At 26.7% G+C, this 61,000-nt stretch overlaps 4 protein-coding genes across 6 annotated transcripts; 3 read left to right on the plus strand and 1 right to left on the minus strand.

The window, feature by feature from the left end:
- The first annotated feature begins 13,295 nt into the window (after positions 1-13,295).
- LOC112685795 (stromal interaction molecule homolog) lies at positions 13,296-39,040 on the plus strand. 3 transcript variants are annotated; one of them, XM_025557794.1, is made up of 13 exons: positions 13,296-13,692; positions 14,981-15,126; positions 23,231-23,350; positions 23,444-23,556; positions 31,517-31,632; positions 31,812-31,981; positions 32,060-32,224; positions 32,292-32,459; positions 32,999-33,099; positions 33,163-33,260; positions 33,394-33,459; positions 35,204-35,460; positions 38,353-39,040. In XM_025557794.1, the coding sequence occupies exons 1-13, from the start codon at positions 13,557-13,559 to the stop codon at positions 38,614-38,616; spliced, it is 1,920 nt and encodes a 639-aa protein (XP_025413579.1). In that variant the 5' UTR covers positions 13,296-13,556; the 3' UTR covers positions 38,617-39,040. The 3 variants fall into 3 exon arrangements, with proteins under 3 accessions (XP_025413579.1, XP_025413580.1, XP_025413578.1); XM_025557795.1 differs by lacking the exon at positions 38,353-39,040 and adding an exon at positions 34,606-34,618 and having other exon boundaries at positions 13,298-13,692; positions 33,163-33,326; positions 35,204-35,319; XM_025557793.1 differs by having other exon boundaries at positions 13,557-13,692; positions 33,163-33,326.
- Positions 39,041-41,065: 2,025 nt separating this feature from the next.
- Positions 41,066-47,275, plus strand: LOC112685803 (nucleosome assembly protein 1-like 1). Its single transcript, XM_025557810.1, has 9 exons — positions 41,066-41,229; positions 42,108-42,222; positions 44,772-44,915; positions 45,000-45,130; positions 45,196-45,355; positions 45,419-45,556; positions 45,617-45,764; positions 46,762-46,881; positions 46,947-47,275. Exons 2-9 carry the CDS (start codon positions 42,109-42,111, stop codon positions 47,123-47,125), a joined length of 1,134 nt encoding a protein of 377 aa, XP_025413595.1. The 5' UTR covers positions 41,066-41,229; position 42,108; the 3' UTR covers positions 47,126-47,275.
- Positions 47,276-49,107: 1,832 nt separating this feature from the next.
- LOC112685804 lies at positions 49,108-50,148 on the plus strand. The gene is made up of 2 exons (XM_025557811.1): positions 49,108-49,423; positions 49,984-50,148. Exons 1-2 carry the CDS (start codon positions 49,280-49,282, stop codon positions 50,146-50,148), a joined length of 309 nt encoding a protein of 102 aa, XP_025413596.1. The 5' UTR covers positions 49,108-49,279.
- Positions 50,149-55,784: 5,636 nt separating this feature from the next.
- LOC112685805 lies at positions 55,785-59,950 on the minus strand. Its single transcript, XM_025557812.1, has 2 exons — positions 58,969-59,950; positions 55,785-56,920 (listed from the first exon to the last, which is right to left on the minus strand). The coding sequence occupies exons 1-2, from the start codon at positions 59,948-59,950 to the stop codon at positions 55,995-55,997; spliced, it is 1,908 nt and encodes a 635-aa protein (XP_025413597.1). The 3' UTR covers positions 55,785-55,994.
- Between the last annotated feature and the right edge of the window lie 1,050 nt (positions 59,951-61,000).

Consider the following 61,000-nt stretch of genomic DNA (forward strand, 5'->3'; position numbering starts at 1 on the left):
CCCGTTTGAAAAAGGTATATGATTAGGTATAGCCAAATTGGTTCCCGTTTAATTACGCACATTTTCCTTCTTAATTTTATAGGCTTAGGACTGTCAACTTAAAAGTAGGTTTGATTAATAATGTGCGTTAATGTGTGTTAAAAAAAATGATAAAATATATACAATTTTAAATCGTTGATTTGGAAGTCAACTAGTCATCACTTAGGTATACGAAATACAAATAATAAAATATAATAAATACAATTTAAAACCACCGATTTTCAAATTTAAAGCTAACTTTCTTTAAATATTCAATTCTCGTAATTTTCTCATTAATGTAATCTGCCATACATTTTTCCAAGTATTCGTTATTTCTTTCCTATTTGCTTGTAATTTGCTAGTCTCTAGTAATCTATAGTCTTCTATATTTCTATACTCTAACTTATAGATATAATAATTGTGACTATTATTATGTCATAAATATAATTTTTAAAATTTTGTTTTTTGCTCTTTATGCACTGGCCCGCTAGATTTTAATTTTTAATATTGTAAATAAATTATTTTAAAAATTAAAATTGTCCTTATTTTACCTGTACACAAACGGGAACCAATTCAGCTATACCTAATAAAATGCCTTTTTTTAACGGGAACCAATTCGGCTATACCTAATAAAATACCTTTTTCAAACGGGAACCAATTCGGTTACTCCCAGGTATATATCGTTAAGTGTAAGCAGCCGGTATTTATAAATATTTACAGGCCGAAATAACGGTGATCCACCGGTATACCAAAAATACTGCCAATTCTAATCGAGAGTATAGTAATATAGTAGCTGATAAGAATGTATTACCTATCTACTCGTATAATTAGTTTTAGGCAAAACAAGTCGAAAGTAGTTGACGAAGAAGACGAAAGGTAGAATGGAAAATCTGGATAAGATTATTGAGATCAGTCGACAGAAGGTTTGACGTACACAAGAAAATGCAGTAACTTTTATCAACATTCAATGCAAATGTACCAATTCGTTAAGCTGTAGAAAAAGGTGTATTATTATATTTTACTAACGTGTGTACGTAGGTACCAAAGCTAACTCACAATGACTAGTCAAAATTATAATTATACAAACACTAAAGGGAATAATAATTAAATTCCCATATATGCTGTACAAAATCAGTAAATACTGATACAAATGAGTTTAATGTAATCTGTGATACTTGTTATTCTATATTCATTCAAGGGCATATATTAACGTTTTGGACTCTATAATCCTAGAGTCCATTGGCTATGATAATACATATGTGGTGGCTAAACGTCTAAACTAGGTACTTTACATGTTTATAATAATACCTACATAATATATATAAATATATATATATACTATATATCAGTGGCGTAGATGCAATCTGGGGGGGGGGTGTTTAAGAATAAGTTTTTAAGTGTTCTTAGTATATCTTAAAACGAGGTCATATGTAAAAATATTACATTTAAAATGGTATTATTATTATGTCCCGTATTAATGAAAATTATTTTGTTATTACATTTTTATTATATACCTAATCATAATAAAATCAAAATATTTTACTGTAATATATAACTATTAATAAATAATAAACAAATATCATTAAAAAAAAAAATCTGGGGGGTGGTAGAAACCCCTTACACACTCCCCGTAACTACGCCACTGCTATATATTATATAGTAAAATATATTTTCTCTCTAGTTATAAATCCTATTATTTATAAATCAAATTATAATCGCACACAATATACTATGTACTATATATTTGTTTAAATTAATAAATCTTTTGGTTTCACAAAAAAATCAAAGAATATTCTAAAATTTAAATATATAGGTACCAATCAACTATAAAGTAAAACGTGAATCTGTTAATTTGAGTTTATCAACAAATTTTAAATTATATTTAAAAAAGTAGGACATTGTTTCAGGTATCTTTGGTATTTGGAATTCAGAACTAGACATTTCAAACTAAAACTAATTCATTATTTTATAATCTAACTTTTAGAAATTTTTCATTTAAGTATAAAAAATCAAATTTTGGTTTTAATTACTGGGATGATGTTGTCTTTTGATGCAATATTTAACTTCTAATGAATAAATATAGACTTATTTTAAATGATCAACAGTTGAAATAGGTTTGATCAAGATTCATATTATTTGAAAAAAAAAATATATATATAATTTACAATTTAAAAAACTTAAGTGCTTATAATTTTATAATTTTACTATTTGTTGATACATTTTATCAACGCTTGACGTATAATTACTGAAACTGTCAATAAAAATAAATAATTTGTTATAAATAATTATTAGTTTAATAAATTATAATATAAAACTGTAAAATACAAATTATTAGTTGTAATATGATACAAGAAGAGCAAACAATACTCTTAATTACTTATACTTATTGAGTACAGTCATGTAGAGGGAATAATAATGGTCTTAATATCTTAATTATGGCTATGAGTCTTAGACAATTAAATTTAAATTTCTGGACAGAAGAAAGAATTATTAAAGCTATGTATTTATAAACATGTTTGTGTTATACTCTATATGTATAGAGATAGACCAAGAAGTGACACAAGTTTGTATTAAAATTGTATGTTTATGGCCAAGAAACATTTTTATTTGTTGAAAATTATGCGTTTAGCCAAGTTTTACAAAAATTAGTTTAAATTTAATTTTATAATTTTGTACTTAGTTAAGCTTAAAACATATGCTAAAAATACTTCAAATATTTTTAAAAAAAAATTGACTGTTAGCTTTAAATGTTGACATCTTATGCCTAAGTATTGTATACTTGTCATCCATTCCATTTCCTTTGCGTGAATAATATGAGTAGGTTAATATATACTTCCAGAATTTACGTAGATAAAATCCATAAATTGGTATAACGATTATAGTAATATTCTTATTAGATTCAGAGCTAAGTTATTTATGTATTTATTTTAGCTCTCTTACCAGGGTGGTTTTTATTTGGGCGAATGAATTTGGGATTCATATCGTTTGGGTGAATAATATTCAAATATATTCACTGAATATATATATTTCATCAGGGGGAAATTAATGCAGCTTCCTAATATGCCTCGTACTTCATTTGGGCGAGCTTTTATAAATCTAATTATGAAATTGCTATGAACAATGTTTTTCCTTCCCATTTTTAGAGACTTAAGACTCTCAGTTAACTATATGTGTATTGTTTAACTATCATTCACTATCTGTATTTATAAATTGTTTTTGAGCACTTTAAACACGGACGAGTAAAAAATGAAACAACCCTATTTGCATTTCGTGTCCAGTCATATACATCATAGTCCATAACTTATCAGTCGAATCGATATAATATGTAACTTAAGTAAATATTATTAAAGATGTTGAATAAGTATATTCAGAGGCGTATTCAAGATTTTGGCGGTCTAGATAGAAGATGCTCTTTTAAAACAAACAGATTTTTTGGAAATTATTATTAGTTTCAATAAACTTTATCTTGAAGCTACTAATATTAGTAAAAAAATCCATATAACAACACCTATCAAAAATCAAACAAGAACAATAGAATAAAAATAATCACAGACTAAATTAAGGCAGTTAATTTGTACAGAAGAAAATGCTTTAGAAAAACAGAAATTTATTTCAAAATCTGATTTAAAGCTCAATTTATTTTTACCAACATTAGATTACATAATTAATGAACTTCACAAAAGATTTACAAATAACAAAAAATGTACCCTCTTCGATACCTTATTTACATCCACAAAATGAAAATTTTTTAAATTATGAACAATTAAAACCTTTGGACTTTCACTACAATATAGATTTAAAAATGTCTCTGTTCGAAATTAAAATACTACCTACGACTATTAAGAAATATGAAATCCAAAATAATATAAAAATTAAAAGCTTCATGAATCTGGTTGATCTCCTTGAAAAGTATAAAATTGTATTTAATTAAATTTATAAGTTAACTATTTTATCAATCACTATTCTAGTAACCAGCGCAGCATGTGAGAGGACTTTTTCTTGTATAAGAAGATTGAAAAACTATATGAGAAATGGTATGTCAAATGACCGACTAGTCAGTTTGTCAAATAATTTTATTGAAAAAAAAATTGCCAAAAGTTTGGACCTAGATGAATTTGTTAATAAATTTTCAATAAAACATAAAATTAGAAAAATACTTTTATATTAATAATAAATTATATTTATTGTATTTAATTTAAAAATTGTGTCTATATATATTTGATATATGAAATATTTGAATTTTATTATCATTTTAATTATTAAAATATGTATTTGATTTTTATTTATGTGCTTAAACGTATTTTTTTTTTACACTTATTAGTTATTGGCAAAATGATAAAATATAGTATTATTAGGTTGTATACTTATATATTTATAGTAATGATACGCTGATAACAACCTTTTTATAATATAAAACCACCTAACATTAGCCCACCTAATAAATATTTTCTGACTACGAGCCTGTTGTATAGTAGAATAAAATATTATTTACTGTGTCAGTATTTAGTAGAAAATCTGCTGGAAACAAAATTATGTATTTACAAAATCCGAAAATGTTTTAATATTATAATATATATGTTATATATTCTTAAAAGATAACTATTTAAAATAATATTAAAAATGTATTTCTAAGCTATTTTTTTTTTTTTTTTTTTATAATCAATTTATGCCTTAAAATACAATAGAATATTTTTATTTTCTTAGAAGTGAATAGGTAAATCTTATGAGTTAATGCGTCTAATTGTTAGATGACAGGGACAGATGGAAAGATTTGTATTTGTGGCATGGCCGAAACCATTAGGCCGAAACTATAATTTTAATAAATAAATAAATAAGAATAAGCATAATATAGCTTACACTTTAGTACTTAACACTATACATAGTAGGACATAATTTACACATATACGTGTCAGTCGACAAAATTCAGTCATCTGGTTCAACAAATTTAATGTTCTAGTTAATTTTAGTAAGTTTTTCACTAGTCGATTGAAGAACATAGACTGTTATCGATTATAAATAATATTAATTTTAATAAAATTATTGTTATTATAACCTTGTCACAGTTTACATAATTTCAATTATTATTCTATGATCAAAACGATTATGAATTTAATGTAGACAAAAGTGGGTAAATAAAATAATGAAATCATTTTTCAACAAAACCTAAAAATAAATTTTAGTTAAAAAAATTAAACCACAAGTTTGTTAAATTTAATATTCATTATTACAAAAAAATCATAAAAAGATAAGATAAATATAAGATATTCTGTCTTTATCTAGATAAAATATTAAAGATAATAAGTCCCAACACTGCGTACTACAGCATGCCGAGTACCGAAACCGAACTACTAATTTTAAAAAAATTAAAATTAGCTTCTTTTATAGTTGTTAATTCATAGCACGTATGGCTCAGCAAAAATAGTTATACAAAATGTATACCAATAATAGTATAAATTAGTGGTTCCCAAATGAAATATAGTACTCTATTTTACTCAGGAAATTACTATACTCACAATATATATACTATCAGTGGCGTTATTAGGAATTTGTCTTAGGCAGGATAGACATTTTTTTACATACAAAATACTTAGATTTTCAAGTACAGGGGTGAGTGTTATCTGGGAGTACTGTTTCATCAAAAATCCTTAAACTAATATGAAGATACACAAAATGTATTAACAAATTATGCTTTAAAATTCTACACAATTAGTACCAATACTGTATAATAATAAATTCTTCAAAATGTAAATATTTAATATAGGTAATTATATTTTAATTTTAAATTAAACAATAATTATTAAAATATTAAATTAATTTTGTTTGTAATATAACATAATGTACATACATAAACACATAATCCCACAAGCCAAAAATTAATAAATAATTATACATATTATATATGCACCAGAAGAGATATATCCCCCACATCCTCCCCTTAATTACGCCCCTGTATACTATAAATATATAAACTCCTACTATACTCTTACTCTACTCGTGTAAATTTTGAATCATTCGCCCAAATTAATGACTCCATTTTATAAATATGAAAATTTGTAAATATTTTATGGGTACACCTTAAATAATTGTTATTGGACACCTTCATAAAACTTTTTCATTATCTAAACCTACCAGTGGCGTCCTCAGAAAGAAAAATGAATGGGGCAGTGACTCCCTATGGCCCTATGAAGTTTCCCTTTCTTCCTATAAAAGAGTCTATGGATGCCACTGATAGGTTAATCTAATATTAGACAAAATAATTTTCTCAATAATCTTAGTAATTAGGTATAAATATTAATTTTCTATATTATAATGATTCAATTAACCAAGAAGACGAGTCTTATATAATGAGATTTGTGTGAATAATGTGCAAAAAATAAATAGGTAGGAAATGCAAGTTGTTGAGAAATGCATGTATTAAATTATAATCATATAAAGTTTAATAAAAATGTTATTTTATTTAGGCTCGTTTGAAGATACCGCCATAAGTAAAAAACACGAAAGCCGAATCACATTTTCTGACTATATTCTAAAATATTCACATATTCTGGCATGTGTAAGATAAAGAATTGTACAAAACGTACACGAACAGTAAAAATAAATGTCGACTTTAACTGCCTTGATATGTAAATAACAGTAAACTACACGATCTAATAATATAGGAATAAATATAATTATATATTAAAAGCAAACATAGGCGTGACCAGGAATTTCGTCAAGGGGTAGCATCAAATGTATATACGCTGATTTCTAAATAATGTTTGAATTATTTAAGTTAATTAAGTTTTAAAATTATGTGATGATACAAAATTATTTTCGTTTTTTCGTTCGACGGTCTCAAAGTAATGCAGGCAGTGGCGTATATAGGGGTGGGTGCCTAGTGGGCTGCACCCCCCCCCCCCGAAATGTTTACAAAAAACTTAAAAATTATTTTAAACGTAGGTATCTTATATTTTAATTGTTCTTTATGCTTGTATAGAATTTTCGTCCAACGTCAAATCGTTTTGGAACATTTTGTAAATAAAATTTAGATAAGTACCTACTGTGTCATGTTAGTAATTCTTAGATAGCTGTGAATATTTAACTCTTTCCTTAATAGCCCCTCCCGAAAATATTTTCTATATATGCCACTAAATACTAGAAAATTCGACAATGATAATAATAGCATCTATCCAACATTTTTAATTGCATTGATTTTTTTTAAAAATCCAGTGGGTGCAATTGTACTCCTTTACACTCCTATTGTGACGCCCACGTAAGTAAGTACAGTTTACAAAATAGTCGAGATTCAAGACACATTTTTAGTTCGAAGTATCCGCATCGGCTCCGACCCGATGCCTGTAGTATAGACATATTGGCTCCCAATCAACAACATTTTCCTTTAAAAATGTTGATGGTGTTTTCAATAAAAATATAGTGTTGACTTAAAAAAAATTAAAAAACTTGTAATTTGAACTTGAAGGAAACTTTTTTTAACGTATTCCGCTAATTTTTCCTGATTTAAATTGATCAATACATTATTAATAACATTACATTCGTTTTGTTGGTTTTTAGTTTTTTTCCTTATATTCATATTGCGGAGCCTTATATATGTATCAGTCTGTATCTGTTTCAAAATTTCCATGAGATTGAAAATGTTAGGATAGCTTCATGGTTAAGATTTTGTTCCACTATCACTTTATTTAACAGTTTTATGTACACCCACGTTTCGTACACTTCCACCGCGCAATGACTTCTGCCAAATTTTTATGACTAACAACAGATAATATTTTATAATTTTGTATAACTGATAATATATGCGATTAACTAGCTATCACAATTTGTTATCGTAATGAGACGCAATACGACCACTTAACCGACGGTAATGGATAACAATCTATAACAAATACAATCGATAAAAATAAAAAAACTGGTTTACATTTGTATTTATAAGTCTTATAATTAAATACCGAATTATTATAATTAATTGTTATGTGCATGGTAAAAAATATTTACCAATAAAAATTTTACCAATTTTACCAAATTTTACCAATATATAAATAGTTATAATATATAAATGGAAAAAGAGGTAGAGGATGATCAAGAGACACAAATATAGGAAATACAAAGGAGCTATTATCCTTACCAAGTTATGAAAAGATTAGCAGGAACAAGACAAGAATAGTTGAAGTGACAAGGCGAAGCCTTAAGATAAAAAAAGAAGTTATAATAAATTGCACATAAATAAAATCTATAATGACAGAAATAACCCTTGAAAAACATATTTTCACAAAATATAAAATCATACTTAATGATTCCCTCACCGACTCACCAACAGTAATTTTTCATTAATACTTTCCGAAAATCCTTTGTCTATTTAATAGGTAATGCAACAAATTGCTTTATTTATAATGTTACATATACTTAATAATTAATGCTATTTAATTGATAGTTGTATTAATGAAGTCAGAAAATAACAATTTCTTTATATGAAATAAATATGAGTAATATTAAATCTCCTATTTTAGTCGTCTTTATTTTATAGACAACCTCTTGATACGTTAATTCGAGTATGTGTTCATTCTACAGATTTATAGTGCAAGAGATCCAGATGCTATTACGGTCAGGGCATTTTTTAGGAGACATTATATAATATAAATGACCACTAGCGTATGAAGGGGTGCTTGGCGGTTTAGACCTCCTCAAAAAATACTGGTCATAATTTATACGGATAAATTCGCGGAATTTCTGTTTACTGTTATGTAAATGTCCATTTATTAGAATTTCAAAAAAAACCTTCATCTTCTCGAGTTATAATAAAACTGTCTATTGATTTTCTTTTATTAGTTTTTAATCAATTATACATTTCATCTTCTTCTTCTTTCTCCTCAAATAAAAGACTAATTATTTTATTAGTATTCATAATAATTTCCTCCATCGCAGTTCGTAAAATTTGTAAGGTATAACAATAATTATTGAAATATAAAGTTATAAACTAAACACGTCTGTACACTACTAAATAATAGAATAAAACGCAGGGGCGGAGGCAGAAAAATATTTTTATTTTTTTTTTTTTGGGGGGGGGGGGGGTTGAAAAAATAAGAATAATTACCCTCAGGTCCATATTTAAAAATTTGGCGCCCTCGGGTATATAATTTATGCCCCTCCCCCCCCCAAAAAAAAAAAAAAATAAAAATAAATAAATAAATAATAATAATATAACACTTATTATTTCGTCCATAATCAAGATTTTTTAATATTAAAATATAACTTATGAATGAAAATCGTTTTTACTTTTTATAATTAAACAAATTATAACATAATAAAACATACTATTTTCTTTTTTTTATTGTTTTATTTATTTTTTTTTTCATTAGGTATATCATTTTTAAAATTAAGTTTGCTAAAATATTTTGCAGCTCCTGAGACTTGACACCTCTGGACATGTGTCTACCCGTGCCCCTTTAAATACGGGCCTGATTACCGTTATTTTGAAATAATTAACTATTGACTATAGATTGACTATTGTGGATAATTATCACATGACTATACAACACAAAATTTAAGGAAACCGTCAATCATAATGTACCATCGTAAACAATATTATACCGATTACGTATATTTACTTATTTTTATTTACTGATAATAACCGACTTACAAACACGCATTATTTTTATGAAGTATTGCCATCATGGAATTTCAAAAATTTTAGTTTAAGTACCAATACCTTTTAGAACGTTTGGAAAATTATAAATTATTATAAATTCACTTTTCTTAACAAAACATTTTTTTTCTAACATATTTTAATCGTATTTTGAACAATTCATTTTTTTAAGGTATATAAGGTAGGATAACTACGTTTGAAATTAATCATCCATTCATTGGGGGGGGGGGGGGGGGGGTTAGGTTAGGTTAACCTAACCCCCAAAACCTCTCCCTGCGTCCGCCACTGATTAAACGAAATATTATGTACCAGCCGCAAAGTAAAGTCACATTTAGGAAACCAGTCGGAACGCTGCGTTCAATAGTTGCGACTATTCGTTGCGTTTACTCGTATGCGTGTGCATGAAGTTGGCCCCCTAAATCAAGCCAATGACTCCAAACCTTCACAGACATTTTGCAATTAATTTGCTATAATTTGCTATGTAGTTTTCAGAATTTGCATACCCGCGGTTTTTCTAAGAAAACATTTTTGACTTGATATACTTAAATCACACCTGTGTAACTTCAACAGATGTTGGGAATTTAAAAAAAGCCTTAGTGGTTTAGTGTAATAAATTTAGAGATATAAAGAAAACGTAATATTTAAATATGAGTGTTAATATTTATAAAAATATATGTATTTTAGATTCATAGAATATTTCTCGTTGTAAGATGCTGAAAATATTTGGATGTTAAATTTAACAATAATTTATTTATTACAATAAATTTAATTTATATCTATATTCATAATATATCAGAATCAGTGCTGCAATAACCGTGTATATTGCGTGTAGCAAATATACGGGCTCATAGCTCCAGTCTATAATAGGACATAATGATAATATTTGAAAAATATGTAAAAAGCCAGAAAATAAAACCATTTTTTAATAATAATTATTCATGGAGATTAAACAATAATTGATTGATTTTGTTTTTTACACATTATCGTACATTAACGTTTCTTGCAAAATATCTGTGAAGGTTTGGAGTCGCTAGCTTGATTTAGGGGGGCCAACTTCACGCACATGTCGTATGCGGCCAGCCGTACATAGGAAAACGTACCTTTACATTATAAATTCTACTAATCATTCTATATGAATTATAGTTTATGAATTATTTATGTATATTTATATATTATTTATGAATTATTATTAGGGATGGGAATTCCAACTCATTCCGCTGAACTGAATCTTTCAACATAGTTCAGAGTAATGAGTTGAATCAAAGAGTCGACTCCCAACTCTTTGTTCGAATCAGATTACCACTACTCTAATCAACTCTTCAAGTTTCGACTCTTGACTCGACTCACAAGTTCACAGTCCATATTCATGAATAGCTTATCGTATGTGAAGCTAATTATGACTATAAGCGTACAACCAGGGGCGCAATTTCAATGAAAAAACTGGGGATGCTGAATCCCTTCTATCTTTTCATGTTCCTTAATGGTTATAAACACCCGCAAACCAAACAATTCAACTGTTACTAAAATATTTGGTAAATATATGAATATTTCTAAATTTAAATTGTTCACTTTGATTTTATATTTTTATTGTGCGTATAACGAATTACCTGTCTGTAAACACAAATGTTTTATCAAGTGATCACTTTTAGATTTTGACTGAAGCAAAGGTGGATATTATGGTTTTATAATGATGTTTGTATTTTATTTATTTAACACTTATTCAGATAGAAATACTGGTCCAAAAGTTTTTTCTAGGACATTTTTTAGATTTTAAATTGGCATGTGGTGGTACTTTATGTAGGTCATTTTTTTAAATCTTAATAGTCTTTTTAGACGTGAGGAAAAAACTGTCCTAAAATGGTAAAAATACGCTATAAATAAGACTTTCACATTTCAAATTTTAGTTATTTAGTCATAATTCCAAAAGTAATGTGGCTAGAAACTTCAAACTTTTACCCTATAGTGAAGATATTTTTTTTCGCGTTGCGAAATATTTTCATACTATATAAACATTTATATATTTATAAAAAAAACTCAAAAACTATTGTTTTTCTATACATAATGAGTAATTAGTATTTAAATGTAAATTAACATAAACATATTTGGGGGTGCTAAGCACACCCAAGTCCCCCCAAATTGCGCCTATGCGTAAAACGTTACGAATTTTTCTCAGAAAGTCAGAAATCTTATTTTAAGAAATAATGGAAATATTAATAACCAAATCCGAGGGGAACTATTGTTTAGGTTGGTGTAATTTTCCGTTTGGATTCGCAAACCATTATCAAGGGAGTTGAGAGTTTAACTGAGTCAGTGAGTCACTGAGTCGCCAACTCTTGTAACACTGATTCAACTCATCCAGTTCATTTTTAAGAGTCGACTCACTGAGTCTACTAGCTCATGAACTACACATCTCTAGTTATTATTACTATTTTTTTTAATATATTATTAAAATGTACTGATTTTATTGTCATATTACACTCAATACTCAATGAATATTTTATAAGCTACAAGACAACACGAGAGAGCACAATACTGGTTTTGAAAAATAATAATAATAATAAAATAATATCTAAAATTTAAATGTATTGTAAATAATACAATTACTTAGACTTAAAAGTTAAAATGTAGAATAGGTAATACGAAAACTTAAAATACAATAGTAATTAATAATTATGGTTGATTTAATTTGTAGGTAGATACAATGTACACGATAAAAAGTATTGAGTTCGAGTACGAGTTCGACTTAAAATCATAATAGGTTCGGTTCGGTTCGATTCAGTTCGAGTTCGAAAAAATAATTTAAATTTCGGTTCAAGTTCGGTTCGATTTAAAAAATCAGGGTTCGACCCATCACTAATATTTAGTAATTAACAATTACATTAAAAATGATTTAATCAGTAAAAAGTTACACTTAGTTATTGTTCTCGTTAGATCGGTTTCCTTATTTTATTGGTACCTATCACATTGACAATTTAACAATATAATATACTTAGCGATTGGGAATAGAGCCTAATGGTTATCGTATTTTGTTGTAATTTTAATATACCATTACAAAATAAAAATATTTATTGTTTTTTCTACTAAAATTATACTTATGAGTTACGCTTGTATGATCGATTTGTCAGTAATATAAGATCACGTTATATTATCTTCATATTTTATGTTATAGAAAATATAATGTAAAGGTAAAATACCACTCGCCATTCAGCAATTATTAGTGTCCAAACCATATAGTAATTACTCTATGATCCTAACTATGATCGTAAAATCTATCACGGGTTCGTTCCTCTATGGATTATGTTCTATAAATTTGAAGTAGTGAAGTATGAGTACAATATGTTAAATTAATAACTATTATTGCTTATGAATTATGATCATATACATTTGTAGCACATGCGGAACTCCTTGTCCCTTCAGTCGAGGAACTGTTTCTACTGGTATCAGCTGTAAATCTACACAATTGGAATGGTGGCAAGGACGACCGGAATCCTACTACCAAATTCAACTACAACTACCTATACAATATGAATAATGTTATCAGTGTGACTGAGACCAATGTCCATTCTGCTTTCATATTTAATATTTTTATCTATTGTGAATTTTGGGATTAAAAATTATTTTCCGCTGTTCTTTACACGAATTGCTTTTACCTCTTATATATATTTTTTTCTTAGTGTTTAACACCGTTTAAGTAATATTTATTTTTACGTAGTTTTACTTTAATGATAATCGTAGTTACTTCTTTTTTCGAAGTATCTTGTAAATTAAGTTAAAAAAAATCTACTCTTACGTGATGTAAACTTCACGGTAGCTGAATAAAATTTATATTAAATATTGTGTAATTCAGTTCTGAACGATTTTTATTAAAAATATATATTTATCTTTTCCGTTTCCAATCATGTGCTCAAGATCATTGTTAGTATTATTATTGAGTAGTGTACTTTTAATGTTGGTGCTTCCTACATTCTGTGATGTACTTAGTGAATCAAGTTTTAGCTCAGCCAAAGTCCGTGTAACGGAACCAACAGATTCTGGTTAGTAATAACAATGTATTTTTGTATGCTTTTTTAAGCACTTTTAAGCTTGGTATGTTTCAAGTCTATTATTGTATGAAAATATTAATTTATTTTTCTGATAATTATGTGCAATTATTATCCTTATTTTATCTAATGTAAAATTTAAAATATCTTTAGGTATTGGTCAAAAACTACTCCCTACATTTTATATTTTTACCTGTTATGTACTTGTCAAAGTTTTAAATTACTATATTATTTAATAAAATTCAACTTATATTATTTTCCTTTAATGAAATTTTTGTCTATAGGCATTTTATTTTGATTTAAATTATAGTAAATCATTATAAATGTGTATACTTGCATTTATTATAGTATGATGAATTTGTTTTTACTAAAATATGATTATTAATGAAATAACTACTTTTTGTAATATTATTGAATTCAATAACTATTTTTTATTATTTAATAGCACGTTATAAATTTATAAGATGTTCTTTGGTATGAAATACACAAAATAATTAATTTGTGGTATTGGTATTGAAAAATTGAAATACATTTCTAATTATCTAACATTTAATGCAATACTAACTTAAATTTAAATGATTTGAAAAATATTGAAGTATAAGTTGACTTTAAAATGAATTTTAAATAAAATGTTCCTAGAGTAGACCTAACAAATTTGAGTAAAAATTCAGAATTTTGAAACAAGATTGTTAGCCTTACTATTAAAATAAATTGTTTTAAATATTAAATATGACTTGCCTATTTATTATTTAAAAGTATTGTAGATTTTATTAACCCATTAAAAATAATTAAAATAAATAATTAAGTACAGCTGTGTTTGATTTATACAATGTTATTTTTTAGAAAATGTCCTTGTGCCTTGTTATAATGTTTAGGAATTTTACATCTATTCATTATACGATTTTTACAATAGGTATTTATTTTTATTACATTTTAATTTCAATGTCACAATAATTTTTATTTTTAACAATTATTTAAATATTTATTAATTTTAAATTTCTGATAAAATCATGTAAATTGTACAAGCCTCTTTTTGTTATTTTTATTTATCACAGAAAAATTATTTAAGATAATACTAAATTTTGATTATTTGAAGATATAATAAAATCCATGGGAATTTTTTTAAAGCACAGTTTTTATAATATTTTAATAAAAATTAACAATTTTTTAAATAAAGTATAAAAATATTTTGATTTTTAAAATTTTTGCAAATTTAATGGTGTAGATCAATACTTTAAATAATTAAGTTTATTTGATAAATAATTTGATATTTCATTTTTAGTTGGTGTAAATGATTCTTGCAATGATGATATTGCATGTTTAACAATGGCTACTCAAGACAGGGTAGGTTTGGAAGCAATACGGTCATTACATCGACAACTTGATGATGATGCTGATGGTGCTATTGATCTTTCAGAATCTGATGATGTAAGTATATACGATATAAAAATAATATTTTAAATCATTATATTATTAAAAAAATTATTTATTAAACATAAAAAGTACATTTCTATTGGTTAGTTTTATTTTAAACCTTGTAAATGTTAGATATACAATTTAACTAATTCAATAGATTTAAACTTATTTTTTGAAATTTTTACCTTATCTATTGCATAAAATTGAGGTGATGATTAATCATTATTTACTGTGAAATTGAAGAAAATGGGCAAATAGCCAGATAGGTGCGATGAATGTCATACTTAGTAGTGAGTTTACTGTGATAATTGGTTGTGTGTTAACTACTAATGATTTTGTTGATATTCAAACATATTTATATTATATTTCTGACTCGGAACTAAACATGAATTTGTTTAAAATTATTTAGTTCTTAAATTGTAAACTTAAATATTATTTCTTAAGATTACTGAATTATTATTATTATAATATTTATATATATATCCATTAATGTTGGCTAATGTTAATATTCAAAATATAAAAATATCAATAGAACAAAAAAATCAAGTTGAGTAAGATACAATTACTTATTATAGATTATTTTTAATGTATAAACTTATCACCTAACGAAGAGATTTTTTGCCATCTTGCAATTAATTATTTATATTTTAATAAAATAAACTATTTTCTCGTTTTTCAGAGAACAATTTTTAAGATAAACGATAAAATTCTCTTTTTGTTTTCATTTTAAGTAAATAAAAAAAAATTTAACATAATATTGCACTCACGAATATCACATGGGAAAACAGACTAATTACAGATCGGCATCATTTATTGTACTTGTATAGTACATATAAAGTTATAATAAATTATTTTCCAATTAAGATATCATACTCACCTAAAATACTAGATTAATGGTAGACCTAGGGTAATACTTGGGGATGCTAAGCACCGCCAAACTGATTTTAGCATCCTTTCAGTTAATTTCTTCGGAAATAGATATGAATTAATTAATTAATATAAATAATGAAAAATAATAAAAATAATAAAAATGATTAATTAATAAATATATTTTCTAAAAAAAAAAAAAAATAGAAAAATCAGTTTGTAAAATAAATGCATTATGAACATAACTAAGAAAATGGTAAAAAACAAAAAATTATAGCATAATTTGTCTTTTAAGAAAGTATTGTTGAATATTTATTTATTTTGGTAAGAGGATTTGAGCACCCCCTAGTTTTTTTATCTGGATCTACCACTGTATTAGACCTATTTATTTTTCATTTTATCGTTAGGATAAATTATAAGAAAATTTATTATTGTGATACTAAAGTATACAGAATGATAATAACAAATCTTAATTTAATTTTTTAACATTACCCATCTAAAGTTAATATTTCATATTTAAACACAAAAAATTACACATTATCCAATAGGTATGGATAATGCCGACATTAGCAGACTAGCTGACTAAAGTCAACTTCAGTCAAATATTAACATTACTCATAAAATATATATATATATGTATATCATATAAGACATTTTAAAATCCCTCTAATTCATAATAAACAATCAATGCATAAGTAAACCAAAATCAAGTTATTTATAGTTAATGAGTAGTACCTAGTCATTATTTAATATAGAATACAGTATATATCTCAATTTATAAGTATATAAGATATCTACAGGATTATATTAATATATATGTGAATCCTGGAGTCTAAAGAACCACTATAAATTTATTTTTATTTTAGAACAATAATGTTACCATTTAAATAATAACAAATACCATGAAAATTATACAGGCTGCGGTTTCCATACTTATGGGATTATGCATGCCCAAAACAAAAAAAATATAATCATGTTTCCCATGAATAAATAAAACAACATCTTTTATTATTTAAATTCAAGCAAATGATTGTTGATTTAAAAATAAATTAAATGTAGTATACAATATAAATATTTGCCTTGTGTCACCTCCAATAAGTGCTTGTACTTCCCAATGGAGGTATGCCTTAGAGTTTGGGAAACGTTGGTTAGGTAATACGACACTTTATAAGTAATATTTTCTTCATCTTACGCTCAGTAGCTACTTTCAGAAATTTAAGAAATATTATTATTTTAAATAATAAAATAAAATATAAAATTGGAGATTAATTTTTCAATATTTTTAATTCAACTCCTGATATTATATACCAGTAAAATTAAATAAGCTGACTTGACCGTTGAAGGAAATATTATGCAATTATAACAATCATAATATAGAATATTTCCAGTGTAATAAAATTTAATACACTAATTATAAAAAAAATGTAAATATATAAAATATATATATATATATATATATATAAATTGCCAATATTAAAAGAAAAAAATATGGCTCTTTATTTCTGTTTGTACTAATGTTCCATAAAATTAATAGTTAAAAATTTTAACATTTTAAATGTTCTCATTAAATTTATAGTTTGCTTTTTAAAAATGTTTGAAGAAAACTAATGGTTAATTTTGGTACCAAATTTACAATATCAAATTATTTTTTTCAAATATTGGGAATGTCTTTTTTTAACATTTATACTAATATAAAAATCAAGGGCAATAATAATTTATAAGGATGACATATAGGTTAGACCCTATTGCCTTTTTTTTAGTATGCTTTTATGATTTACTATTTAAAAACAATAATATTCATACAAAATATAGAGATTAATACTTATTTGTGGAATTTTCATTAGACTAAGTGACACCTTTCTAAAATGTATATTACAGTCGAACTTGCTTTACTCGAACTTCTTTAACTCTAAATCGTCGATATCTTGAACTTTTTCCCCGGTCCCTAAAATTTTCTATTCAAGCAATGCGAAAAAATCTTGTTTAACTCGAATATTTTCTTGAATAACTCGAAGTTTCGAAATTTATTAACTTGTACAATGTACATTGTACATATGTATTATATAATTGTGATATATCCCTCATGTATCTTGGTATATTTACTATCGAAAATAAGGTTATTACTAATAATTACTTATTAGTGTTATCGTTACCGATAAGTGGTTTATGTAACTGATTTACTACACAACAACGATTCATTATCCATATTTAGACATTTTATCATCTGTAAGATATACTCAAGGCCGTTATATGGGGGGTTCAGGGTGTCTGGACCCCCCCACGAAATTTCTTCAACATTTTACGAATGTTTAAAATACTTATTTATTTTTAATACCAACATAAATATTTTCAGTCAAAAATGACTTAAGCTCCTATTAATCATTGACTGCTTTTAATTTTATATCATAATATCATATGAAAATATGATATTAATTTTAATAAAAGAAGATTAAATCTTTCTGTCTTATTTTTAATCAAATATCAAACGTTTAAATCTAAATTCAATAAAATTATATAATATTATAAATTATCGGAACTTTTTTCCGGTCCCTTCGACTTCGAGTTAAACAAATTCGACTGGATATTGAAAAAATACAATATTTTTACGAACCTAAATAGACAACTTGACACTTTACTTAAGTATTAATCAATCAATAAACCAATAACTAAATGTTTAAAATAAGATCTCCCAGTCCTAGTTATTTTTATAAGATGTATTTGACAAAATAAATATAGGTATGATCGATATTCATAGAAATCTATTCATACTTTTATAATTTTCCCAGATTATTAATAAAAATTTTACATTTTTAGTATGAATTTATACGTGAAAAATCAAAATATTACTTAATTTATATATTAATTAAACACAAAAGTCACAAAAAAACTGAAATATTTCGGTTTAGTTAGGATTAATAATTATAAATTTTGATTAGTGTTCTCTTTGAATCTTTAAATTAAAGACTCGTCTTATATTGACTATATTACCATTTTAACATTATATATTTTATTTTTGGAATAAATATTCTAGAATAAATTAACATTCTTATGTATATAAAACTTAAATAGAAATTACAATGACCTTCACTTTCATGGACAAAATACAATTATGATAAACTGTTGACTCATTTCACTTAAAAGATTTTTAACAATCATTTTAAGTATTAACTGTTAGTTTTTTTTTCATAATTTACATTTTATATATTATAAACTCAATAAATTTAATATTTTTCTTAAAATGTAATGACATTAATGATAAAAAAAAAAAAGTTGTTTGTTATTTTAATTAGTTTGATTTTAGTGTTATTTATCAGATTATATCTTTAGTGAATTTGGTACATGATGTATGTGTTAAAATTTAAGTTTATAAGCGCTAATTTCTGTTTTAAGTCCAATGTATTTAAAATAAGTAATTTAAGTTATTTTTAGCTAGGTAATTTCGTTTTATTTCAAATTTTTTTAGCTATCTGTTAAATTGTTTGATATTTCTTAAACATTATTTCTGTGAACTAAATTGGCCAGACTTATATTTTATTGCTATATTGTTAGATATGAACTTAATTGAATCACTGTATTAATACCAGGGACTGGAACCTGTAGGTTTTTTCGGTTCCGGTTCCAGTTGTTCAATTAATTTTTTAAGGGTTCCGATTTAGGTTTCGGTTTTTTAAAAGAGTAAGCTTCTAGAACCTATTAATTTCAATTAATTCTAATTATCAGAAATTTATTAAAAAATAATATGAAATTATTGATTTATTCTTGTTTACATTTTAATTGTTTCATTTCATGAAAATAGAAGGTATTATGAATAGTTAAAAAAATTATTATAAATATATTAAACATATATATATATATATATATATATATATATTATATCAGCCTTTTATATTTCTTTGAGTTAGGTTAAGTTATTTTATTTCAACTCATTGTAAGAATTTGTAAAATATCTTGTAATATTATGAAATATTATTATTTAATGAAATAAATATCTTTAATTTAAAATTTAATTTTAATTAGGGATCAAAGTTAATACTGGCTACTGTTGTAGTTACAAATTTTTTATAAACATTAATTATATTTACTTAATTGACAAGATTGATGATATACTCATTGTAAACTGTAATATATTAATAAACATACAAAAATAATAATATTACAAATTTACTTATTATATGCATTACACTATTACAGTTTACAACACAAAATAATAAAAACATAAAAAGATTTGACTTTTATTTTTCTGAACCAACAAATGGACAAACAAAATAGTCATTACCATAGTTTTACTAGTCTAAAGAACTGACCTAAATTAACCTTTTTATAATTAAGGTTACGGTTATGGTTTTTCATTTTTGGAAATAAAGGTTCTGGTTTCAGTTCCGGTTTCTAAGTTTTAAAGGTTAACCAGTTCCAGTACCAGTTTTTTTAGGTTACAGTTCTGGTCCCTGATTAATACTAAACTATTTGAAATTTTTAATGTAATCAATCATTATTTAAAAACAATTCACTTGTTATTAACTTAGCTCTTAATTTAATATTTTTTTTAAATTTATAGCTTAAAATTATTAATTAAGTCATATGTGTATGACTATGAACTGTATCATTAATACTATAAACATATTATCAAATAATAAAACTGATATTATAGTTTCTTTAAGTACTATATAAATAGGAAATAAATTACCATTATTTTCAATGTATAATTTAAAATGCAATTATTAGAGTTTAAATTAAATTATAAAAAATACAATGGTGTATGTATGGCTTATACATTTAATAAAATCTATATAATTATAATATTAATTATATTTGTATTAGTATTTTGGTTATTATATTAGTTATTATTATGGTTAAAGTTTAAAATCATAATAAATAAATGTATAGATAAAATTGATTTTTAAAAAATGGCACACAAGTTTACTGAATTTACATGAAATATAGACTTTTAAATCCTTGCGGGGTTAATAATGTTTAAAATAAGGTTATATGTATATGATTTCACACATTGATTGATATTGATAAAAAATACTGATTTATTCCTCTATGGCAAAAATAGTGTAATCAAATTTATGGATATAGATTTATATTTTTTTTAAGTTTGTGTTATTTGTTTCAACCAAATAAGATACCTAGTCAATTCTTACCAATTATTTTAATAAACTTATGGTAATTTATGTTATTGACAATTATTACAAAAACCAATAAATATTTTATGAAAAAAAAAAAATAGAAAAATTTTTATTAATACTTAAATATTAAAAATTGAAATATTTAGTTATATCACTATTACCAAATTTTCAATGGGAGTATTTTTCTAAATATGGGTTACTTTGAGGTCATCCAGTTTTTGCTTGGGTTAAAAAATTTAAATTTCGGTTCTATATGAGTTTATTCATTGAGGATTATCAATTATAACAAAAAAAAAAAAATATATATTACGAATTATATGTTATACAAACTTGAAATAAACAATTAAATCTATATTCCTGGCCTTAAATGCATTATTTTTTTAACTGTCGATAGGGTGGTTCGTGGATAAGCGAATAGATTAAATAGTACTGGCGTTATTAAATCGATGGTAAATGGACATAATTGTAAGTCTTATCTTAGATAAAAATAATTATCGATAGTCCAAATAAAAAATATTGGCTTATCCCTATTTCTTACCAATATATATCATTTTTATTATTTTCATAAACATCGGAATTTTTCTACTGGCTTAATTTTTACACTTTACATATGTGCTATATAATATTAAATTAGAACCATTAGGTAAATTACAAAGAAAAAAAGAAATTAATATAAGTATTTTAAGATTTGCCTAATCTTGAGGGATGTTTCATATGGGTTTCCATGATTAATCTAAGTTCTCTGGGTTGTTGTTCTGTCCCCTTCCATTTTATATTTATTCTTCTGACATTAATCAGTAATAAACTACTGCTCCTAATTAAGGTCTGTATGTGTTCCGTTTGATGAATATACACTATTCTTAGTCAATAAAACTATTTCTTTTTTATTCATTCCTCGTTAGTTTATTTTAATTTGTCTTTTGCCCAATTATATTTTATACTTCTCGATTTGGATAAATATTTAGTTTTATTATTAATATTATTAACTTTTTTGTCTTCATATGTATAGAACTTTTTTTCTAAGAATGATATGCTATTTACATTGCAATAATATATGCATTTAAGTTTGTATATCTATTATGTATATATTTTAATGTTTTTAATATTTATTTGTAACGCTTATATAAACTGTAGGTATCGATGAAAATTGTGATATTTTCATTACAGTATAGTTAAGTATATACTTTTAATACTTTTGATGGATTTTAGAAACTTTTCAAGATATAATTTTTTCCAATAGAATTATCACTAATAGGACCAATGAAAATAAGGCTCTATTTAATTTTTTTTCCCCCTCGCAATTGTTAGTAGTTTATTTATACATATGGTTGTGCGAAAAAATCTACTGCAATATTTCCGCTTCAAATTAAAATTATACTCCCAGGCAACCTAAATGTTGGCAGTTTGCTTTTTGGGACATTATAGGTGGAACAATTTTTTTGTTATTCTTATAAATAGTGTGTTGAATTAATTTGGCATCTTACACGTTTTGGTGAAAACATGTAAGAAAAATAATAAATACATTTTCAAATATATTGATACTTAATTTAAAATATAAAGAGAGTTTGATTGGGAATATTTAATGTGTTTAAATCTATTATTCATAGTTAATTAATTGAATTATAATTCTTTAGTAACTTTTGAATAAAGCAATTATATTCTACGTTGACCCTTACTAGTTTTGGATTTTGGTGTCTACTGCATTGCAATAAACTGAATGACACTTTGAGATGGACATCTCTGTATCTACTTGTCATGGTAGGCCAAGGTTGACATTTGAGTAATACAATAATGGTTGATCAATATATAGTTACAATACGCGGTACGTCTTACTACACTAAGTTAATCTAAGTCATGCGGCATTCGCTACTTCAACAGTCGACATGAATATAAATATTTGTATGATCCTGCATGATATAATTTATGGTATTCATAATGGTGAATGATTTATTAATTACCCATTTAAATTCTATTTTAAATTGTTTTAATTAATATATGTACATCAATTAAGTGTGAATGAAACCTTGGAACATAAATAAATGAAAAAGTCATAACAAATATTTAAAAGAAATATTGAATGTATTGAACTGTACTTAGCTTTTGTAATTTTTATTATTTAGTTTTTACGCGAAGAATTAAAATACGAAAAAGGCGCAGAAAAACGCCAAAAAGCATTTCATCAAAATGATGACATGTATATTTCTGTTAAAGACTTATGGGATGCTTGGGTGAAGTCCGAAGTAAGTAATTTAGTTTTTTGACAGTAATAAAATCAATTTTATGGAAAACTAGGTAACCAAGTGTCAACATTATTATTTAGTATTATATTTTAGGTACATAATTGGACTGTTGAGCAAACTTGTGATTGGCTTTCTACATCAGTAGAACTGCCTCAATATGTTCCTATTTTTATAAAATATAGAGTGACCGGAGCACATCTTCCTAGGTTTGTATAAAGTTTTGTAATTTTTTCTAATATCTGTTCGTTTAATAATCCAATTAATTTTACGAAAATATAATTGTCTATATTTATTCATCGGTCGAAAAAATTTATGTCATTTGAAATAGCATAAAATATTATTTGAATATCAAGTTAGTTAATAATTAATTAATAATTTAAAGTTGGTTACTGTGGTATAAAATTTTAATACATTAAGTTAGATAAAAGTATTTTTCAGTAATTGCATGTGGAATGTACTTTAAAATTTCTATAAGTTAAAAAGAAAGGATCTTATTAAACACTTACAGTGAAATTTATATTTTCACCTTTTGGTTAGTAAGAAAAAATAACTTGATGTATGAATTTCTAGGGAACTATAAAATAGATATTATTTGGTATAATTAAACAATTAGTTATGAAAATTCCAAAGTATTGTAATTGAAAATGAATTGTGTGGTTTGAGAAATATAGTAAATGTAACTTTATAGGAAAGAGTAACCATTTCTAGACCCTTAATTTTAGTTTTTTCTAGAGTAGGACAGTTGGCATGTACTTATTAAATTGCCGACTCGGCGACTACCAAAGAGCCGATTAGCATGGAACGAAGAGGACGTCAAACCAGTTAAAAAATTAATGATTTGTGCTTTATACTTAAGTACCCGTATAGTACACGTCTCATTTTTTGGGCTACAACTGCCCTAGGCGCTAGTTTTTTGGAGGCGCCAAAACTTTGTGGTCGGAAATGGCTCACTTGTGAATTATTGAACTTTTAAAATTATTTTGAAATTATTAATTTTTTTTTTGTATTTAATTTATTAATATATATTCATGTATTCATAGCAATATAGCTATCAACGATCCAGAATATTATTAATATACCTAATACCAGTTCCCAAATTTGTTGTGATAATGTCAATAAACATAAGTTATTTATAATAATACGGCGTGTATTATGTTATCACGTGTGGCGTGCGGCGACGTGCCTACTACACAAAAATAGCATTGATTTTAGAATATCTAAAAGGTTCATGGGGATCTATCGCCTATATTTTCCGTGGATAGGCCCCTTAGAGGGTCGCCAATTTTTGTTTGCGCCGAGCCGCAAAATTACTTAATACTACACTGCGTATGTAGGTATAGTGTTTATATAGCAACCACAGTGAATCTGAATTCTTGTGATCGGTGGCCGTGGAAGTCATTATTATTATTATAGTCATTATTAGGCGGCGATTATTGGTTGCGGGTTTTACTTGATAATAATATAATTTTTTTTTTTTTTTGCGGCCCATAGTATTTTTACGAAAGTGTTAATTGGTCCACCAACTACAAAAGGTTTGACCCCCCTACTCTTGCTTTACTGTGGCAAATTTATAAGTAGCCCCCCCCCAACGACGCCACTGACTGTATCCAGTAGCTATACTGACATGTGCTATTATTGTGAAGAATAACTATTCTTATGTTATTGTCGTTAATAAGGTTATTTAATTGGTGATTAATTTTTATTAATTAATAATTGGCTAATGAAGATATCAGATACGCTTATTATTTCCTGTAAACAAGCATTAGCCATTGTTTAATTCTTAATGACGATACTTCAAAAATCTGCATAGATTGTACCAACGAATGGTTATTTTTTATTTTATTTTAAAGTTAATACAATTTTAAAAGCCAAAGTCAAGGAATGAAAATAAAAATTTTTTCTTTAAGTATTTATTAGAATATTATTAAACTCTACTATAGCAAAAAAAATTGGAATTATTTATATTGAGATATCATGCTATAAGCAGTGGAGTTCCTGTAGGGTATAATCAAGGCCGTAGCAACCAGAAGTTACGTCCGGGATGAAACTTCAAAATGCACCATTAAGTATTTTAATTTATGAAAAAAACTCACAAAAAACTGAATATTTTTTATAAACGCAATATAAATAGTGATTTTTCCTTATAATTAAGCGTTAGTTAATTTTATTTAAATCAATAACTTATTCAAATATAAATATACATAATAATTATAAGTAGGATATAGGTATAACTTAATAATATTTATGTTATATAAGTAAATACATAAATACATAATATTACTTTTACTTATAAGAAATAAGTTATAAGTAACAATTAAATTGCAAATTTTTCATTTTTGCGGCCTTCTAGGAATTTCACCTGAGACATAAGCACCTCTAGCCCCTCCTCCTTGCTACCGACTTAGGTATGATTCATATACACAGGCCATATACTCTCAATTTAATTTTGAAAATACATGGGTGTACTACATTATACTCTTAAATCTCTAACACTTCACGAAGTACCTACTACAATATAATTAGCTTTAGTATTGGCTTTATTTTGTAATAAATATTCAGTGTTCCCTCAGACACTTAGTAGATGGTATCAGTTTATTGAAATAATTTTAATTTCTATTTTTTTAAAAAAATGAAAACGTATGCGTTTAAATTGTTTGTTAATATTTATAACAATATTTCCATCACTGTTTAAATCATAAAAATGTCTACTCGTATATTTAGATACTCGTCGGCAGAGGCGTATTTAGACTTACTTCTAGGGGGGGGGGGGGACTGAAATTTTTTCTTTAATTCAGGCTCAAAATTTACAAGTAAAATTTTTAGTAGTATTTAAATCAGGTGAATCCTTAATATTTGTGGTTTTTTTTTTTTCTAATGCCGGATTCACTTAGAATGGACTTTTGTATAGTTCATTTTTAACACCTATCTGTTATATTTTTAAGTATGGACCAGGGTTTAAATCAAAATAATATATATTGTTTACCGTTGTGGGACATTTAAACGTAATAACTTATAAGCAATTGATCGTTTAAAGCTATAAATAATTTAAGCGTATAAACGTTATACAAATTTAAAGTTTAAAAAATTTTCCGTTTACCGTTATTGACAATTAAAACATTATGAACAATTTAGCTTTTTGCGTTATTTAAATTAGTGTAAAATTTGAAACATTTTCAGTTGTAGTATTTATCAATCAATACTATGTAAAATAACATTACATATTTTAAATATTATATTTTATATATATATATATATATATTACCTTTAACCAGTGGTGTATTGGTAAATGTATTTGTGGGTATACCCACTAAAAAAATATGAATATTAATCCTAAAATAAATTTTTTTGATTTGCTCGACAATTATTTTCTCTCGATACGTTCATAAAAAAGGAATAAATCTTTTGTAACTACATGTTTACAACTTCTATTAAGACTATAAAATATAACACCACAAGATATACATTTGCAGCGCGTTATAAAGTGCATGATGCAGATTTAAGAACTATGGGCTGAATGTTTACACTCCATACTATTTTATTCAGTGTTATTCACTACAGTTAACAAAATACATTAAACACAGCGTACTCTGTAATCTTCAACAGATAAATTGGTATATTAATAAATTTCATAGTTCAGAATAATTTTTTCCAATGAACTATTAAATTTTTATTTTTTTTGTTTGTTTTCGAGTTCTTTCAGAAGTGTATACTTGTAAAATAATATTTGGCTGCGTACGAGTTGATTCCCGGGTACCTGTTTACCTGCACCGACACCGTTTAGTTGATTCCCGGGTCATTTGAGGGTACGTTCGAGTTGATTCCTTATTGTTGTATATCAATTATCAATAGATTTCACGGGTACCTAAAGAGTTTATGACCATAAAGAGTTCGACCGTCACACACAACTCGCTCTTATGTCCACCAAGACAATTTATTGAAATAATTTACTACTAAATGTTTTTAATAATAATTTTTTACCTAATTACTACTAAATGTATGGAACAATAATAAATATAATATAATTTAATAAATAATTAATAAATAAAAATTGAATGATTTTCAAAGTATGAAAAAACTAAAAAAAACAACATTTTTGAGAAATTTGTCAGCCAACCTCCTATTGGTGTATCTTGGGTTATGCTAATAGGCTGAATATTTTACTAAATATTGAATAAAATATATAATGACCTGGGAATCAACTCGTACGTATCTCTTAATGACCTGGATATCAACTAATACACGAGAAATGTCTCGGGAATCAACTCACCTTTTGCGTAATATTTTACATTAGGTTTTACATTTCGGGGGAAAGGTTTGAAGAAATAAGAATAATTACCATCAGTCCCGTATTTAAAAATTTGGCGCCCCTGAGCATATTATTTATGCCCCTCCTTCAAAAAAAAAAAAAATTAAATAAATAATAATAATAATAATATAACACTTATTATTTCGTCCATAATCGAGATTCTTTAATATTAAAGTATAACTTATAAATGAAAATCGTTTAATACTTTTTTTATTTAACAAATTAAACAAATTATAACATAATTACTATTTTCTTTTTTTTATTGTTTTATTTTTTTTTTTTCATTAGGTACATCATTTTTAAAATTAATTTTGCTGAAATATTTTGCCACCCCTGCGACTTGACGTTCCCGAATATGTGCCTACCCGTGCCTCTTTTAAATACGGGCCTAATTACCGATATTTTGAAATAATTGACTATTGAGTATAGATTGACTATTGTCGATCGTTATTACATTACCATACAACACACAATGTAGGGAAACCGTCAATCATAATGTACCATTATAAATAATATTATATCGATTACATATATTTACTTATTTTTATTTACTGATAATAAGCGAATTACAAACACGCATTATTTTTACGAAGTATTGCCATCATGGAATTTTAAAAATTTGAGTTTTAAGTACCAATACCTTATAGAACGTTTGGAAAATTACAAATTATTACACATTCACTATTCTTAACAAAACATTTTTTTTCTAACATATTTTAATCGTATTTTGAACAATTAATTTTTTTTAAGGTACATAATATAGAATAACTACGTTTGAAATTAATCATCCATTCATTTCGGGGGGGGTAGGGGTCGAACCCTCAAAACATTTTTATGCGTCCGCTAGTGTTGTATAACAACAATAAAATGCACATACCACGTAAATTATGTATTTATTGTCAATTTATAACTTATGTAAGGGTGTATTACTACTAATGTTTCACCGGTGTTCACCAAAATTATTTTTGATGAGGCAGGCCGCGCCGACAATATCCAACATATTTTCAGAAAGCATATTTATAAATTATAATTGTTTATAAACATTTTGGTGCCCTGGTATGGACACTAAGTATCGTTATAAAACTAGCCACATTAAAAACATTTGAAATGTTTATCTCACATATGATCGATTCCTTTAATACGGATTCATGGGGGGGGGGTGCGATCGCTCCTTCGCCTCCCCCCTAAAATACGCCCCTGCTCGTCGGCGTAGTATACTCTCAACAAAATTGATTGAAACATCACTGGGTATAAACTCAGTTCAATTCAAGTCGATTAATACATTCAGAAAAACAAAATAACCAATGTACCTAGTCCGATTCAAAGTCTTTGAAATATCCGATTTCGAGTTTTATTTTATTGCTTATAAAACATATTTGTGGCTTTCCAGTACATTGTTTTTAAACTATTAGGTTAAACTTCTGAGGTATTTTGTATTACATTTTCAAGCCTTAATTTTTTATGTGTTAAAATTGAAAATGTTATCAATATTTACCTACAAAAATCTTGCAGATTCTTTTGATTTCTGAGTTAAACTCTAATATTATTTTTTAAAAAATATGTGGTTTTCTATATTTTTACAGAAAAGTAAAATCAACTTCTCATATTTGCATATAATTTTTATGTATTAAAATTAATAGTATAATAAAGGTAATCAAACTATATATAAACAGTTTTAAAAACCGAAAAGGTTTAGTGCCTAAAAGTAACATAGATAAAGTAAGAAATTTTTGCATTACAAAATGGTAATATTGAAATTCAATGAAAAGTGTATTCGATGATATATTTTGTTACAACAAAAAAAAAATTATATTTTGACCGTTTTTTGTTGTACTTTTTCCCCAATTTTTCTTAATTATTCGGAAAACTGTTAAGAAATTCAAAAAATAACTTGTCGAAAACAACTATACATCATTATCTATCAGAGAAACATTTTAGTCGTAATCGTGTAAAAGTAGACTGACCTAAAAGTTAAAAATTGCATATGGTAAAAATTTTAAAATTATACCATATTAATGCATTACCCTTGATACAAAATTGTCGTAAAATTCGAAAAATATTTTAAGTTTAATATAAGTTTTTTTTGAATATAATTTTTTCGGTTCACAAATTATATGATAAAATATAGCTAAAAATATAATATGATACTTTTTTTTTTAATACATCTACAATTAGTAAATTGTATATAGGTATATATTTTTTATAGTAGAAAAATAGCACGAAGACCTTAAGTGAAAAACTGTTCACTAAAATAATTTTTATTTATGTTACATTAATACTTACATAATTCAAAATTAGACTTAATCTCTGGACCCATTTCGTTTTATTGTGGAGGGAAAATAAAGACACATTTTTGATGAGGGGGTTTTTATGGTTTGATATTTTAACATAAAATCTTTTATAATAAGTTTTGACTTGGTAGTTAGTTTGAAATATTTGTTTAGCGATTCATTTGTAACAAACCAAGGAGCTTCCATTAAAAGTCTGAGGTTAATGTACTGAATGATCTGAAGTGAGTGTATATTTAATGGTTTGTCATGACTTGAAATTTGAATACCTTAGAATCAGACTGTTCTAATAAAAGATGTATAAAAAATAATTTTGGATTTGAAGAGTTTTCTTAGTAGGTGAAAGTGAGTATTAGTTTGTTTTTATTTGAACTTATTGTGATAAAATCAAGTCAGACACTTGTTAAGAATGACATCTATGTACTTGATTGAGAGTAAGATTGAAATTTACTTTTCGTTAATTTGAAATTGGTAAAATTTGTTTTGACTTGAAGTAAAATTTACTTTATCTGAATTATCTTAATTTTATCATTCCATTTAACTTTAATTTTAACTTTAAAATTTTTGGTCCAATGTTCTATTTTATTTAAGCGAGGTTTACTACAATGCTAAAATTGCAGTGTCATCAGAAAATGTAATGAGTTGAAATAGGTATATCAGAAGTATGACTTTATATACAATATATACGAGTATATATATATACAAGTATACTTTATACATTATTGAAAGCATATGGATCAATTCCTTTGTGAACTCTTACAATGATCATTTTTTTATCTTAACACGAATTTCGACAAAAAATTACTGATGTATGGTTTTCCAAGTAAGACTTTAAGATTAAATAGTTAAGAGCAGGAAGAAATTGCTTAAGATTGAAAAAAAAATGTCATATCCAAATGAAATCTATAGAAATATCGAGGAAAACTCTGGGAAAGTTTTTTTTTTAAGATTTTGACCATTTTATAAGTAATGAGGTGTGAATTTGTTAGATTCTACTGTGATTAAAGTGGAAACCAAACTAAATTTTGGAAAATTGTTTTCCCTGCATTTTGGAAATTATTTTTTTGAGCAGTAAATTTAAAAAGTTAATTTTTCAAACAATTTACCATAGTAGATAATGTACATAGTTTTGTTTTGTGTGGTTTCGGTACCATAATGATTTCAGAGTGTTTCCACACTGGAGAAAATAGATAGTCTAAGTTGGGTATTAGAGATGTAAGTTATGTTGAAAATTGATTTTTTATATTGATGTTTCATTGACTTATTGGTTATTAAGTTGTGAACTTTTGTAAGCTTTTTTTAGGTTTGAGAATAAATTATATTATATTTATAGATAAACACATAAAAAATTGATAATTTTAAATTATAAAGACAAAAATAAAATTTATAACAAATCATTCAATAAAACATTTAAATTCATTTATTGTAATAAATTAATATGTGCATGTTATACATATTTAAAAAAATATTTTATTAGTTAGATATCAAAACTTAATTTTTGTCTATTATGAAATATTAACAATCCTACTAAGTTATTGAAAAACTTTTAATCATCATTAAGTATAATTTTAGGTTAGCTGTTACTAATATGCAATTTATAAATAACGTACTCGGAATTAAAGATCCAATTCATAAGCAAAAAATTGCTTTAAAAGCTATGGATGTTGTTCTATTTGGGCCTCCCAAAGGTTAGTAACTTAAACAGTATTTTATTATTTACCTAAGTTAACTGTTTTTAAATCTAGCATTAATAATTCATTTATTAATATTAAAATATTATGTATAAAATATTCTAAATATTTTAATAACTTACATTATTTTAATATTAACAAGGTTTAATAATTTATTAAAATTATTTACTTAATAGATAATGTGACACATTTGAAAGATTTAGTTTTAATAACATTATTGTTGGGAACATTGATTGGTTTTTGGTATGCTTACAACCAAAATAAAAGTTCATCACAACATTTGAAACGTATGATGAGAGATATGGAAAGTTTGCAAAAAGCTGAAACTGCTCTTGAAGATTTACAGGTATATTCATTTTCATAATATCTTTTTAATTGCTTTAAAAAAAATATTATATTAGTTGTACTAAATACATTTTTTCAGAAAGAACTTGAAAAAGCAAAACAAGAACAAGAATATGTTACTACTGAAAAAGCAAATTTAGAAAAACAATTACAAGAACAACAAATTAAAGATGAAAATTCCTTAATTCTGAAATCATCCTATTCTGATTTAGAAAAAATTTCTCAACTCAAAAATGAAGTTGAAGTATTTTAAAAATTATATGTAAATATTTAAATAGATCATTTTTCTAAATATTTATTTTGATTAATAGATGTTAAGAAATGAATTGGCTAGAGCAGAAGGTGAATTAGATGACCGTTGTTGGACACCTCCACATGGATTACAACAATGGTTGCAACTAACTCATGAAATTGAAAATAAATCTTATATTAAAAAGAAATTAAGTGCAGAGAAACAATTACAACAAGCAAGAGAAGCGGTAGGTTTATCATTTATATATAATTAAAAATATATATTGTAAACAACTAATCCAAAAATTTAAATTATTTATTTTTATCTTCTTAATTAATTTTATTTAATATCAATAATTATATTAATTCTAGTATGTCCCAATGATATTTTAATATATTTTTTAATGATATTTATAAATTAAAATTAATATTTAACAATATTTTAAAAATGACCATTAATATCCAAGCCAATATTTAAAAAAAAAAAATATCTAAACAAATAAATTCAAGTTAAATCCAAACTTTAAAAGATTAATTATAAATTGTATCATTCGTTTTTTTTAATTGTAAAATTTATATATAAAATAATATGTAAATAAAAGTCATTTAGTGTAATTTAAATTTCTAAATTTGAATGTAAAATATGTTTACAAAATAAAATTAACACAAATTAACCATATGAATGTTATAAATTTAAGAAAAAACCAAATTAAAATTTTAAATAAAGTGTTAATTTGTTAAAAAATCTGAATTTTAAATTTTTTTTTAAATAATTTTACCTTTGCAGTGTGAAAAATTACGTAAGAAAAGATCTAGTTTAGTAGGTGCATTTGTATCAACTCATGGAAAATCAATTGATGATGTCGATCGCAGTATTGTGGAAGCAAGGTAATAATCTATATCACAATTTAAATCAACATTATAAATCTCATTTATTATTTAATATTTTAGAACATCATTAAATGAAGTAACCCAAGAGCTCGCAGAAAGGGTACATCGATGGAAACAAATTGAAACTTTATGCGGATTCAACATAATAAATAATAATGGTCTGTCACATTTAGAGAACATATTATATAGAAATGTAGCAAATGGGCGAAACTTCTCATTGCGAGGTTAGCGCAATTTCAAAATATTAGTTGAAATTGGTAATATAATATCCAATTTTATTATATGTTTCAGGGCGCATGAGTAGCCAAGATGATCTTGAAGACGATTCCAGTCAGTATTCAGTTTGCGTGGGCCCAGGTAAGGGAAGGGACGATGAATCTATTGGTTGAAATTTACCTCTGCTTGTTTGTTTTATACTGTTTCTTCGAGTGTTTTCTATTGCTTGCAATAATGTTATTTCATTATTGTTCAATTAGTTTGAAATAAGAGTGTGCTTGTTATTTACTAGATATTTTACTATAATTTACTTATTTATAATGGAATTGAAACACAAATTTTAATTTAACTGGTACCACATATTGATATTTTATTTATATTGTAATTTTTTGTTTTGAATAATTTTGTAAACATAAATTATTTTAATATTAATTATTTATTATTTAAAAAAGAAAATTATTTTATTGTACATTATTAAAATTAATTATACAATATAACAAACATTATTTAAATAGGTAGTTTTCATTATTAATTTAGTTATACAATAATAATAATTAATAATTTATTATTATAACAAGGTATTTTATCATTCAGAAAAAATTTAAAATAATATACTTATTTTTACTTTTAAAATTAACCCATTGTTAGTTACGCTATGGTAAAAATTACCACTCTTTTTTTAGATCTTAAATAAAATATTTACATTTTATATTTCAATCATTGACACTCAGCATACTTTTTAAAAATGTTATTGATTGTAAATTATTGACTCATATTATATGAGTATCAATGATTGAAGAAAAAAATATAAATGTTTTAATAAAGATTTATATTTTATTCTTCATGTTTTAATAATGATGTCAAAAAAGTACGTACATTTTGACCATAGCGCAACTAATGACTTGTTAAAAAAATTGTCTGTTTCAAATTGTAAATTAATGTTTAAATAAATTTAATTGTAAATTGTAAATTAGTATTTTTCTTAACTTTTTTGATGTAATAGTTTTTAAACTCTGTAACAATTATTAGGGTATCCTAATAGTTTTAGTTTTAAAAAATGCCTGTTTTATCACTTTTTTTATTTTTAACATCACAAATCACTTTCTTGACTCATTTTATAATTTTTATTTATGTTTAGAATTTAGTTTTACTTCATATTTTTATTTGTATTAGTTATTGGATATATTGATTTATTAGATATTATCTGGCCTATACATTAATAAGTTAAGAAAATATTGGTGCATTTTATTAATTTAATTATTTTTTTATCCTAACTGCTGCATAAAGATGAGTTTTTGTGGTAAGCAAAATATAACAATATTATTATTTCAATATAAAAAAATTATATTTCAATACAAGAATATTATTGTTAAAAAATAAGTAAAATTCTAGTCAAATTTGACAGTAAAATTTATTTTTATATTTATATCAATTTTTTTTTTAACTAAGCATTTAATATTCAAAAATTGAATATGTTTATAATTATAAATTTAAAATAAACTTGATAGGAGCTTGTACTTAGTTTGATTATAAAATAATTGTATAAGTATGAAAGAGTTATAAAAATATTAACATAACAGACTAGGCTTAGTTGATTACTTATTTAAGTTATTGTGAAATTAAATTACATAGTAAATGTTATTTTTAGAATTTAATTCTAAATTATTAGTTGATATTTTCATCATTATGAATACAAACATAATTAATTTAATTTTCAATAATATTGTACTAATGCTCATAAATACATGTGATTTAACTCAAATTTACATGAGGTTTTTTTTGAGTATTTTATTTATTTGATTGTATTACATTTATATACTTCATATTGGCTTGAGTGTTATATCAAACTTTAATTAAATTCTTATTAAATATGACATATTTACAGGGACGTCGTATCAAGACCTTGGTGCTTGTGAAAATTCCAGACAATGGCGGGACAACGGCCAGGACTCGTCAGAGGGCGATCAACCAGAATGTGTGGACGACGAACAAACTCGTTTCTTAGATACAAAACCTTGTTTCATACTCGGCGAAGAAACATGTGATGTAAAACAATCTCAACAAAGTATTCAAACATCTGAAACAATGTTGAAATCACATAATCATAATCTTGACACAAATCAATCCACATCTGAACAAGTTGTAAGTGTACCATTATTTTTATAAAGTTAGAGGAATAGGTTATTCCAAACTAAAGAAAATAATAGAAAGCCAAAAAAAACTTTTAATTAATTGAATTAAACATTAAAATATTATATTATAATATAATAATATAATAATAATAATAATAATATAATATTATAAATATTATAATTAAACATATTTTTTATTTCGTGTTACAATTGCGTTTTAAAAGTTTTGAGATAACCATTTAAAATTAATAGTACTATCGGGATAGTAATGAAATTCTAGGAAGTACTTACCCTTATAATAATTTGTACTAAATTTCAAATTTATAAAAATAATTTTCGTCAGTATAATCATATTTAATTTGATGGTGTATGTTCGCTACCGTAGTTATAATTTAATTATGGAAATAATCTTGAACGAATTGCAATACAATTTTAAGTTCAGAAAAATGCTACAAAAACATTCTAAATGTCATCAAGTTCTTATGGTAGTCAATTATATTCCGTGTTACTGTATTTCGGTCATGTTTTTCTCCGTCATGAAGTAATTTGATGACAAGCAGTGAATTTAAAGACCAAGTACAATAAAAACCAGAGTCGGCGTTAGGGAGGAGTCAAAACGAGGCATTTGTCCAGGGCCTCGCGCTTAAAATTTTCATTGAAAAATATTTTTTATGGAAATCTCATAAAATAAAACGTGAAATGTGTGGATCACCTGACGATTACGATTCCTGGAGAAATCCGTTGGCTTGTAACAAAACTAATATTATATTATATTTAATATGTCATGCACGCACCAACGATATAAGTCATTACCCGATATCGCGTGCAGCTGTCACCGAGTCTGATCGCAAATCATCGCCTTTAATGGTTTTTATTTAATTATATTAATAATTTATTTAATGGTTATTGGTAAGATAAGTTTTGCCAAGGGCCTCGCAAAAGGTAGCGCCGACCCTGATGAAAACAAACGAAAACATTGCTCGCGTTACAGCTGTTTTGAATAAACATTTAAACCCTAGTTATAGATTAATATAAGACCTGATTGGCATTTGAAAAACAATTTTTCGATTTAAGGAAAAGGAAACTTTGTGTGCGTTTTTGTTACTGATGCGCTAACCACGAGATAACGACAGCGACATGTCTGTCACGCAGAAGATCTGCTTGAAATAGTCAAAAAATACCAAAATAATGGGTGTTCAGAGCTGGTGTTTGCGTATGATCCGAAAATAAAACGGCAAAGTGCCTATTAAGTCGTTAAAATTCGTTACAACCAAAAAATTAATGATTCAAAAATCACTAATATTGTTGAATTTATTTTTACTACTGTGGGATTTACACAAAGAATTTGTGCCCCCAGGAAGTAATATAAATTCCGAAATGAATAAAAACATTTTAGATCGTCTCTGTAAAAGAATTGAACGCGTTAAACCAGTTTTGTAGAAAGATTGGTCTTTTTTCTTGCTTAAAGCATAGCATTAATTGCTCCAGCATTTTAACCGAAAAAATAGCTCCAATACTTCACGATCTTCATCAAGCTTAAATCATCCAGAATATTTCTTATTTCCTAAGCTGAAGAAGGAATTCAAAAAGAATTATTTTGCCAACATTGAAACAATTCAAAAAGCTGTGACTGAGAAGCTCAAAAACATTCCTGAAACTGACTACACATGTTATAAAAAAACTGCATAATGAGTTGTATTGTTTGTAATGGTGATTATTAGAGGTCGGATTTTAATGATTTTTCATATTTTTTTCTAGTCTATGAAGTTAAATGGGAGTAAGATATCTTTACGATTCACCAAACACAAATTTCACAAAAAAAAAAATTATTTTACATAAAAAAGCATATTTTAGGGATTACGGAATATTCAATATGTTAGAGAATATTTGAGAATATTTTATAAACATTTTATTTTTGAAGGTCTTATTTTTATAAATATTTTTTTTGAAGAAAATAATTTATATTACCTATTATTTGTTTGCACATCCATGCACATATTATGTATATTACATTTGGCATTTTGATAATATTGATCAATAAATAAAATATTCACAATATGAGTTATTTTTATATCCTTTTAGAATGTTATAAAAATGAATCCCTAGATATTAAGGGTAATTCATGTACAGTTAAAATTTGCATTAAAACCATATTTTTTTTTTCAAAAATGTTATTGTAAATCAAATAAATAATGAATAAAATTAAATAAATTTAAATCAAGTAATTAAAATAATTTTTTTTTGTATAGAATATTGAAAGAATATTTGTATTTTTAAAGATATAAAGCATCATACATTTGGTATTTTTAAAAAATATTTAGAGAATATATTGCCTTTTTCACGACATAAAAAACATTATATTTTAAGCATTTTAAAAGAATATTAATCTGACCTCTAGTGATTACTTTAAATATAAAATTTGCTTAAAAAATTTTTAAACTTATTTGTAACATTTGTGGCTGTAACCTCAAAACTTATGGAATGCAGTGTGTTATTAAATTTTTTTCAAACCAAATTCCAAATAGAAATATTTTTAATAAGATGAAATAATATTTTTTAAATGTTTTAAGCCTAATACAATGTCTAGAAATCCATTGTAATTAATAAATATTATCTAATTCTTCCTCATTGCAACTTTTACCAAATTAATAATAATTTGAAAGTTCTTAGATTTTCTTTAATAATAACATTGATTATAAATATTTATAACCAATGATAGTAAGTGTTTATTCTCAATCAAAAGTTGTATAGGAAAATAATCATTTATTTTTAACTAGCAATAGTTTATATATATATATATATATATATATATATATTATAATAAATAAATAATTTATAAAATATAATAAATTATATTTTTTTTAAATTTTGTCTAATAATTTAAAAAAAATAATTGTTATAGGTCGCTCCTGATATATTCCGCCATTCATATTCAGATTCTAGTTTGGATCCTAAGCATAGAAAAATTTCAAAAGCAACTAGCCGTACTGATGCTGGCCCAGTATCTCCAACAACTAGTGATGTGTCTGTGAAACGCATAAAACGACACAAATTATTCCCAATATTTTTATCAGCTAAAAGTAAAACAGCTAAAACCTATCAAAATTCTGATTCCCCAAATTTAAGTAATGACAAGACGTTAAAATTATCAAAACAAAAATCATAATTTTACTCATTCCTTTCTATATGTTGCTTGTATATAATTATGATTGTGATAAACATGATTTGGGAATGTTGAAAAGTGATTTATTATTGGTGTGATTGTTATAAATTATAACTATTTATGTATCTAGTTTTAGACTGAATTATGCACAAGACAAGTAATTCCAGTTATTGTTTTAGATAAATTGAATGTATATAAATTAATTATTTTTAATAAATTTTAATTTATAAAGTTTATAGAAGGTGCCTTAAAAGTACTTAGAACTGTTAAACAGTACTTAATTCATGAAGACAAAAAATGAATTTCATTTTTTTATAAACCTTTTTGATGTGATTGTTAAACTCAAGAACATTATTTATAGGACTGAACAATGTGAATCACAAAATAGATCAAATTATCTATTTTGTGATGGAATTAAGCTAGACAATTAATTTCAATAATAAATGTAATAATATTAATTATTATTTCAAATATTGTTTTTATTTTTAAGTTAATATAAATATTTTAAAGACATTGTTTTTATGATTAAGTTATTAATTTTAAGTTTACATTAATTTCCAATTTTAATATTTTTAAATTTTACTTTATTTAATGTTAAACTTTAAACCAAAATACATAATTAGTCTTTTTTAAATTTATTTAAACATTTTATTTAAAGAGTTTTACAATTTTATAATCTATGTATAATTAGGGTCTGTAAAATTGATTTTAATTTCAAATGTATATTTAAATAACTCTTTGTATGGTTTTTTTTTTTAATTTTCTTTAAAGATAGTTATTTATGTATTAAACTACAAGTTAACTACTAGAATCTTACTATTTATTACAACTCAAATATTGTAACAAAACATGATTTTACTTATTTATTACTGTTTTCACGCTTATCTTCCATTAAAAAAAAAATACAAGATACGAGGATACAAGATAATATACAAAATTGAATTTTAAATTGTTTTATCACAGATTGTATAACTTGTTTTACTACTTACTACTTTCTGTGCATTATAGAGATTCATCTGTGATCAAATATTATTTCTTTTATATTAAATGCTATTTAAATATACTTTTTAGTATTTTAAGATATACAAGAAATTACTATTCAAAAAAGTTAATTTAAATAACCTTGTGCTACTTTTCGGTTGTAATGAGATTACTTCTTAATTATATCATCAATGATTATATATCATTGAGTGTTGGACAAAATCTACCTTTTCTATCTCTAGATATGCTTATTATTATATATTATTAATTGACAATAAAAAAAGAATTGAATAAATTTCTATTAGTAGCAAGCCTGTATTTAAAAATTTGGCACTCCGGGGGATATAATTTATACCCCCCCCCCCCATAAATAAATAATAATATAACACTTATTATTTCGTCCATAATCGAGATTCTTTAATATTAAAATATAACTTATAAATGAAAATCATTTAATACCTTTTTTAATTAACAAATTATAACATAATAAAACATTAAATTTCCTTTTTAATTATATTATAATAAAAATACAATTTTTTTTTCTAGTAGATACATTATTTTATAAATTAATTTTGCTATAATATTTTGCCGCCCCCGAGCATGTGCCTACCTGTGCTTTTCCCTAAATACGGGCTTATTTAGTAGTTAGACTACTAAAAATATAAATTTAATATAATACAATTATATTAAAATAAATAAAACACTAGTTAGAAAGCTTTATTATCAATTGTCCACATACGTAAAACTAGTAAATCTTCGTGGGATATGATGTATGTTCAATTATTAATTTTCATTTTATACATAAATATATTTAAATAGACTAACAATAACCAGAATTAAAGTTTCAGTTTTCAGATGATGGAATTTTACTATTTCTCCAAAGAAATCAGATATGAATGATATAGGTATAATTGTTTCTGTTGAAGGACAGGAATATAAGCAGTGCTTGTATTTAAAGTCATTAAAATATTTATAATTATGCACTTAATTTCATAATTTTACCATATTTTGCGTTTTAATATTTAAATAAAATTGAAAAATAAAAAAATTGCTATATTTTATATAAAATAATGAAAAATAAATTACATTAGCGGCGTGTGACCGACGCAATCCAGGCGGTTAAATTGTCTAATGTGTTCTTAAACGGCCAAAACCAATTGCCGCGTGAGTCAATCGTTCAATGTCTATCATCAGCCATGATAATGACAATTATTACGATTATAATTGTTACTACATGCCACAAACTTCACTGATTATCATTAATTCTATAAATATATAATGTTATTTTTAAACTGTGTACGGTTATTCCAGTTGTGATTCAGAAACCGGTCTGTTCGACAATACGGTCTAGTGGCATGGAGAATTTAAACAGCTTACAGTTACAGCGTCTTTGGCTACGGTTACAACGTCGAAAAACGATTGGTCAATACGCGTCCATTGTTATCGATGGTACGAGAGAACGGTCGTTACGGTTACGTTTGTTCACTCTCTTCCGTTCGGTAGTGCGGCTCTCATTATTGTTGTTGTACAGATTTTGTGAGTGATCAGTGTTCGGCCAGTTACCATACATTTGGCAATTAGAATCAATCCACTCTGAACGCAGGTCCTGACTATAGTTTATTGCACGGTTTTAAGGTAAGATACTGTTTTAATTCATGTTCATTCCGTCTATGGAGTATAGCTTCGGAACCGGCATTGATGTCATGTACACGCCGACCACTGACCATGTGCTTCTTAAATGCGTTCTTGCGCGGGCCGGCAATATCAAGCGCCCGATTATTCCGATGATCTTTTTTCATTATTAATCCCATTAAGTGAATCTTACTAATATATCTATTCTAAGATGCATTCTTGTTATATCAATTTGCGTCGTAGTTATTTTTCCTTGTTCACAGCCTACGCACATCAAGGTGAGAGTAGTGATAAGAGGTTAGGTAGTGTGTTTCAACCGTTTTGTACCGCGCAAAGTATGTATCTAAAACCCGGTGTTCTACGTTATTAACTGATTGATTCCTTTTTTAGTAGTTTCCCTTGTATGTGTGTTATTTTTTAATACTTAAACTGATATTTATTTTCTTATTATTCATCAAATATATTGATTATCATCGTGCAACTGAATTTGGTTTTATAACTACATTATAATATATATATATATTATCGTGTCTATTTTATTGCATTTATTTTAAATTATTTATGTTGCATCTATTGTATTAGGTACATCTTGTTTGATATTTTTGAAATTATCATTACATTTGCCTATTATTTTTTACTCTCCACTCATCATTTTGTTTATGATTATTTCTTCAAAACCATCAATAATTTTTTTATTGTTAAATCGTACTTATCTGCTTGGATATTTTTAAAATCTTGAATATACTAAGCCAATTAGCATTTGGTTATGTATGCCGTTAATTGACTCTTAATAATACTGTAAATGACCTTGTTTAAATTGACCAATAGTAGTCCTAACTTAATCAACTGATATTTTGAATGTTTTAATATTTTGTTAACAGAATGTCTACAGAAAACAAATCTGATTCTTCATCATCAGATTCTGATATGGAACAGGACTCTCAACAGCAATATAAATTCAGAGGATTTAAAGGAGAGGGAGAAGATTTATTACCAGTAAGATATTTATTATTATTCATATTTTTTAGGTATGCAGTCTAATTTATGTAATTGATTCCACTAAAGTTTATTATTTCTGTAAAAATTAAAATATTTCCTAAATCATTCTGTGTATTTATACCTGTTAATATTTTAATAAATTCTTTGTCATGTATGATAAATACATTACAATTTTACAATTATAATCTAGTTGTTTCATTAAATTAATTACCATGTTTTTTTTTTTAATTTAAACAAAATTTACTGAAAATATTTATAGTATTTTATAAAAATTTTTATTCAAACCAAACATGAAACTTTCAAAAAAAAAAAAAAAATAGATTTAATAAAATATTTATTACAAATATCTTATCCTTGGGTTTTCTTAGTCATCACTACAGTTACTGTCTTCTGGTAATAAAGTCATAATTATGGGTTCTATCATAGTGGTGTCCCTCATTATTTTTAATTTTTTTTGTCTTCCGTCTGAATTTTCTCTATATGACTGACGCATTTATTCCAATCATCTATTGTTACTACGTCTAATGCCTCATGTATTAACCATTCAATATTAACCATTTTAAACTTCTTGTTATTTTTTGCCACTTGGCCCTTAACTTGAGCCCAAATTCATTCTATAGGTATATATTTATATTGGTAGGGATGTACCTAGGGTAATTTTTTTTTTTTTACAACATTTAGTATCAATTGAAAATTTGGGTACCTACCCCGATTGTTAAATTTGTAGACGGTTCTCTTCATAATATCAGAATCAAAATCATTCAGCTTTATATAATTTTTGTGTATTTATATGCTTTATATAGTGAAATAAATGTAGGCCACCCCATAATCTGATGTTTCTGAACTAGGTAATGTTTTTTTTTTTTTTTTGGCTTCAGCACAATACGATAACCTACTCCACTTTTATGAACTAAAGTACCATAATATGAACCATGATGTCAAATTTTTTTAGCTAAATTTATTTATCAAAAATATATTAATACTAAAAGAATTTAATTAATAGAGATACATTTATAATACGTCTGTATTATACAGTAAGTAAATTAATTGGAAAGTCAGTAGCTATTAGTGTTGGGAAAAATCCGGATTTACCGAAGTTCGAAAATCCGGATTCATGAAATTCGAAATCCGTAATCCGGATTCGGATAAAAATTCGGATTTCAGAATTCAAATTCGGATTTTAACCGAAATCCGGATTTTGGATTTTGAAGCATTAAATTAATATTTTTTATGGATTCCTTATATTAAAGCCTTGATAAATACAGATTTTTTTTTTTTTGTAAAAAATTAATATATTTATAGGAAAACTTTTAAAGCAAAAATATAACAATAACAATCATCAATATTGCAATAACGTGTAGATATTACAACCTAAACTCAGTTTATACATGAAATTAGTAACAACATTTATAAGTAGCAGAATAATTTATCCAAAAATACACAATAAATAATACCTAAATAGAGTTAGGTTAGGTTACAAATATAATAATTTATATTTGTAACGAACGATGAATGTTTTTTATTTAAAATAGAAAATGTTCGTTTTTTTATATTAGAATTTATAACGACAAATTTTTATTTTCTGCTTTAGAATACAGAAATCTACAATGTGAAACCCAAATATTCGGATTTTCAAATCCGAAAATTCGATATTTGGATTTGAAAATCCAAAATCCGGATTTTTCGGAGAATCCGGATTTATTTCACACCACTAGTAGCTATTACTCCTAATATAATGCAGGTATTGAAGTTTTATTTTTTTTTTTAACGTAATATGTGACTTATCTTTTACCACGATTAAAAGAAATCCGAAATTTCAAAAATATCCACTTTGTAAAACTACTTATGAGTTACTAGAAGAAAAATTTTTTTTTTTGAAAAAGGTTAAATTTTGAATGAATGAGAGCATTTTATATTTTCAAAAAAAAAGCTAATTGTAAAATTTTATGGTATTTAAATTTATAAATAGATAACTAATAATATGATATTAGGTAATGAAGTACATACAATTCATTAATATTTTTGTTTTTGAGCTCTCATTCTTTCTAAATTCAACCGATTTCAAAATTTTTTTTTCTCTGAGTCACTTATAAGCAATTCTACAAAGAAACTATTTTCGAAATTTTTTAAAAAAAAAAAATATTTTGAAAAATCAACAAAAAAAAAATTAGCAGTTTTAAATTTTGGATTTTTTTTAACCATGGTAAAATTAGGCTATAAGTTGCATATCATGTTAAAAAAACAATAGTTCAATATCTGTATTATATTAGGAATAATAATTACTGACTTTCCAATTAATTAACATATTGTATATATATATTATTTTTTTTTTGTAATTATCAACCCTTTAATAATTATAATTTTCTTAAGAATTAAGTAGGATTATAACTTGACTACTTATATGCAGAAATAAAGTAATTAAAAATCCGGTTGTCTGTTGTTATTGAAAAGTTATCTCTTACTCATTATCAACAGTTAAATCAGTATATATTTGGTATTAAAATATTATATATTGATAATTTTAATATTTGAATAAATATTTTTAGAATCTTCCACCAGTAGTAAAAAAACGAGTGAAAGCCTTGAAAAACCTACTTGTATCCCAGACTGACATTGATGTAAAATTCTATACTGAGCTTCATATTCTTGAATGTAAATACCACAAACTGTATGCTGACTTTTATAATAAGGTAAATTGTACAATGTCTGTGTATCCTAAATATTAATGTATTTTGCTCAAGTATATTGATTTCATAATTATTTTTATTATCTAGCGAAGTGATATAGTGCAAGGAAATTATGAGCCTACCGAAGAAGAATGTGATTTTCCTTCAGATGACGAAGACGATGTTAAGGACCTTTCAACGGATATGGAAGGAAAAGTTAAACTTGAAGATAAAAAACCGTGAGTACATATTTCATTTCATTAAAATTATTTTTAAAATTAATTTTTCAAATTGTGGAAATTACTGAAACAACAATAGATAATGAACAAATCAAAGGCATTCCAGATTTTTGGCTTACTATCTTAAAAAACACAAGTCTTATCAGTGATATGATTCAACCCCATGATGAACCTATCTTGAGTCATTTAACAGATATCAAAGTTTATCTTTTGGATGAACCTATGGTAATCCATATTCCATTTTTTATTTAGTTGTTATTTATTTATTTATTTATTATTATTATTTAGGGTTTTGCTTTGGAATTCCATTTTTCTCCAAATGAATGGTTCACCAATACGGTTTTGACCAAGGAGTATGAAATGAAATGTGTTCCTGATAAAAATAATCCATTAAGTTTTGAAGGTCCTGAAATTTATAAGTGTAAAGTAAGTGAACATTTGTATTTCTCGTGTAAACATTTATTAATTGATTAAATATTATTTTAGGGCTGTACAATTCAATGGAATAAAGGAAAGAATGTAACAGTTAAAGTTGTCAAAAAGAAACAAAAGCATAAGGTAAAGGGTGCTGTACGTTTTATTAACAAAACTGTTCAAAATGTTTCATTCTTCCATTTCTTCAGCCCTCCTGCTGGTGAGTTTAAATAAAATCAGTAACTGTTGAATATAATTGTTAAATTCATTTTATCTTGTTTTTAATGGAGCTTATACATTTTTAAAAATTGTATAGCTATTCCATAAATAAAAATATGAAATTCATCAGTTTATTACTGTAATACTATAAGTTTAATTGATGTTGAAAAAAAATAAGATTATTTGTTTGCATATAAATCACTAAACCAGGTTAAAATGCAATCAATGCATTTCTAATTAAGATTGGTTGAGATAATTCTCAATTAAATATGAGTGATATATGGTTACATGTGGGAACTCTAAAATAATAATCCTGGGCATATACCTTAAGTCTATCTATCTAATCGTTAATCCTAATTACTATCATTTGTAATCTATTTTTTTTTTTATTTTTTTATTTTTTTTTATCTTGCATAATTCTATAATAAATGAATGAATGATACTATGACATAATTTGGTGCGTTTGTGGCTTCAATGAAATCTGTAAATCAAAAGATTAATTTTTAGAGTTGATTTATTGAATAGTTCTAAATATTGACAGTTTAGATTCCTTAACTTAAAATAGTATTACTTTATTGTGTATTATAATAAATTATTTATGTATAGAAAAAGCATTTAAAGTTATTAATTGACAACATATTTTAATAATTGTTTGTTTTAACATAATGCTATATTAATTGGCTAATCACAACTACCACTGTGACAAATAGTGCATTTGTGGCTTTAAATTCAGCCTATAAATCAATGATTACCTAACCTGTTACAGATTTTTTTAAACCATATTTTAATTGTATTTCACAATTTTTTAACATAATTTACTTGTCAAATTAACAGTGTCTGTTTTAAATTCAAATTTTTAATGTGTTTTAATTTAATTGAACAAAATAAGGACTGTAATATATTCATATCAATAATATAATTTAGAACATTGTAATTTTTAAAATTGTACAAATAAGAATTTGATACTTTATCAAGTATAATTTATATTTATATTTTAGTTCCTGATGATCCAGAAACTGAGGTTGATGAAGAAATTGATAGTTTGCTGACCACAGATTTTGAAATTGGTCATTACATCCGTGAAAGGATAATACCTAGGGCTGTACTTTATTATACAGGTTTGTGTTTATAACCTTATTTAGTTGTTTACTTAGATATTTGATGTTTATACATTCTCTAATAGGTGAAGCCTTGTTGGAAGAAAATGAATTTGATGAAGATGATGAAGAAGAGGAATCTGAAAATGATGAGGATGATGATGATGATGATGAGGAAGGAACTGTTAATGATCCTGAATATAATCCCCGTCAGGATAAACTATTGAAACAAAAAGTTGAACCAGCTGAATGTAAACAGCAGTAGCCCCCCTAGAGTTTAAAATTCTAGTGGATCTTTGTTGTAACAAATAAATAAAAATAAAAAAACATTTCACCCAAAATATTTAAGTCTACACATTTTTGAGACATGGCATTGCTATGTGATCAGTTAATAAAATATGAAATATAAAATTAATTTTGTACATTACTCTGTTATTCACAAATAAAATTATTTTTTGTATCGTCGTTTTTGTTTTCTTGCATTTCAAATTTTTATATTACCCATTTCCTAAAATCATTTTTTTCCTGGGTAGAATTTATAATAATCTCAGAAAAATTTCGGAAAAAAATCACAACCCACAAACCCTACCACTAGTGTCGCCACTGATCGAAACTATTGAGTATTTTAATCAGTGGCGTAGCCAGGAACTTTTTATGACGGGTTCAGAAAATTAGTATATATTTAACAAGTTAAACGCCAACATCGAGTCGATGTGCGCGCGCCGTGTCGTCGCCGTCGATTGACATGCGGGCGCCTGTAGCCTCGCGTATAAAGCACGATACACACTAGTCGGACACCATTCCGGAAAATATTTTAAAATTTGTTTTAATACAGCAATTTACATTTAAATGTTTCCGTTCCGTTCATACACGTAGCGAATCAATAGAGTCCGTCCGGCATTCCGTATGAGAATGTTTTGTCGGGATGGCACTAGTCTGAACAGGTATGATAAGTATGAATGAACAACAGGCATATAATTATAATATCCGTCTGCTGTCATTCACTGGAAAATTATTTGCCTTTACATACTTATGAAGTTCGTACATATACAAATTTTTCATTTTTTTCACTTTTTTATATTTTTCACATGTGATGAATTTAGAATTATTAATTGAACAAGTTAGAGACCAAGAATGTCTCTATGCATTGTCATAAAAATGTTTAAACATATTTCAACCTTAAAATATAATAAAGGGGAAAAGAGAGAAACTTGTTTAGTCACCTTACAATGTTGTACCGAAAATGTTAGTATGGAAACAATAATAAGTATAGTATATTTGAACGGTATCTGTCGGTACGTGTCTGACTAGTGTGAATCATACTTAATTGGTATAATTCGCGCGTGTCAACACCACGTTGACACCGTCTATGGGCCAGGGCAGTGGCGTGGCGAAGGGCTATATTTGAGGCACGTGCCTCAGTTTGAGGGGGGGTAGGTGTCCTATCTCACAAGGGACTTGGGCCCTATCTCACACTAAGAAAAGATTTGCTAAGTTACCATACATTCATTTTAATACTCGTAATTATAATATTGGATCGTAGTGCAGACGTGCAGTACCTACTAACACTCGCCAGTCGCCACACGGCATACGGATACGGTATCATTTTCCTCAACGAGATGGACTTCTCATGACCGTGTCATCATTGTTATCTTTGAAAAATATAAAGCATTATATGCAACTTTAGAATGTTTACTTAAATCAACTGACAGAGTAACATCATCTGGTGCAAAAAATTTCTTGAACGTAATATCATCGTTTGATTTTGTTATAACAATGATATTATTAAGAAAAATATTTTCAATTACAACACCACTATCGAATTACTTACAATCTAAATCAGTAGACTTTATTGAAGCGCTGCGTTTAATCAATATTTCTAAAGAACAATTAGCTAAAATGAGAAGTGACAAAAAATGAGGAACTGGTAGAGGAAGCAAAACAATTTGCTAACCATCATAAACTAATAGAGGTCAACTTTAAAGAATCAAGAAAACGTGCTAAAAAAATTTTACCTGGAGAAAAAGCTTCAGATGAAATACAGAGCTCATCATTCGACAAGTATCGATGTCATACATACTTTGCAATTTTGGATAAAGTAATTACTTCAATTCAATCTCGATTCAATGACTCTAACAATATATTAAAAGATTTTACACTTTTATCCCCTGAAAGATTAAGGACATTTAAAAATGAAAATCAACAGCTTCCATAAGATAGTTTTACTGACCTAGTGGCTTGGTTACCAGAAATTGATATAAATCAACTACGTAATGAATACATTATTTTTTCTAAAAGTTTTGATGATCTGACATCAGGTATAGATTTACCTACTTTATTACATTGCCCAGAATCTATATCATCGAGTGAAAGTTGTGAAGAAGAAGAAAAAAATATAACTCAAGATGAACAAATTAATATGACAAAAATTGGTGTTAGTACTATTCTTTATACATTGTCCAAGTATGATTTGTCAGCAGCGTTTCCCAATTTGTATATAGCATACAAAGTCTTAGGGACTATACCAGTTACATCTGCATCTGCGGAAAGATCATTTTCTAAAGTAAGTTTGATTTTAAAAATCAATATTCTTCTGCTTCTAAAATATAAATGTTCTCAATCTCTAAGCTTTTAATTAATATCTATATATTTAATTGTCTTGTTTTGTATTATAAAGGTTTGGATTTTAAATCTTGGTAACTTTTATGGGGTGAAAGTTTAAAATTAAAAATAGAGTTTAAGATTTTTGTGAAGGTCTCATAGTATTTATAATAACTTACCTTTTCAGAACTATACAATTACAATATTTTATAAATTAAACTTATCACTAGGGAGTAGATGTTTATGCTCTAAAAACATTTAAAATATGCATGCAATTATGCACTTTAAAGTATAAAAATATGCATCAATAACATTTTTTATTTAATAATAATTTAAAAATAATTAAATTAAATTCATTATTATTAAAATTAAAAATTAAATGTTGAATTTTTTGTTAATCTTAAAATAATATAGTTGGGTATATATTAGAAACCAAGTACTGGCTGTTATTAAAAAATGTGATAAATGCATTAACATCTGCTCCTTACTTATTATTAATTACAATTATTGTATTATTTTCAGGTTAAACTTATTAAGACACGTCTACGTTCTACAATGGGCCAGGAATGTTTGGAAAGTTTAATGTTTTTGAGCTGTGAAAGGGACATCAAAATTGATTATGAAGAAACAATAACACTCTTGGGAAGATCATCTGATGTGTTAAAAAACGCATTATTATTTAAATGAATAAATATATATTTTCTTAAAAAATTTTTTAATGCTTTTTGTGATGGGTTGAGTGGGTGGTGGGTCTGACAATATAACTTGTGCCTCATAACTTAATTAAGTTCGCCACGCCACTGGGCCAGGGGGTCAGCTGACCCACAGTTAATATTTGTTGACAAAATTAGTCTTGGAAATTTTTTTTTCTCTTTTTAGACCTTGATTTGGACTCTTGGACAATTGGCCCATCGTAGTTACTTGAAAAATGAATGCCATGTATATTAAAAATTTAAAATTTTTCAATTCAAAATTTATATTTTAAATTATATCGTTTAAGAATAAAGTTAAGTAAATCATATTTTATTTCTTACGTTTATTGCGCTGATAAAATTATATTATATTTATTAATCGCAAATAAGTCATTTATCGGTGGTATCACTAATTCTAAAAAGTAATATAAAAATACTTATACACTTTTATGAGCATATTGTGTTTTTTTTTTTACAAGGTATTAATTTCTAATTCAGTTTCATTCCTAATAAATGACCTCTTGAAATGGCTTGACCCACAGTTCCCCGACTATGGATCCACCCCTGCCATGAGCACCCGTTTTCAGTAATTTATAAAAGTAAGCAGTTTCTATTTTTTTTTTTTCAAATAACTACTAATAATACATAAATTATAATTATAAGTTATTATTATACTTTCAAATTATTTAAAACAAAAAAAATCATTTTTACCTCAAACTTATATAATTTGTATAATTATAACACAGAAAGTAAATAAATAACTTTAAATATAAAATAAAAACATAACTTTAAAAATATTTAAAAAATAAAGCAAAAGATCTTTTAGTTTGAAATTATACGCTTTGTATAATAATAACACTGTATACATAAATATAAATTAAGAACAAAACTTTAAATATATTTTAAAAATAAAACAAAACAAATCTTTTACTTAGTAGAAAAATAAAAATTAGTACATAAAATAATAATGACACTTATTATGTTTTATAAAATAAATAAAAATTAACTAGATTATGCATGAAAAATTTCAAAGCAGTTTTCAAGGCATAAACCAGATTGACCTTCACAACTGGAACAGTAGAATATTGTTGTTTTTCGTAAGTCTTTTGAATGGCACACATTGTATCCTTTTCTATAAAAAATTTTTTTTTCGTTTTTTTGCTATTTTTGTAGGAAAGTGCGAGTTTGTTATTTTTGGAGGAAATACAGGAGGAACATTTATATTTATTTGGCTTTTTACTTATGCCGTAATTACAGAAAGTCTAAAATCATACAGATTAATTTTTTTTACGTTTTCTACGTATATGTACTACATATTATGTAGTAGGAATTTAGCAAAAATATTTGAAAATAATGAATACCAATCTTTTTGTACCACCTTATTGTTTTTTTCTCGCATGGATAGTATGATAAAATCTGGTCTTGTCTATCAATTCCTGACATATATTTATTGTACATAGAAATTGCCGTCGGTTTCAATTTTTGTTCACCTCTTCTGTTAGTTACTTCAACTAAATTATTTGTGTGCTCAGAGCTTATTGCTATAACTTTTCGTCTGTCTCGCCATTTCATTACACACACGCCTTCCTTAGTAAACTTTCCAACACTTTCTTTTAATTTTTTTGAAGTTATTTCTTTAGGATTCCCTTTTCTATTCGCATGCAAAGTTCCTGTACAATATGTTCCTTTAGCTAGAAGTATATGAGCTAGTTTCACACTATTTTAATAGTTGTCCATGTACTGATCTACCACAATCAGTCAGGTCTTCCATTAATTTTACAATAACATACTCTGTATGAGTAAAGTCATTCGACGTGTCTTGCCCTTGTCCAGAATATATCATAATTATATGAACCAACCCACTAGATTCTGTGAACATGTAAAGTTTGATACCATACTTATGGCGTTTATTTTTAATTCATTGCCGGAAAACTAATCTACCCCGAAATAATACCATTGACTCGTCGAGTGCCAAATTTTCAGAAGCTTCATAAATATCTGACATTTTATTATTGAAATATTTTATTAATGGTTCAATTTTATTCAGGCGATTATTGTCGTGATTTTCATTGTCAAAAAAATGTAAATTTCTTAAAATTAACATAAAACGATTTCTGCTCATATATTGTTGAAAACAATTTATATTGAATAACTCGCTTGTCTTCAGGGCCGCATTCAGGGGGTGGGGCACTGGCTACAACTGCCCCCGGCGCCAGTTTTTTGGGGGTGCCGAAATTTTATGATCGGAAATTTGCTCACTTGTGAATTATTGAAATTTTAAAATTATTATTTTTTTTTTTTTGTTTTTAATAACAGTATCATAAATTAACGTTAATGTATTTAATTTATTAATATATTTATAGCAATATAGCTATCAGCGGCCCAGAATATTATTAATACACCTAATATTAGTTCCCAAATTTGTTGCGAAAATGTCAATAAACATAAATTATTTATAATAGTACGGCGTATTATGTTATCGCGTGCAGCGTGCGGTGGAGTGCCTACTACACAAAAATAGCATTGATTTTAGAATATCTAAAAGGTTCATGAGGATCTATCTCCTATATTTTCCGTGGGTAGGCCCCTTAGAGACTTGCTATTTTATTTTTTTTTTGCGCCGGAGCACAAAATGTCTAAATACGGCACTGCTTGTCTTCCAATAATCTTCCAACAAATTAATTCGTATAGACCAGCGATTCTCAACCGGGAGGTCGCCAACAACTTTTTTAGGGACACATCATGTGAAAAAAAAATTATTTCAAATCAACAACAGCAAAAGAGTCATTAAATTAACAAAATATTAAATTTTCATAATTTTTATTTTTTTTTCCATTTATTAACGCCATTAGGCTTTTATAATATACTTTTTTTTTGTAAAATATATACACAAATAAATACAATAATAACAGTTTATAAAATTTTTCAATGCTTACATTACAAAAGGATCGTTAGACATATTGGTAACATTATAGGGGTCGCGAACTCAAAAAGGTTGAGAACCGCAGGGTCTATACTCTGTATAAAACAGTCAACTAATAAACAGTTTCATTTCTTGTATATTTGTATGTTTCCACGCCGTGATTCGAGATGATGAACCTCCAGATCCAGATAAAAAAAACTTGAAGTGCATATTTATTAGTTTCGTTAACTATCAACTCGAAAAGTCCGTAATCGAATAATTGATTAAAATAATCAATCGGCTCATTTCCTTGTGGAAAAACCTTCAATCCTTTGGATTTTGAAAAAGGGATACGTGTCACTATAGTTTGTCTATTACTCCATGTATAACCTGATGTGAAAACAGTTGCGTATTTGAGGGGGGCGATGGGGGCAATCCCCCCCCCGAGAATTTTAAGACCAAGACAATTTTTATATAAGTAATGGGTATTTTATTAAGAAACAAAATTTATGATTTGTTTTATAGTATTACTACATTTGAAAACGTTTCAAATTTTACACTAATTTAAATAACGCATAACATTAAATTTTTCATAACGTTTTAACTGTCAATAACGGTAAACAGAAAATTTTTTAAACGTTTAAATTTATATAACGTTTAAACGCTCAATTGCTTATAACGTTTATATGTCCCATAACGATAAATAATATATATTATTTTGATTGAAGACCCAGTCCATACTTAGTGAAAAATTAGATAAAATACAAACGAAACTTTCAATACACAGATAGGTGTTAAAAAAAACTACACAAAAGACCATTTTAAGTGGATCCGACATTAGATTAAAGGATTCATCTGATATAAATATTACCAAAAATGTTATTTGTAAATTTTAAGCCTGAATTAAAGAAAAAAATTTGAGTCCCCCCCACCCTAGAAGTAAGTCTAAATATGCCCCTGTGTAGAAATAATAGGTACATCTGATATTATCTGATTATCCTCTTCGCGTTGTACTATTGGAAGTTTCCATTCTGGATCGGCATCATCAGAATCTCCTTACCCTAAATCAGTACCAGAATCTAAGCCGAAATCATCATCTGAATTTTCCAACATATGCAATAATTCTTCGTCAGTCATTGGGTTGCTCATTTTTCTTAAAAAATATTATTCAAGTTTGATAATATTTTATATTTTACGTAATTTTACGACTAAAGGAGATCATAAGTATTTATCGATAATATTATGATTATATATATATATATCTACTGTATAAAGAATATTTATGTATTATTAGGTATATTATAATATAACAATCCAAATGGGAAAATAATGAATGAACTTATGTAAAATAAAAATAAAACTTACCTTTTATTCACTGTTTTTCATATAAAAGTAGAAATTGTAAATAAAATATAAAAATCACGAAAAATCAAAACCTACTGTTCCACGTAATAAACTATACGCTAATGAATAGCCGACCAAAAATTTCAAATGTGTACGGTTATAGCCGGTTCCACAAAATCACTAGAACGGACAGGTTACTGCATGTCAACGACGTATTGACGTTGGCGTTTAATGTGTTAATCTTATCACTATCATTTTCACTACTATTTGTATTGATCTTGGTATTTTTAAGTCTGGTTGATATTAGTTTTTGTGACCCAGGTAAAAAAAATAATTAATTTTTCTAGTATGCTTATTTGTTAAAGAATTTGCCTATAATAATAACAATTTAGGAACTAGGAACTAATATAGGAACATAAATATTAGATATTAGAATATTTTCTATTCAATCACTTAGTATTTTTGTAAAATCATATTTAATTAAAAATTGAATACCTAATTATTTTTGTTATTTTAAAAATCATTAAATTATTAATAACTCCACTTGTTTATATGGTAAATGGTTACCAAAATATAGAAACTGAAATTGGTAATGGTGGAAAAAGGAAATATATATTAGTGTACTGGCGGTAAATAATTTTGGCAGAAAAGTAGATCACCCAAAAAAAGTATAGATTAAATTATTAAAATTAAACAAATAAATAAATATGATAATTAACAGTCAACTAAGATATGTAGGTATAAAAAAGTTAAAGGTTATAGTAGGTATAATAGATTATATAAACATCAACACTAAAAACAATAACGAATCACAAAAATTTGACAAACACAATAACAAACGTACATTAAGTTCATCAAGCAATTTCACAGCTGTTGGTTCACCCTCGTGTAGTTTTGTTAGTCCTTCTTCAAACATTGTAATGGGACACGACTTAGCTATATGTTTTATTGTTTGCATTTCTCCACATTCGCAAAGTGGAGAGTCTGTCATGCCCTACTTATGGAGTAGATAGTTACTTCTAAAGGAATAGTCTTCCTTTCCCCGTTCTTATTTGGTTGAGCGTTGTCCAAATAGCTTTTGAGCTATCCCAACCCGAGACTTTTATAAATGGTTCCTTGATCAGATCTCTATTACAGATTTCTGACTGTTCCCAGCGTCTCATCCACAGTTACTCTATAGATATACTTTGAGGTTCTGAAAGCCATATGGGTGCTCTAGACTTAAGGCGTTTATCAAAGTTGCTTAAAAAAAATAGTTCTATCGAAATTTGATGAAAATAGATGTTGTCCTTTAAAAAAATGTAAAGTTTTATTAAGCGTGCGCACAATTAAAGGATTAAAAATTTAAAAATGATCTTAAAATATTAATTTTTAGTATTCCTTAGCTTCACGAAAAAAAACACATTTCAATTCGAGGTCATTAGATGAAAATATTTTGTGTTACTTTTTGAGTGAAACACGTCGTATATTTGGTTGATTTGTGGCTAAGATATTTAAAACTAGAAAAACAAAATTAAATAAACATTTTTTTTTTACGATTGCATTGTTTTCCAATAGATTTCAATTAAATAATAATATCTATAATCAAAATAAGTTCAGTGTACGAATGGTAACAGTTCAACACGAGAGGACGGGCGGCGACGCGATAAAACTTTTTTGTAGTGACCAGCATTACCGACATCAGGGCTACTGATGTCGGTGCTTGATGCGATTCTGGTGTTGCAAACATTCAACAGCAGAGGACGGTGTAATCTTTTGGACCAACATATTTCGCCGACAAACACGAGGAACGCGACTGCGTAGCTAAAGAACAGGAATAGGAACGCTTCCTTGATCCTGACCAATTTCAACTTTCGTCCACGGATTTTCTCCATCGGCAGCACCTTGTTGGAGCCCAGATGCGTGATCCAATGGTCGATGATACCGGTCTCGAACAACATGCTAAGCACGGCGTTCACGGATTCGGTTAAGTACGAGCCGCCGTTGAACATGAATTGGGTGGTGTGCGTGCGCAATAGACACCCGGGCAAGAAGCGAATAGGTATCTTGACCTTGATGCGTCGAGCCTGCGGTATGGAATAATAGTACATGAACCGTTTTATCTCGAACAGTGCTATATCCCGTTTGACCACCAGCCGGTCAATGACGTGCTGGAAGTTAGTGGGCGGCAGCTGCTGCAGCCGCTTCATAAACGTCCGCGATATCCGGGAGGTGCCCGTTGTCGCATTCATAATCTGCAGCGATCGCGGGCTGGTCACCATCACCAGTTTCGAGTCCAGTATCTGGTCCATGCGCGTGAACTCGATCCCGTGCGCCGGCACCGTCATGAAGCTACCAAGTGACGCTTTGTACGCAACGTTTATCACCATACAGTACCACAGCCAGTGTATCATGAACGTACGCAGACTGCACCAGACGGGCTGCACGCGGAGTGGCTGGTCGATAGCCGTATGGTACACAAAGAACACTACCGAATTCACTTGGTGAAGTTTTCCCAGTTTCCGGAAGAAATAAAATACGCCTGTAAAACGAAAAACGTACATTTCAGCTTAGCAGTCAACGATTTCAGCTAGATATTTTTCGGATGTACCCGATTTGGATCCTAGATAACATTTATGATAAAGATGAACAATTAATTGGGTTCGATTATAAAAACAATAACATACGCAAGGCCGGATTAAGCACCTGTTGGGCCCCGGGGTTGAAATTTTATTTGGGCCCTTTTGACAAACATGCTTTACAAAGCCGTTCGCAGAACGATACGTTTTTTTTAACTATTTCACAAATTATCAATTGCATTATAAAATTATAAAATTAATAGGTATATAAAATTTGTCTATAAAACTACTAATTTAAGTATGAGAAAAAATGTGTATCAGCTTAAAATTGTTTGGGTCCCGGGGCTACCACCCCGGTTAAACCCCTCCTTAATCCGGCCTTAAGCATACGAGTTCGGTCCGATTATAAAATTCATAACATACTTCGATCCGACCACTACGACAATAAAACCTGTAACTCACAAGTATTGATACACTTGATAATATTAAAAGATTAATAGATTTGAATTTGTAAAAGCTCTATCATTTAATTTTTTACCAATTGTGTAAATTTTTTAATCATTTTATTTATTTACTATATACCAGTATTCTGAATTAAAATTAATAATTATACGCCATATATTAGAAACTTAAAAAAAAATCATACCTGTGTTCTAATTAAAGGGTAACTGACAGTTCTAAATCTGTAAAAATAAGAAGTGACATTTTTTTTTTTTTTGTATGGACCCAACAAGTGTACTATCTACCTAAAAAACACTGGGACCTAACTAAATTAAATAAGGGTTTTCGGGACATAACTAATAAACGCTGTATTATTCGTATGCCTACCTTTCGTTTGATTACATATCGTTTGATAAGGACCGTTTTAGGACAATCGTGGGGATTATAATACAAAGAAATAATAATATAGCTGCTCACATAATATTATTTCAGTGGCACCTAGTTTATCTATGATAAATGTTACGATAAATCTTGTAGATGGGTTTTAATTTTTTAGGCTTTTAATGGCTCATAATAATTTTACACGATTATGACAAAATTTTTTTATTTTTTCCAAATATTTTTTAATGTCACTTCGTTTTTTTTTCGTTTCACTTCAATTTGTATTAATTAAATAAAGATCAATAAATATTTTGCTTGAATATATTTTTTTTAAACCACTTCTTAAATCTTGGGGCTGATATTTTCCCAACTAATCAGGTTAGGTACTATGTGCTAATGTACGATGTCATAGTGTACTTTAAACACTTAAGCATTTCAGTCTGTAATGTTTATTTATACTATGTTACCTAATTACTAGGGCTCGGATTTAAATGCCCTAAAAATATAAAAAAAATGCCATTTCAAAAAATGCATTTATGCCCTAAAAATATTAAGAAATGCATCATTTATAAAATAAATTCAAATTATTATTAAAAAATGAGTAAAAAATGAAATTTTATTTACATTACACTACAAAAAAAAAAAAAATAAAATCAAAAATTGAATTAAAAATTAAATTACATATTGGAATTGTACTGTATAATTAGTATTTCTTTTAAGTTTTGGAATTTTAATGATCGACGGTTATCTGCCAAAGTTTTTATATACTGAAAATGATCTCAACATCAACTGAAGTTCGTCATAATACAAGAAACAGGTCAAAAATGTCCTAAAAATAAAAAATGCAAAAAAATGTAAAAAATGTCCCAAAAAATGTTTAGAACACGGAGTATCTGAAACAAATTTGTAGCTTGGAAATCATTGCATAAGACATCCCAAAAAAAAGATGAAATTGCATTGAAATCCGAACCCTACTAATTACATAGGGGTAAATAGTGTTTGATTTTTTTATTTGGGGTTGAACAATTTCTAATACTTTTTTTACAATGTACAATATACTGAGTACCTAGTGAAATAATTCGCTTTTTTTTCTTTTTTGATGGGGGACTAAAAACAATCTATGGAGTTACCTTATTTTTGTTACTATTAATTATGATGACAATGCAATGAAATTTGTAAAAATACTAACCGACAACCACTACGAAAATTGATCCGATAAACATCCAACCGAATTTGTCGAACTCGTAAACATAATTGGTCCACGGCTGCGGCCGAGGACCCGCGCGATACGGTACGGCCCATCCTAGGCAATCGACACTCGTGGATTTGGCCAATTCCGTGGTGTAATCGTGGTTAAGAGTGGCGTACGAGTACCAACCGAAAGCCAAGTCGACCTCATCGTTGTACAACATAACCGTTATATTGTTTAGCACGTCCGCGCTATAGTACCAGCTGTACATCTCGTCCATGTCACCTTTAGGCGATGTAATCACCGGCGTGAAGTTCATGTACTTGGCCACAAACTCCAGCATCTTTCCGCCGAGGCCGGACATAGACCACTGCTGGTCAGCTTCCCGCCGCAACACGATATCCGGTGGTTGCTCGTTCCCGACGCATTTGATTGGACAACCCAGCATGTTGCCCGTTTTTAACTTGCTCGAGAATAGGTCCACACCCCACCGAAACGTGTCGTTCTTCCAGTAGTCCAACAGGAACGGCCGGCCCAGTTTACTACACCCGTAATTGGAAAACGGTCTGTACGTGTACACGTTAACGGTGCCATCGTCCATCATCAGCAGTCCGATGATGTTGATGTGTTTACCGTGACCCCAGAAGTCCCGGAACACCCGTCGGATACCGTTCATGGACAATTGCCTAGTCCACACAGCCACGAAATGGCTCTGCTGTGTGATGTTTAACAGTTCCATGTACAAGTCGTCCTCTGCCAGAAACGCGAATACGCCCTTCGCCTGTTGCACTACGTTGAACGATGAATACGGCATTATGACTTTTGGAGTCTGCACTGCCTTGGTGAACGAATCGACGGCAGCCGTATAGTCCGCTGTGCCCGATTTGTTGAAGTACATATAAATAGTCCGTCTGTCGAAGTACGTCCGTGTGATGTTCGACAAACAATCGAACAATTTGTTTGTAGAACTATTTTGATGCATTCTCGTACCAATCAATGATGGCAAACAGACAGAAAATGTTGCGGTTGCATTCAGAAAAACTAAAAAACGTAACGTCTTGCTACCCATCGCTCGCATTCCTTGTTAGTCGTTAGGTATCTTATGTTTGCGAGCATTATTAATGTACAATAATGAAAGAAAGAGGTCTTATAGGTAAACTGTAAAAATTTAATGTGTTGTACCAATATTTCAAAAATCAATTTAAGTAATGCAGAAAATTAACACTCAAAATCTAAAACGTTATATACCTACTTGTTTTACTAAATACATTTAATGAATAATTAAAATTATAACTCAATTTCAATTTTGGAAACCACTCCACGCTTTATTAAAATGTTAAATGTAATTAAATTATAAAGAAGTTTTTCAGGAAATATTTAATTGTGGACAGCTAGAAGGTAAGCAGAAATTAATTATTATAATTGAACTTGAAGAGTTAGGAAAAATAAGAACTAAATATGATGAAAAAATATTGACTTGCTAGCAAAATATATATTTTTGACACTAACATTCAAAATAGTAATAAAATAAGATCAATATATTAATATTATTTGTAGTAAATAAACTAAAATGTTTAGGAAAATTTCATACAACTAAATATATGTTTATATATATATGAAATAATAAAGTAAACAAATTTTACATAATTACATTATTGAACGTGTTGGATCATTGATCAAAAACTCATTTTAAAAATTCAATAATATAAATATACAGTAGATATAATATTCTTAAATTGTACAATAATAACAACTTTTTAGACATTTCTTCAAAGATTATTTTATGATATAACATTTAATTAATTAATTATTAAGACATAATAACAATTTTTCATTACTTAAAAATAAACCATATCATAAACAGAGCCCAACTTAGGAAATATGGGCCTGGGGCAATATAATTTTAGGGGCCTTTAATATTTGTTTAATATAATTTAAAAATTACAGTCAACATTAAAATAACATTATTGCATTAGTGAACAAAAGTTATATTTGCAGATCAAAAATTAATTGTTAATAGTTTTATAATATT

Source organism: Sipha flava, unplaced genomic scaffold (genome assembly GCF_003268045.1).
Source record: "Sipha flava isolate LNK unplaced genomic scaffold, YSA_version1 292_pilon_pilon, whole genome shotgun sequence".
In the NCBI taxonomy this organism is placed as follows: domain Eukaryota; kingdom Metazoa; phylum Arthropoda; class Insecta; order Hemiptera; family Aphididae; genus Sipha; species Sipha flava.

Coding starts and splice junctions, on each gene's coding strand:
- LOC112685803 (XM_025557810.1), top strand. CDS start 42,109: ATGTCTACAGAAAACAAATCTGATTCTTCATCATCAGATTCTGATATG. Junction 44,916..44,999: donor ATGCTGACTTTTATAATAAG/GTAAATTGTACA, acceptor TTTATTATCTAG/CGAAGTGATATAGTGCAAGG. Junction 46,882..46,946: donor GGCTGTACTTTATTATACAG/GTTTGTGTTTAT, acceptor ATTCTCTAATAG/GTGAAGCCTTGTTGGAAGAA.
- LOC112685805 (XM_025557812.1), bottom strand. CDS start 59,950: ATGCATCAAAATAGTTCTACAAACAAATTGTTCGATTGTTTGTCGAAC. Junction 56,921..58,968: donor AATTTTCGTAGTGGTTGTCG/GTTAGTATTTTT, acceptor TTCGTTTTACAG/GCGTATTTTATTTCTTCCGG.
- LOC112685804 (XM_025557811.1), top strand. CDS start 49,280: ATGACAAAAATTGGTGTTAGTACTATTCTTTATACATTGTCCAAGTAT. Junction 49,424..49,983: donor CGGAAAGATCATTTTCTAAA/GTAAGTTTGATT, acceptor TATTATTTTCAG/GTTAAACTTATTAAGACACG.
- LOC112685795 (XM_025557793.1), top strand. CDS start 13,557: ATGTGCTCAAGATCATTGTTAGTATTATTATTGAGTAGTGTACTTTTA. Junction 23,557..31,516: donor ACCGGAGCACATCTTCCTAG/GTTTGTATAAAG, acceptor GTATAATTTTAG/GTTAGCTGTTACTAATATGC. Junction 31,633..31,811: donor TCTATTTGGGCCTCCCAAAG/GTTAGTAACTTA, acceptor TTTACTTAATAG/ATAATGTGACACATTTGAAA.